At 39.4% G+C, this 72,089-nt stretch overlaps 1 long non-coding RNA gene across 1 annotated transcript; it reads right to left on the bottom strand.

The window, feature by feature from the left end:
* Positions 1-23,252: 23,252 nt before the first annotated feature.
* LOC121132919 lies at positions 23,253-53,943 on the bottom strand. Its single transcript, XR_005869630.1, has 3 exons — positions 53,777-53,943; positions 50,232-50,311; positions 23,253-23,854 (listed from the first exon to the last, which is right to left on the bottom strand). It is a non-coding gene; the product is annotated as an uncharacterized LOC121132919 (long non-coding RNA).
* Positions 53,944-72,089: the final 18,146 nt, after the last annotated feature.

The following is a 72,089-nucleotide window of genomic DNA, read 5'->3' as shown; positions in this document are numbered from 1 at the left end:
TTCATCGTCTGTTTCTGCCCCCCTCTTGGCTAATCTGGCTACTCCAACAGTCTTCACATCCCAAGGCCTCCTTTCTGACTTCTTCCTGCAAGGAAACTGCTGTGAACAAGACAGACCCCCTCATTTAGTAATCTCCACTGCATTCTGTGGGCTATCTCCTGGTAACTACTATGGGACATTACAGCTGCTGATGGCCCTCTATTTTCCTCTTCTCCTTCCTCTTCTTCCTCTCCCTCACCACGATTTTCACATTCTTACCTTCTCTACCTCCATAGGATCTTAGATAGCAATGTTCTTCATTGATATGGAAGCCTGGACCAAGTAGACTAAGAGGAGAAGAGCATTGCTACATACCACAATCAGAAAAGTCGGCTTAGCCCTGTGTACACTCTGTCAGCAGCTCAATTCTTATCAGAGGAAGAGAGATTCCATGTTAGCACGAAGCAGGGGCCATAGCTCAATTTCTCTCATCCTGTCCTCAGCAAAATTGTCTGCAGGACCATTAACACCTTGGAGGGTCTATTGTTTCCAATGCTGATGAGACTGGCCTTTCTTTAGGAGAATTCAGATATGCAACAGTAGAGTGGTCTTAGGGTGCCAACCCATCGGCCAAAGAGAAGACTCCTAGCCCCCTGTTCACCTCACTATGAGAACAGTTCACCCTGCACCAGGACAAGTCCTCCAAATAGCAGCACTCTCCATCCAGTTGTTTCTTGAGTTCATGTCCAAGGGCAAGGCAAACATGGCTGCAGCCTATGCCTTAGTTCACACTCTCTGGCACCCGAGTCTGAGCTGCAGGTCTCTACCCTGCCCTCTCGATGTTGTGGACTGTTACCCCCACACATCGCAAACTGGCCATGAAGGAGCTGATGGAAGTATCGGGAAAGACCTTGCTGCTCACTTTCTGTCATTGCTGCTCAAACTGCAGGAGGTATTTCAAAGTCTTGAACAGTAGAGTTGCAGACTGCTGAATGCTGGGCCTCTTCTCTAGGTACTGCTCAGGGATGAGCTGTATGTCCTGATCAGGTAGCCTAAATATCAGTGAAATTTCTCACTCATTAATTCACCTATTCAACACACACACACACACACACACACACACACACACACACACACACACACACACATACACACAGGTCTGTGATTTTCCATGTGCTTCTACAGCAGTTCCAGGCCTTGGATAATATGTTCAGAGGAGCCTTCATGAGTACAAGCTATGCTCTTGCCACTCTGAATTCTTCAAGCCATTCCTTCAGATCTAGGGTTTGTTGTATTTTGTCCGCTCTTCTTTCTGGTAGTGCACTCAAGGTCTTGGGACTTCTCGGTGGCAGCTCACCTTTGATGTCAACAAAGTATAGCCATCAAAGGCAATTTGGACAAAAAGTAAGAAACAATGTGGCAGAGAGAAGTCACCTTCAAAAGAGAATTTCTTTCTCTCCAGATACAAAATAGGCTCACTGCCTACTCCAGTAATAAACTGACCCTTTTCTCCACATACCTAACAAGACTGAACTACAGATAGATGTATTTGGAGAAGGTATAAATGTCATTGACAATATAGAAATATAAGCCTGAGCCCTTCCAAAAGCTAGCCGTAGCTGATGAAAGCCTTTTGTGTGGCGGTATCAAATAGAAGACCTTTCACAATGTGAGACCTTTTCCATAACAACATTGTCTCATAAGGTCATGCAAAGTCAATGTCATCTATTTAACCTTCAGCTCTCAACACCCACTGCTAACATGGCAAAAGTTTCGCTTTCTAAAACCACCAGATACTTACCAGGGAGATAGTTTAAGAGAAAACATGTGCATAGCTATTATCAACAATTCCATTTATGGAGCTACCCAAGACATTTAGATAAAAATGAATCAAAGAAAAAAATGTGTTTTTGTGATCTCAAAGAGGTTAGAATGCTAGACTGAAAACACTCACAAGGACATTCAGTGTTTGCTCCTCTGTCTTAAGGGGCCCTCGAGGTTTGCATTAAGAGAAAGGTCAGGGACCCTCTTAAAACTGTGAAGAGTAGAGATATCTAGAGTGCTGAGTCTGAGCCAACATCCCTTGAGAGTTTCAGAAGAGGGGACCAGAAATTAACTCATAAGTTCACAAGACAAAAAATGTTAAAACATGAAGAATTGCCGCCAAAGGACAAACGCTCAGTGTAGCAAGAAAAGAGGGGACACTTCAGTTTATTAAGGTCTAAGGGTTCTCACAGTCATTAATGGTATGTAAATACCCATGGTTTGTGACAGATCTCACCAGCAGTACATCAGGTCCTTAATTTAGTGTTTGAGCTCCAACAGAAAACAGTTCAGATTAATAGTCTACCTTGGGAAACAGACAGACAGGATGACAGCCTACAGTGGCAAACCCAGTGGAAGGGTAAGAACATAATAGGATGAGAGGCTCTCAGAGCTTCAACATACCCAGACTTGAGGGATCATCATGAAATAGCCTGTGGGTTGTGCTAGATAACATCCCAGAATCAAAAGAGGCATTTACTAATAAGATACACATTTGACCCACCCCTGCTAAATGTCAGAGTTACCAGACAACCACTTAAAACCATAGTATCTTTTACAGTCTGATTATACACCAGAATAAGACAGAGTCTTCCGAAAGTCAAAACAGGGATTACTTTGTCAGTGAAAGTTTTAATTATTTTAAATTAATACTTAACAACCATGGAGCACACTTTAATGTGAAGTAAACACCAAGATCTTCTCTCAGTATCTACCAGTGTGTTGGTAAAACAATCGGTCTCTTGGAGCTCTTTGTCATATACTCTATGCCCAAAACTGTCACATCAGTGTATTTTTCAGGATAATCAATAACTATAATAAAAATGTAGAGATTACGATTCTCAAGGGCAAGACAGTGCTTTACGCACCTCCCTTATAAATGACAACAATGAGGATGGTCATATGAGAGCAGAGGTCAGTACTGCCTATGTCCTAGTGACACTGTTGTAGGGACCCAACTGTAATAGGAGGGACTGGGGTGGGCGGGGCTCTTACAAAGGAGATAGACAACAGAGACAGGATACTAAGAACTGGATCTCAGAAAAAAAAAAGAATAACTCAGCAAGGATGGAATAATTCTACTCTTTTATTTCAGATAAGTTCCAGCTCATCTCACAATGTAGTGTAGGCAACTGTTGGCCTAAGGGATGGACAATTTTTGATATTATGCCCAGTCTTTTCTGGCTAGTTTTTATGTCAGTTTGAAGCAGGCTAGAGTCATTTGGGAAGAGAGAACCTCAACTGAGAAAATGCTGCCATCAGATTGGCCTGAACACAAGCCTGGGCTGCATTTTCATGACGGGTGATTGATATAGGAGGGTTCGGCTCACTGTGGGTGGTTACAAAGCATGGGCCAAACCATGAGGAGGAAGCTAGGAAGCAATGTTACTCCATGGTGTCTGCTTCAGTGCCTGCTTCCGGGTTCCTGCCTTCTCCTCCTGTGGTGGCTGTGACCGGAGAGTTGTGAGCTGAAATAAACCCTTTCTTCCTGTAGTTGCTTTTAGTCATGGTCTTTATCACAGCAATAAGAAGCAAGAGACACAGCCGTCCCCTACGATAATGCTGAATGACTAACCAAAGTCCCTAGGATTTGTACCTACTGAACAGTTCTGAATCTTTTCATTGAATATTGACTCTTATTGGTAATGTCTAAGACTGGTGTAGGTTTGGTGAACAGGTCCAAGCGATATTGCTTTAAGATGGTTCACAAATCCTTTGAAAATGCAGGAATTGGTATAGAAAAGCAGAGAATGTAGAAACAAAGCCTTTGTATGAAAGGATTGTATTGTAGGTGATACTGAAGGCCATTTTGCATGTATGAGAGTCACTGGGAGAGGGGAGGGGACCCTTTCAAATACCCCTACTTCCAGACAATCTGATTCTGTTGGCAGGAGCTGGAGAGTGGAGATTAGGAACATTTGAACAAACACACAAAAAATTAAGATGTAGAAAGCTTGGCAAAGACCACATCTTGAGACAGAAAGAAAATATCAAGGAAAAAAAAGATAAAGCCAGAGAAGAGTTTAATAGAGCACAAATAGAATATTACAAAATTACAACACTGGTGCATTACAATGAACAGTTGCCATGCCTTGTTGAGTTTATGTTTGTTCTCTGCTGAGTCCTCTTAATGTGACTGTAGATCAGGGGATGAGTGTGTGTGTGTGTGTGTGTGTGTGTGTGTGTGTGTGTGAGAGAGAGAGAGAGAGAGGGGGGAGAGAAAGACAGAGAGAGAGAGGGAGAGAGAGAGAGAGACCTGTAAACCAATATGAATGCCACATGCCTGACTGAATGCCAGAGTCCACTCTAATTGTTTACTTCTAAGTTCACATTCCTGAGTGATTTCCTAGTTGTCAAAGGCTAGAGTTCATCTCAATGTACCTGTTGACTGGATCAAGCCTGGTAGGGTAAGAAACAGATGAGGAAGTGAATCACCCCTAATAAAACTTCCCAACTGAGCAGGAATGTAAAAAGGATTTAACTTTGAGGAATAGAAATGAGAGACTGTTTTAAATAGTCTTTTAAATTACTGGAAACATTAAATCCAATGCTTTTAGTACTAATGTAAAATATTAACCATATTTAAGCAAACCAGTAGTTCTAAAAACAATAGGCATGATCACTTGATCATTACTAATTTTTAAAGATATGAAAAGCATTAGAAGCACTAGATCCAATGCATGAAGAGACTCAACACCTGATGAGACATAAAATGAATCAAATATCCAACTAATATGAACGAATCTAGAACAATACGCTCAGTGCATTTTACTTCAGCAACATATCATCCTTTACATTTAGAAATGCGTGTGCATGTTCTTGTGTGTGGTCATGCATACATATGAAGGTCAGAGGGCATACTTGGGAGTTGGTCTTGAGTTATTCACTTTTTTGAGACATAGTCTCTAACTCTCCAAGGAGGCTACCCTTACTGACCAGTGAGCCACACTGGTCCAGCTGCCTCTGCCTCCTCAGGTCTGGGGTTACAGGTGGGCCACCACACCCAGCTCTATCTTATATGGGTCCTGGGATTGAACTCAGGTCCGTGTGACTTCCAAGCAAGTACTTTACTGGCTGAACTATCTCTCTAGCCCTCGCCCGTATTTTTGAACATCCTAAATATCCAGTCTTTCACATATGCTGTGAAGATACACACATAATATTTTTTTCATACTATTTTGTGTTTCTTGGATTATTTCACCAAAGGACATTACAAAATTGAGTACGTTTCCTCAAGAGGTACAACCAAACACATTTGAAATGAAGGGCAAACTGAGAGTATCTGACAGTGGGGAAAAAATAGACATCAGTGAAGTGTTGCCTTTTTAAAATCACCATTTCCCCCCTGTAATTCAAAATTCCTTTTCTGCCTTCTGACCCATAGTCCCATGGGCTACTGAGCTGCCAGCAAGAGCCACAACCATGGGCAACCCAAGCCAGACTCTGGGTCAGGGCAAGTCGGAGAGTGGCGCTGGCTGCCGGTGGGGCTGTCCTCATCCCTGAAAGAAAGACCTGGCCAGAGTAAAGACAAAGAGTGATCTGACTTGAAAGCCAGTTGCTGCGACACAGAAACAGAGGGGAGTGGAAAGCTCAAAGGGTGTACGAATAGTGACTACAGCTACTGCTAGTTGTATCCAAATAGGAAATGCAGATACGTTTTATTTTTTTAAAAAAGAAGGAACGACACAAGCCCACCCCTAAAAAAGGGCAAGTTGCTATCAGCTGAACACATGAGATTGAGAAGTCCAAATGACCCTTTGTCTTAGGTCAAACTACTCTTTTAAACATTGTTTTTCATAGCTGAAGCTATCCCAAAAGTACAAGTACACAGACGGATGGTGCCAAATCCACGTAGTTTCTAAAAACGCCAAGCTGTGTGGGAGTGCATCTAAGCACCGGGTTTGCCCAGCACTGGGGTTTGAATATGGTTTAGGGGTTCAGAGAATAGGACCCCAGGGTCCACTTACCCCCACTTATTTTCAAAACCTGTTATTAGTGGGAAGTGCAGGACAGGGGATGAGCTGGAGAAACGTGGGGCTTTTTGTCTTCACAGCACGCTGGCGGGATATTCTATAATTTCCCTTCACTGACCACGGAACTGCTAGCCATTACAGCTTTTCAGCCCTGCGCATTGTTGTTGTCATCTATTACTATACACAACGGAGATGACCACAAATACGACAGTGGAACTGTAGACAGTGAAATCTAAGGATTTGTGGAGCAGTAGTTCAATAGTAAGGAGATGCGTGACTCTCCGTGGGAATTTCCAATACGTGTGGGATCCTGTGGTGGTAAAGAATGTTTGCAATGTGCCTTTTTTGTGGGAAAAATTCAAAATAAGGAATAGTAAGTTAAAGTATTGCTTTCAAGTTAACACTACATGCAAATGTACATGCTTTCACCAGTTAGTTTATCTCATTCTTACTGCCATCCTTGGTACACGTCTAAGCTATAAGAAGGTTTTATTTCATATTTCCTATCTTTCCTTCTGCCTTCAGTCCTTATATATCCAGGATACAGACACTGAATTCTAATCCCTTCAACTTATGTACACTAAATATCTCCCCTAAACGTGGGTCTACAAAAGTAAGCTATGCTGACACAGTGCTCATCTATTCCAAACATTGACAATGTCAGTTTTAGAAGTATGATCTCAAACGTTGACTTTAAAATGTTTTTAAAACAAGAATTCCCAAGTAGGTGCCCCTTAATTTTGGGCAGTCTCTGTTGGCTTCCATCGGCTTAAAGGAGGGTCAGTGCAATAGAATCTCTCCTTTGTTTCTCATTAAAATGTCAGTGTGCTGAGGAAGGAACATTGATTATGCCCCATTAGCCAATAAAACACCTGTTGAATTTCCATGGTATAGTCTTCTCTGAAAATTATTAAAAGCAGGAAGCAAGATGGGGAGATCCTCTCCAGAGGGAAGGGAAGGTCCATTATCAAGGTTCTTGTATGCAGACCACAGGCCATATATAAGCAGTACAGTACCACATATATTATCTTATTAATCCTTGTTTAACTGACATGAGGGAGATAGTTTCTCCACTTCAGAAATGAGAGCATTCAGATGCAAAGAGGTAAGCCAAGCTGTTTAAGTCCCAAGTGCTAGGTATTCACATGAAAAGGGGCATGGCACAGAGGCCTAGCAGATTTTTACCATCCTGAAGACTGAAGACATATAGGCCCCACTTTGGAGTCCAGTAAAGCTGGCCCAGCCATCATGCCTCAAGACTGAGCAGAAACAGATACCACCCCCCTCCAGCTAGACCACACAGAAGGCTCCGTTGGGACAGGAACAGTGTCGGGCTCTTTTGCTGACCAGCCTATGCTAATCTTCTTGAGTGAAGGCAGACCTCCAATTCTGTGTACAGATGATAGGAGCTACAAACTGTGTAATGTCTGTCATGGAAATGGTAGGGGAAATGCATCAACAGTCATTTGCATCCCTCTTCAACCTCCTAAAGAGTAACCATCAAGTCTATTGTTCTTTTTGAAGTTTTTATTTTTACTATCTTTAATTATGCGTAAGTTTGTGTGTCTGTGTGTGGATATGTGTACCATAGTACAGGTGTCCACAGGGGCCAGAGGTGTTGGAATCCCCTGGATCTAGAGTTACAGGTGTTTGTGAGCTGGCTGATGTGGGTACTGGAAACAGACTATGGTTCTTTGCAAGAGCAAGTAAAACTCTTAACCTCTGTCTGAGTCATCTCCCCACTCCCAAGGCATTTGCTCTTACACATGAGTGTGAGGTAGACCCAAGGGAGGCATAGGGTTATCTGACTTCCGGGGGATACATGAAGAAATATCTCTTTACCCTTTAAAGGTCAGTGATGACAAACAACAAAAAATTCCTACTCAAGTCTAGCTTAGTGGACCTATGAGTTTAGGAGCTGCTTATAGAAGCATGAAGTAGGGGATACATAAAAGAACAAAGGAAGATCACTGCTTTAACAGCAATCCCATCCCAACATAAGTGACAACTCATGACATCTCCACTGGAGAACCTTCCTCTTCCCGGAGATTGCCAATGCCTGTAGAGTAGAACCTTCAGGAGTCATGGGAATCTTACAATTTCTTAGTTTCTTGAGTTTTGTAACTTTTGTCATCCCCTTCAGTCCCATGAGTCTTGTTTTCTTTCCACCTTCCAAAAAGGAATAGCTCAGTTTGGAGGAAATAGTTGCATGATACATGGCATAGATATTTGCATCAGTCCAGGGTCACCAATCCAGAAAAGACTCTAAGTAGTAAGACCATAAAAAGGGCAAGAGAAAGGCAGGTTGGCATTAAAGCCCTTTAGAAACATTGCACACCAATGGAACATCAAAAGTCAAGACATCACCCTTTTCCCTCATTTGTATGATAAATCTGCTCCAATACATGAATTCCCACTGATCATCTACTTTAACCCTGTAGTGTTACCAACACCATCATTAAATCCAATTCCAATGAAGTACAGAATAAACGCAAATGAAGACATCACCCTGCCACAGTTCCGGGGATAGAAAACAGGACTTTACATGTGCTGGGAAAATGTTTCAATGCTGAGCTACTGAATTATATGTCAACTCTTAACACCATCCTTTTTTGGAATACATTTTCGCATGCATACATACACACATACATACATGTAATTAATTGTGATAATACTTATCCCCCTTTACTTTCTGTCTCAGTGTTACTATTGCTATGATGAAACGCTATAACCAAATGCAAATTGAGGAGGAAAGGGTTTGTTTTTCTAACTCTTTAATATTCCAGTTCATCATCAAAGGAAGGAAGCCAGGGCAGGAACTCAAACAGGGATGGAATTGGAGGCAGGTGCTGATGCAGAGACCATAGAGGAATGCTGATTATTGGCTTGCTCCTTACAGCATGCCCATCCTGATTTCTTATAGAACCCAAGATCACCAGACCAAAGGGAGAGTACCACCACTGTGGACTGGGCTTTCTTGAATCAATCACTAAAATTGAAAAAAAATATACCCTACAGACTTTCCAATCTTATGGAGTTATTTTCTCAATCGGGATTTTCTCATTTCAAATGACTCTAGTTTGTATCAAGTTGACAAAAAACAAGTCAACCTACCCCCTGTTATTCCCCTCCTGTTTCTGCTCACACCCTTCTTGTTTCCAGATGGTTCTCTCCTACTTTCTGTCATAATCCCATGAATCACTAGGGTAGTTGTATGACCATAGTTAGGAAGTTATTTACTGGGTCCTGGGTAACTTATCAGTGGATGAAATGAATAAAAATGATTACTCCTTCCCCAGTTACTCAACTCTACTGGCTTCTCAAGGAGGACCTCATGAATCCTCACATCCTCCATGATGAAATGCTGAAGGTCTTGTTCAGGAAACAACAGTAGTTATGTGTTTGTGGTGACAACAGAAGAAATAATTTTTATAATTGTCATTGGTGCCTATCTGTCTCAGTTAAGGTGACTGTGGAATGGAGTTAACTGCTCTAGGAATATTTTTGCTCCACATTTCCAGGAATCTTATGCAAATTGCAATTGCAATAAAGAATCTATACTTTTCTCATCCACAATTGCCATTTTCTCTATTGCAGTCTTGAAATTGTTACTAGTGTGCACCGCCTTACCACATTCCCTATGTATGACACTGGAGTCTCTTTGGGATTTATCTTGTGTTAGAGCATAGCGATGACATTGTACCAGTCACTTTTGTCATCACAGTAAGCAAGGTACCTGACAGAAACTACTTAAAGGGAGGGGATATATTTTGGCTCTCAGTTTTAGGGAGTTCAGTCCATCATGGCAGGTTGAGCAAGGCAGAGCAGAGCAGTGTTGTCTTCAAGGATGGATTTTTGCCCACTTTGAATTCTGTTTGAATCACCCTCACAGACTCACCTAGAAATATGTCTCACCCTCCTATATTATTCCAGATCCAGTAAAGCTGACAATGAAAATTAAGCACACCAAAGCCACCCCTTGTGTGCTTGACACTTATAATGTCACCTTAAACCATAATATAGTACTCTAATCCTCCAAAAGCTTGTGTATGTCTCAAAATACAGTATATATTTTAGTCTATTTTTGACTGATCCCAAAGCCTTAACAGTTCCAACTCATTTCAGAGTCAAAATTACAAGTTTTGTCAGAAACATGAAGCAAATTCTTAGCTGTGAGCTCATTACAACCCACAGCTTCATGTCTATCAATTTGGGCATGTGACATTCTGATGCAAGTACCAACTGGCTTGGTCATTCCTGCCCCATGATTTTGCTGCATGCATCCCATCTAGTTACTTTGGCTGGCTCACTCATCACCTACAGCTTTCTTCAGCAGATGTTTCTCATTTCTGACATTTCCAAGATCCTAGAGTTTCTATTACAACTTTGACTTTACTCTTACACTTTCACACATTGCCCTTTCAGGGACTTCTTGCAAGCAATCTAATCTTCCTATACATTGCCTAACCTTCCATTTGAAATCTACATGCCTGTAAAAATTATCACCAAGATGGTCCCAAGATCTCCTACTATTTTAAACAGTAGGTGTCATCCCTTGAACCATGATACATTGATCTCTTGGTAGTGATATATGTGCCCTGTTGGCTCTTTATTCTCAAGGAAAAGAACTTATTTATTTATTTATTCATTTATTCATTCATTCATTCATTCATTCATTGTATGTGTATATTTGTGTATTTGTGTGCATGTGTGTGATGCTGAGAATTGTTCTTAGGACCTCACATATGCCATGCAACTGTGAGCTATATACATAATCTAGAGTCTGCAATGTATGGGGTCTGGCCAACTTCCTACCATGGAAAGTGCTTGGCTTCTCTGTAATGTCACCAGTGTCTTCATGACTACCCCTTTCTTTCCCACCACTTTCAATTTCCTCATTTTTTGCCAAAATGTATGCTCCCCTTCTGAATTCCCACTATAAATCTAGTTAAAAGCAGTGAGCAATAACCATGCCATACCCTTAATGCTATACTGTCCTTCAAGTTTCCTTTGAGAAATTAATGTTACTGAAATGTCTTAAGAAATGTAGACAAGTTCTTTGCCAAATGTAGCAAAATAACCTCTAACCCAATCCTCATTAGAGTTTCCTTGTTCCCATCGACACTCCTCTGAGAACAATTTTTATTATTCACCTTTATATAAACATTCTTGTCTTCTGAATTCTCACTACTCACCCATTAAACTCTTCTTCTAGTATCCTAGGACTTATTGAGCTAATATATTTGGAGTCTTCCAAATTCTTTTCATAAATCCAGTCCAAAGGCCCAAATACCAGGTGGTCAAGTTCAGTCATAAAAATTACCCTATTTTTGCTACTGTTTTCAATGTTAATTACTTCTATCACTGCTGCTACTAACTTAGTTGACAGCAACAACTTCAGGGAAAAAGGTTACAATCTTTAACAAACAAGTTTTTGCAGATCAATGTAGCAAGTTTTGAAAATGATAGTCTTTTACTATGACTTGATACTTCCTATGGAGAGAAAAGTATTTAAGATTCTCAAGTAGGAAATATTGAGTATTTTTCTCTTATTGATGGTTGACGTGACAGCATCTTGAATCACCCAAGGTGGAGGGAAGATTCCTGGGCATTCTTATGAATGAGTATCTAAATTGAATTAATTAAGATGGGAAGAGCCACCCTAAATGTTGGTGGAACCGTTCCACAGGCTGGGGTCCTACACTGCCTACACAGAATGAACTGAACAAGCTGAGCATGAACATTTATTTCCTACTTCTTTCCGACTCTTACTTGATGCAAACAGCTGCTCTCTGCTCCTGTTGCTCATTTTCCTACACCCTGGGTTGTACCTCCAAACTGTGAGATAAAAGAAATCCTCCTTTCTTTAAATTGTTTTGCATAGCATTAGAAAAGTAATTTGCATATCTGCCTTTCTCACTTTTTCTTCCTTCCTCAGAACCCAGTGGAATTCTACAGCCTCTAATGGTGTGTGGCACATGGTGTTCACAGGTGATGTGCTTAATTTGCTTTTGAGTGAACTAATCAATATTTTTAAAATTTTTACAAGTTTAACTTTTAATGTAGTAAATACATAACTTTCTGTAATTCATGCAAACTGTGATCCTTTGGAGAGCTCAAAGATTTATGGATTAACAACAAGATATTTGAGAATGATAGGTTTAGAGACATTGTGAAACTCAAGCTATTTCCATGGGATTAACCCTGTTGGTCAGTTTAATAGGTGTGTGTGTGTACATATGTGAATATATACTTAATTTGTTCATACTCCCCATACTCAAATTTGGGTAATTAAGAGAAAGAAATTAAGTCTACAAGGACTATCCTCTAATACTTTGAATGTTACTTTTAGTTTGTGGTGTTTTACTATGCTGCCATCAGAATAATTTTAGGCTCCCTGCCTCCAAGAACAGTCATACTTTTTTCCAGATTTATCTAATACCTATTATATTAAAGTTATCTTCCTAAAAGACTGACAAATGCTTTTCTAACTTCCTCAGGTGTCAAATATTAGATTGGAGAGACAATTCCCCAGAAGCATCAGATAGGCTTGCTGGTGCTCGGGGAACACAGTGATTCTGCACTTTCTGGTCCAGCTTCCTGTGGGCTGCCCAGAGGCGATCTACAATCCCTGGGCATTCTCCCAAGGGTGGGGCAAAAGCCATAATGAGCTAACACCACTTTACTGGGCTTTTAAAAGTGCAGCAGGAAAGCTGAGACTAACTGGAGAGAGCCTGAGCAAGCGGTGAAGACCAAGAACCTCTCCTGATGGGGCAGTCGGTAACCCCTCCCAAGATCCAGCCTGGCTCAGCTCCATGGCTGACAAGAGCATGAGTAGAAAGCTCAGCTTCCTCCCCAGGCTTGGTAAATAAATTTGTTCCCAACCCATGAAGATATATAATCCATAAAGTCCCTGTCTTGATGTTATTGGCCTAGTCAATGAAACACAATCCTGAACAAATTCTGCCTTCTCATGGGTTCCAAATCTTAGTCTGTCAAAAGCTATGGCTCCCATCCCTTATGTTTGTGTAGGATATTGCAGCACATGCAACACATGCACCATAAAATGGACTAGGCAGGGCTTACTATCCTTGTTTTACAGACCAGAAAAGTGAAAATGCAGAGAGCAGAGATTACAGGTCCTAAGGAATAGGAGCCTCGAGATGCTGTGAGCAGCACATCTAGTGGTGTTCCCACATTGGGTGCCCCGCGTAGGCAGGTGATACCCAGTACAGTTCCCCACTCGGCCTGAAAGGATCTAACCACTAGACATAGTGCTGGCGGTCTGTAATCCCAGCCACTCCAGATGCTGAAGCAGATCACATGTTCAAGGCTGCGCTGAACTACAAATCAATTCAATGCCAGCCTGAACAACTTGGTGAGATCCTGTCTCAAAAACAAACAAAACACCACACAAAACATTATGGAATCTGTGATCACTCTCTCTTCTTTACATAGACAGCCTTAGGTCATCTTCTGTCAGCCTCATGGGGATTAAAAGGGAGCCTGAGGTGTGCACTGTCATCACTGGGAATAGCATGCAAACACCTGATGCACAAGTTTTCCTCTACAAACCATAGTAACCAAAACACACCCAGGTACTAAAGAGGTTCCAGGTTCTGGAGACGAGTCCTTCGGGTCACATCCACCCAGATGTTCTCCATAGGACTCCACCAAGCCTGCGTGCCATCAGCCGGGTCCCCATGTCCTGATGAATGGACGGCATCCTCATGCAGTCTGTGCTGGAGCTTCATTAGTGATGATTATTTCACCACTGTTTTAAACACACAAGGGACAAAAATTGCTTTCGTTCTGTTGAAAGTGCAAAGAGGACTAAAAGAATCTGTAGGCTTTGCCTGGCCTTGGAGTTAAACTTTCCTTTTGATATGTTTTTGCTTATTTGACAAAAAAGATTTAACATGGTAACAACAAAAAAGTGCATTGACACAAAATAAGTATCGAAACGATGAAAAAAGTAAAATGTGATGGCCCAAAGTTAGCAGTGATCCTGTTGTCCCTGTAGGACATGAGCATCTAGATGGTTCTAGCCCAGGTCACTAACCATGCTTCTGTTTTGGTAGAATGAGAGTGTATAGCAAAAATGATAAGATTTATGAAAAATGCATTTTATTTTCATCTTACTTTGAAATTTATGTTCTTCACATACCCCAGATTTTAATCTCTCCAACGAACATAGTCATGGTTGTGTCTAATAGTTTTTGGCTATTGTTTTTTTACTCCAATTCTCAGCCACCTGACAGGTGTTCACTGATGGCCAACACCAGTCTTTGAAGCTGCAGCATCTGAGCTCTCTCTTCCCTCGGAGGGACATTTACCTGCATAACCATTGCAGCAGCCTGCTAAGCCACTGAGTGACAGCATTTAGGATTACTCTGCTGTTGCCCTTTTCCCCCAAGTAGTAGTAAACCTTGAATGCCAGATTTGGAAAACATATCTGAAACTATAAAAGGCATTTTAGAGGAATTTAAATGGGATAGCTACACTCCCAGTGGTCCTTTGCATAGATAGGTATTTTGGATGTAGAGTTCATTAAAGAGACAAAAGAGGTCACTCAGTGCCCATCAGTCAGTCAGCCATGTCAGTGTCTATGTCTTTGGGATGGTGTCTTTAAATGACTGACCACTATGTATGCTGTTTTCTTGTTGACATCACCTTTTCAAAGGAAATTCTGTCTGTGTTTTATAAAGTAATACAATCATTTAACTGAATCATACAGTTTCATGGGGTGTGACTTAATTCATGGGCAGTCTGTACAAGAGTTTGTACTTTGAAGCTGTGTTTATGTCTTTACTAAATACTTCTAGATGGAGTTCAAGATTTTCAAAATAATATTGCATTCTCCTTAATAGAAAGTATGCGACATCCAAAGAGAGTCATTGGATCACCAAATACCAAGTAAAACCAGTTCAATATTTCTACTTGACAAGTAAATTACAGCAATAGGAAAGCTACGACATGAAAGAGAATGTCAAAAATTTCCTCACATTACTTTCCAATTAGAAATTCACAATGATATTTATAATTCAATCATTGTATTGCTAATAATGTTTGGGAGGTGTGGGCTCTATAGGATATAATACTGGCTTTGCCACTTGTGGTTTATACAGAAGAAAACGTCCACACTGACTACAGATTTCATTTTAAATAAACAGCAGTAACAAATAAAAACATTCAAAATGTACTTGATATTGGCATTTTTATCTGTACAGGACTTACAGGGAAAAAACTAAAGAAGTATAGACGTTTGGGTCTTTATAATATTTTATCAAAAGGTGATAAAGTATGGAGAAATAGACAAATCAAAGGAGCTTTGGGCTTCTTAGGGTAGTGCATTCAAGGAAACTAGATATAGGAGGAAAACCAAAGGGTAGATAGGAGTTGTTAATTCAGATTTGTTTACATAGAATCTCATAGATGATATCTCCAATTGTTACCATCAACCTTATCAGGAAGAAGGGGGCATGTTCACGAAGGCAATTTGTGACCCACTCTTAAGAATATGGGGGAAGGACAGAGAACTCTCCCCTGCTTTCCCTCAATTGCCTCCAGCTCAAAATAATCCTTATGCCAAAGTGGCATATTTGACAATAATACAGTTTGATCCTGTTAAGACAGACTCTGACTTTCAGCAAGTTCCTGTACTTTTCCAAGTGTAATCATAGTGCCTACCTCAGAAGGATATCATGGACGTTACAAGGTAGTCCATATAGGGAACTCAGCACACAGATTTGGTTCATAAAAATCCAGCATAGAACATCTATTATTCTTATTTTGCTGCCACTATCCATTTTTGTGTTTTCACTTAATGAGGTATAGCAGCAAGTGTCAGCCTAGATAATCTACCAACATTAAATATTTATACTTACACTTCCAGGAAGTGGACCAATGGGGAAAATACTATCAAGAACATTTAGTCTTCAGTGTAAATGGTTGCTGGGGAATTGAAACCTGAATGTTAAAGGTAAGGATAACACACAAGGTTAAGGCTGAGGACTACAGGCTTTAGGCTTAAATATTTAATAACTATGAATGTAATTCCATAGGTGCTTGTGTGAGTGCACACTAGCATTTACACTTCTCCATTAGTCATTAGGTGGTATGCATATTTCTAACTCATGCTCCTTGCTTCCTTATAGTTCCTAGCGCCATCTTGGAAAACTTGGATGTAATGTCCTCCCTGACAGTCTTTCGCTATTTTTCTTACTTTAAGAAATGCCAGATTCTACCAATTCCAGATCCATCACCAACTAGTTTTAAACAAAAAAGTTTAGATAGTCTGAATTATGAGTCATGTGTTCTGAGTACCTCCTTGTGGTAAGGTAGATATGTGAGCTTTAGGATATGAGACATAAGCCATTGATATGTTTGCTGGATAAGCAACTAACATAACTTCCAGTTAATCATGTAGATTTAAAGTATTCCAGAGAGAGAGAGAGAGAGAGAGAGAGAGAGAGAGAGAGAGAGAGAGAGAGAGAGAGAGAGAGAGAGATATGAGAAGGAGGAAGCAAGGGCAGCTGCAATGAAATGTTTTGTGAAGGCCTTGTCTAAGCTCACAGACAGTCAGTCCATGAGAGAAGGGCACAGGGATTGCAAAAAACTGGAAATAGTGAGGCCAGAAAAGCAAGGCCATGATGGGGCTGGGAAACCGCCTCTCTTTACAGCTCTGCATTCCCCAGCCTTTGAACTCTCTCTTTCAATGAGAAAGACATCCAGAATACCACTGTGCCCCAAGGGTTCTGGAGTACCAGTGCCAGATGGTGGTACTTTCTAAAGAGCAGTAAGAATCAGAGTTGAAGAGTGACCATGTCACTGGTACAGAGAGCCATCCATTCTGGATCTGGGCCTCTCAGCCAGTAATAGCTAGGGTAGCACAAACCTGATAAGGGCCTTTGGCCAATGGGAGAGCCACTCTCCACCACTCCTATAGACTCACAGCTTTTCTTAACTGCAATGCAATTTTTGGGAATGATGATTAGACATTCATTGGCATAGAATCCTATGTAGTTCCTGGGTGATACTTGCCAATTTGTTTTTGTCAAGATACATCCTTTGTAATAATAATAGTAATATCTTTGAGCCCTTATTATATTCAAGAGTCTCCTACAATCATTCTACTCACCACCATCCCCATTTTATAAAGAAACCAAGGCTTAGATTGACTATGCAATAGATGCAGTAGAGCCATTAGACTGCAGAAGCCTAAGGCTCACAAATTTCTTCTCAGGGATCTGTGTGCTGCTTACCCATCTTAGTGTTCTCCCTGTAGCTGCGGCCTTTCATCTTCAGAGTCAAAATTGTGTTGTGGGTTCTGCCTCTGAGCAGAAGGCATGCTTCCGACGTTTCCTTTTGCTCTCTTTCTCTGTTCTTGTTTAAGACAGGATGAGCTTAGAGCCAGACATGGACATTAAAAATATAGTCCCCCTGTTATTCCTTGTAAAGATTCAAGAGTAAATGTGGAAAGAGAAGGAGTGCTAAGCTAATAACTCAGTGTGTGTCTGCTCATTATAACCCAATGAAAGAGATGGATGGTTCTAGAACATAGCCAAAAGTTACATTTAGAAGATAAAGTCAGGATATTTAGAAAGCACCTCATAAGAAATTCATGCTGCACTGTAACGGCTTTCAAGTCAGGCAGCTGATATATCAACAACCCTTTATAGTGAAACCGTTATGTGACAGGCTTGGCCCAGGTATCTGCAGTATGTCTATCTTGCTTTATGAGTTTCAGCTTTCCTATGGAGTTTTCTTATAAGCTTTGCAACATCCCTGTGCTCAGACTACCTGCCATAAGACATTAAATAAGTTATCTTAAATGGCAGCCCAGCAATAGCAGAGATTTTTTAAAGACTGTATTTTATTGTATCCATTCATTTTTTATGACTCTTTTGTCTGGAAAGATGAAATCCAATGGCATTTTGATAACTTATACTTTGGCTGATAATTGTAGTCTAGAACTTTTTTGGTCTTCCCTTTCTTTTTTTAACATAATGTATTTTTTATTAAATTTGTCTTTTTATTTCATTTTACATTCCAACCAAAGTTCTCCCTCCCACCCCTCCTCCCAGTCCCCTCGGCTCCCCACAGCCCAACTCCCCAACTACTCTACCCAACAGGTAAGGGGAGTCAACAAAGTCTGGCACATTAAGTTGGGGTAGGACCGAACCTTTCCCCCCCATTAAGGCTGAGCATGGTACCCCCTCATAGGGAATGGGTTCTAACAAGCTAGCTTATGCACAGGGATAGGTCCTGGTCCTACTGTCAGGGGCTCCTCAGATAGATCAGGCTTCACAACTGTCTCACACACAGGGAGGGCCAAGTACAGTCCCATGGAGGCTCCACAGCTGTCGGTCTATAGAGTCCAAGAGTTTATCCCACTAATGCTTTTTCCATAGCTATCAGATCTACTGGCAGAAACTGTTCTCTCTCTCTCTCTCTCTCTCTCTCTCTCTCTCTCTCTCTCTCTCTCTCTCTCTCTCTCTGTCTCTCTGTCTCTCTCTCTCTCTCTCTCTCTCTCTCTCTCTCTGTGTGTGTGTGTCTCCATTTCTTTCTTTTTCTAAAGCTAAAGGGGCAGAGAGATATCACAGTGGATAAGGATATGTGCTTAACAAACAGGCATTATAGGACCTGAGTTTGAATTCCCTGGACCCACCCAAAACTGGATGAGTCAGCAGGAATCTGTGAGGCAGACAAGAGGTCCCCTGGAGCTCTTAGACTCAGTGCAAATCAATGGCAAACAGCAAAGAGGTCATGCCTCAAATAAGAAAGAAGGCAAGGACCAATACGTGAGGCTGTCCTCTGATATCCATATGCAAGCCTCAGTACACCTGTACACACACACACACACACACACACACACACACACACACACACACACACACACGCACAGATACTCTCTCTGTCTCTGTCTCATCTGTCTTCTCTCTATATATATTTCTTTCTCTCCATTCCCCCTCCACACACACTCCAATCCTAAGTCCTGCTACTCAAGTTTAGTCAGTTCCAGGCAATCCAGGATACCAACACTCCTTGTAATAGGTTTCAGTAATAAAAGTTTTAAAACCCAACCCCTCTTTCCCACTAGAAAATAGTTTGCACTAGTGGAGAATGCCCATTTTTAAATTGGCTTTGACCACTTTTTTCTCATTAGTTCCTTTCTGGTGATGCCAAAACTCTTCACTTTGCTGATCTAGTCCTTGCTCAGGTTCACTTACATCTCATGGGATACCACATGGTCCTTGCCCAGGCTCACTGTTATATTCTATGGCCTACTGCTGGATTCATGTTGGGCTTCCAGGAACTCTGCTCTCTGGCCTCCCATTTATTTTTCTCATTCTGTCTTTCCCAGGAAGCTAGAACTCTGAAACTTGCAGTTACAGGACTGGGCTGTTCACAGAAATGCGTGTACACAAATTGGTGACAAATTTATTGGAAAGCGGTTCTTTCTCTACTAAACGTAATGACAGTTGGTGAGTCCTGTTGCTTTTTTAAAATCCATTCTAAGAAGTTACCATTTTCAGGAGAATGGGGTTCTTATCCCACCACAGACATTTTAAGCTTGGAAAGAAATTCTTTATAGTCCTAACTTCTTCAAGGGTGGCAGCTTCCAGCTCATTTTTGAACTCTGTGCCTACCAATCCAAGTTCACTTGAGTTTTCTCTGCATTCTCCGTCATAGCTGGGTAGGAACTTGGTAGCTAAAGTGTTAGATGAAATAAGTATGAAGCTAATTTACACTACATACATCATTCAATATGCTCTTCTTAGATGTCTACAAAATGGCTCTACACCAATACTTGATTTTGGCAATACCATGTTCTTTACACAATATTAGTTTTCTTTTACTCTCTCTGTGTTCTCCCCCTCCCTTCCTCTCTCTCTCTCCCTCCTCCCCCATCTTCCTCTCTTCCTTTCTTGTGGCACAGAGTGGAATATGCCTACAGTCATAGGGCTGGTTACTATCTCATCATTACATCTCTTCTAATTTAATAGTTTCCAACACATGATGTTTTGTATAAAAGGTACAAACATATTTTCTTAAAGTGCTGGTAAGAGCTCTCTTTCGATAACATTCTCTAATAATAAATTTGTATCATTTCTTCACTTTGAACTTGAAATCTTTCCTTCCTCCCTCCCTCCTTCCCTCCCTTCCTTCCTTCCTTCCTGTGTTGGGTATTAAACCCAGGGTCTTGCACATAATAAGCAGCTGTACCTATGCCATTAGCTACTTTACTTATTTCTGGACTGCTTTGCTGATGAGAATTCAAGCTTTGAGAGTCAGAATTTGGGTCAGCATTAATAAATAAAACAAAGCAGTATAGATTCTTGGAGTTCAGACAAACTGATACTTCCTAGGTCTCCTCCAAAGCCATACACAGCTATAGTATGGTTGACTTGGAGTCTGTGCCACTAAAGAAAACAACGGGGGTCAAGTGAGATCCTAAGAGCAGGACACAATCCAGAAGGGCTGTCCTTTTGAGAAGGGATACCAGGGTGTGTCTGCTCTCAGCCTCGCCTCCAGCCCCACGAACCAGCCTGGCTGGTAACATGGTGATGGAATGAGGAGACTGGAAGTGGAGGCAGCAGTTTTTTTTTCATCCCGAATGCCCAGTTCCAAATAATCACACAGAAGCTTATATTAATTATAAAGTCTTTGGCCAATAGCTGAGGCTTATCACTAACTGTCTCTTACAACTTAAATTAACCTGTTTCTATTAATCTACATGTTGCCACATGATTCCATGGCTTTACCTGTTCTCTAGCTCAATTTGTTCCTCTGGAAGCTGGCTTGAATCTCTGTCTCTCTCTCTCTGACTCTGCCCTTCTTCTTCTATGTATTTTTAGTTTGACTTTCCTGCTTAGCCTTATTCTGCAGCTTTTTTTATTAACCGATGTGAGTAAAACATATTCACAGCATACAGAAGTATTATCTCACAGCAGGAGATGACACATTTGCTGGTGACATCACTATCTCCAAGGCATTCATGTGTTCAGTAGCCCAAGTGTACTAAGATACAATTAAATTTTCTTTAAGCATAGCTAACAGAGGATCAGAGAGTTTGTTGTGAGATCATATCTCCTGGTAACACCAGAAAACCTACATGACTGCCAAAATGTGAACTGTGCAAGGATGATACCAATGAACATGCCAAACAGGACAGGGAAAAGTCCACGGGACCTCAACACTATACAAAGAACTATAGGAAACTGAGGAAAGCTGGGGGTAGGAGAGGTAGCCCTCCCCAAGAGAGAGCACACTAATTGGTTGTCCAGGGCCAGAAAATGTGCACATAGGTAATACTATATGGACCCAACAGGTTATATTTAACGATATATGTATGTGTGTATATATGTATGTATGTACTAGTACATATATATAGTGTATATATACATATATGTTATAGCAATTAGTGAAAAAAGAGAGCATGAACTTTAATGAGAGTGACTAACAGCTATGAACATCAATTCAGAGATTCAGTCGTTTAGGAGAGATAGAGTGGTGGACATTTTGCAACTTTTGTTTTGTTTTGTTTTTATGAGACAGGGTTTCTCTGTATTGTTTTGGAGGCTGTCAGTCCTGCCCAGCCTCGAACTCACAGAGATCCACCTGCCTCTGCCTCCCGAGTGCTGGGATTAAAGGCGTGTGCCACCACCGCCCGGCTCATTTTGCAACTTTGATGATGCTTGTGAATGCGTGTTTTCTCTGCACTACTGCAGTCGTTTTATTTTCATTTTTAAAATTCCCATTGTGTTTGCTTTGATCTTTAAGAATGTTTCCTGTTAATTCATTTCTGCCATTGTCTTCCTGAAGCACTGCCATATATATTTGGGCGCTCAGAGTGATTTCCTTTACTGGTTTTGTAAGAGTGGCAGACATTCAGCCCACTTCAAGCGCTCTAGTAAGAGGCTCCGAGCTTTGACAGTGTGCATGGCCCCTCAGAGACCAGTCAACGTTGGTGATAGCCTAGGGAAACAATGCGTGAGAGTGAATTCTAGCCTGCTTCTTGGTGTCAAATATTCAACTGACCAAGAGGGTACCCCGCTAGTGGGAACTAGTGCCACAGCAGGTTCCTCTGCTTGTTTATCCAGTGATGGTCTCCTCTGTCCCCTCCTCTCCTCCTTTTTTCTGTAGTACTTGGAATGGAAACTAGAGCACATAGAACATTTTAGGCAAGTACCAGTAACTTGAATCCCCAACCTTTTTGTTTTGTTTTGTTTTGAATTTAGAGACAGAGTTTCACTATGTGGCCCAGGCTGACCTTGAATTTTTGATCTGCCTGCTTTAGTAGCTGGAGTTACAGGCCCGTGCACCAGACCCAGCGAACGATGGCCTGTTTGACTACATTAGGATATTTGACTACAAGGACACAGCTGACTGTGGCATGTGGTGAACTGGACAACGCCAACTTTCCACAGACATACTATTCACTCTTTTGCCCTTCTTGACCTTAGACTTTCTCATAGTCTTCCACGCATGACCAATCAAGACTTCTGACACTCATAAGAGGGCCTGGCAAACGTTCACGTGCATAAGACATGCCACTGCTTGGTAGTAATGGATAGAAAATACAAAAACAGAAAACAGCTGCTGAACACAGTTCACACTCTTAAAATATGTGTGGATGGGAATGCAACAGCAAGAATTGGCCTGAAGTTTAGAAAACACTGTATTTTTTTTCCTGTGTGATGACTCACAAGGTGATTCTATCAAGCAAAACAATGAAGATTCAGGGAAGCGTGTCTCAAATGTGATGAATTTTGACCCTTGCACATGTCATGAAACTCCTATCCCTCTTGTGACCTAGAGCACATCTGTAGCCTCCAAATGTTCTCTACTGCCACCCACTCCCCATTGAGTCTCCACCCTCAGCTATCAGTAACCACTGCTCAGTGTAGACAGCAATGAGTCTCCACCCTCAGCCATCAGTAACCACTGCTCAGTGTAGACAGCAGGATTGTGGAGCATGGGCGTTTTGTGTCTTGCCTCTTTTGTTTAACATAAGCTTTAAGGTTTGTGCATGTGACATATGTACCACTAGCTGGTTACTTCTTAATTAGTGAGTAGTGCCACATAGACCAGAGCAGGTCTATTTTATTCTGGAACTATTGTAGTAGAGGAAAATAGATCTCAGAGTAATGGTTACCTTAGTTACTTTGTGCTATTTGATATGATTTTTGGTGGCATCATGTTTTTATTTTGTGTTACATTTGTTCTTGGTAGTGTAAAGAAATGCAAGTGACATCTTTACATTCGTTTTGTACCCACAAATGTACTCACAACTTGTGAGTTCCATTGGTGTTTTTAATGATTACATGTATATACATACAGTCATGTTATTTTTAAATAAAGGCCATTTGTTTCTCACTTTTAATGTTTACTGCTTCTTTTCTGGCCTTGGAATACTAAGGAAAACTTTGATGGAATGTCTAGTAAAATCATACAAAAAAGGACCTCATTGCCTGTCTAGCTCTTTGGAGAAAGTTTTGCTTGGAAAAAGGAATTGTCATATCCATTGTGTCATAGTCATGGCTAATTGTTTGGCTGAGTGATAATCAATTAATGGAACATGACTGTTAATTCAGAGACAACGCCTTGGAAGATGTAGACAGATATTGGGTATAAATCATAGAGATAACGTTTCCCATATCAGTGTTCTTCATCAGGAAGTCACTTCGGCAGAAGTAGGTGTGATGAATCAATCTGTGGACTCACGTGAACTTGACTCTGCAGCTATCCTTTCATCTGTTGGATGGGATGATGATCAAAGTGACCCTGAGCTCTGGCGGGACCATGTTGTGATGGAGCTAAGCAACATATGCTTTTCCTCTCATTGTTCAGATCTGGTGACCAAGAAGTAAAAATCAATGTATGTGGTTCATTTCACTTTTGACCCTAACACATCATTAATAAGTTACTTTTTGCTTTTGCAATCTTAAATAGACCTCTTGTCTAGAGGTGTTGGTTCTCAAGTGAGGAATGCTCCCACCATAAAACATAGTGAAGTTTTTATTAGATGGGAATTTGAAGCTGTCACGGGCCTCCTAGGGATTGTAATAGTAAATCAATAGGCAGGGAAGTTCTGATACTGACTGAAGTGATTCTGTCAAGGGGAAATTAAGCTTCTTTCATACCATTTACATTAGTACCAGTCTTTCTGTAGTTCATGTATATTCTAGGACATTCCCTGTAATAAAAGTCAACAAAACCTATGACAATGTAACCAATGGTTCACACATACACCACAATGACAAAAGAACCACTAGGGTAGTGGCTCTTAACCTTCCTAATGCCGTGACCCTTTAATACAGTTCCTCATGTTGTGGTGACCCCCATTCATAAAATTATCCTTGTTGCTACTTCATAACTGTAATTTTGCTACTGTTGTGAATCATAAGGTAAATATCTGCATTTTTCAATGGTCTCAGGAGACCACTGTGAAAGAGTCATTTATTCCCCAAAGGTCTCATGAGAACTGCTGTACTAGACAGAGAAGTTTAAGCAACCAACATGATTGCTTAAAACCAAAGGAAATGAGAGGTCAAAAGAAGAAGGGAGTTGTAAATATTAGCTGAAATCATGTGACCCATGACAGAAACGAACACTCACCTGTTTGTATATTTCTGTGTTTTCATATGTGTATAGGTATTAACTAACCATCTTGACATTTTCCCATTCCCAAGCATGACTGTATAAGATAATGTTAATAAGAACTAAACTTACATTTCAATTTTTGAGTTATAGTTTGTCAAAAGAAGAATGTGATTCAGATAGAGAAAAGGAAATACTAATCAAAGCTGAATAAAAAGTTTTTTGTCTTCTTTTGGGAAAGTTTCAGTGTATTTTATAGTTGTATACCTGACATTTAAACCAAATATAACCCCCCCCACATGATCTCCATGACTTGGGTGACCCATGAATATCTGAGGTTCCAGTGATGATGGTGTACCAGAAACCAAGGCCTTAAATCAAACCAATTGCTCATTACAATGAACATTTTCAAGTAAAGCTGATTGGACAAAAGGGTATGCTGTTTAACACACTGAGGCTCCAGTGCCATCAGGACCAAAGAAGAGATTTTGAGAGGTGAAAAAGAAGGAGAAACGAAGAGGGATTTTTTTAATTTTTATTTTTAAATTTAAATTTAAATTAGATTGCTTTACAAGTCAATCCCAGGTCCCTCTCCCTTTCCCTCCCCTCCTCCTATGCACTCCATCCAACCCCTGCAACACCCCCTCCTTTCCCCAGGGAGGGTGAGGCCCTCCATCGGGGTGTTCATAGTCTGTCATTTCATCCAGGGCAGGGCCTAGACCCTCCCCCCAAGCATCCAGGGTGAGAGTGCATCTCTCATTGTGGAATGGCCACCCAAAGTCCATTTGTATACCAGGGATAAATAATGATCTACTACCCAAGGCCCCATATATTGTCTAGGCCTCCTCACTGACACCTACATTCAGGGGGTCTTGATCAGTCCCATGCTGGATTCCCAGCCATCAGTCTGGGATTCAAGAGCTACTCCTTGTCAGGTCAGCTGTCTCTGGGGGTTAAACCAGCCCAGTCTTAACCCCTTTGCTCATCAGTCCTCCCTCTCTGTCACTGGATTCCTTGAGTTCAGCTTAGTGTTTAGCTGTGGGAGTCTGCCTCTGCTTCTATCAGTCATTGGATGAAGGTTCTATTTTCCAGACTCTGGCCATGGGATTGTAGGCTGGCACTCCCCAGATCTATGTCTAAAATCCATGTATGAGAGAGTATATACCATATTTGTCTTTTTGTGACTGGGTTACCTCACTCAGAATGGTTTCTTCTAGTGCCATCCATTTGCCTGCAAATTTCAGGATTCCATTGTTTTTTTTTTCTGCTGAATAGTACTCCATTATGTAAATGTACCACATTTTCTCTATCCACTTTTCAGCAGAGGGGCATCTAGGTTGCTTCCAAGTTCTGTCTATTACAAATAATGCTGGTATGAACATGCAGGAACAGATTTCCTTGTTGTATGAATGTGCATCTTTTGGATATATGCCTAAGAGTGGAATTGCTGGGTCTTGTGGTAGGCTGATTCCCATTTCCTGAGGAACATCCATACTGATTTCCAAAGTGGCTGTATGAATTGGCACTCCCACCAGCAGTGGAGGAGTGTTCCCCTTTCTCCACAACCTCTTCAGCATAAACTGCCATTGGTGTTTTTGGTTTTAGCCGTTCTGACAGGAGTAAGATGGTATCTCAGAGGTGTTTGTTCTGCATTTCCCTGAAGGATAGGGATGTTGAGCGCTTTCTCAAGTGCCTCTCAGCGATTTTAGACTCCACTATTGAGAATTCTCTATGTAGTTCTGTAGCCTACTTTTTAATTGGATCCTATGGTGTTTTGGAGACTTGCTTCTTGAGTTCTTTGTAAATTTTGGAGATCAACCCTCTGTCAGATGTGGGATTAGTGAATATCTTTTCCCATTCTGTGGGCTGTCTTTTTGTCTTGTTGACTGTGTCCTTTGCCTTACAGAAGCTTCTCAGTTTCAGGAGGTCCCATGTATTAATTGTTGACCTCAGTGTCTGTGCTACTGGTGTTATGTTCAGGAAGCAGTCTCCTGTACTAATTCATTCAAGCATACCACCCACTTTCTCTTCTAAGATGTTCAGTGTGGCTGGATTTATGTTGAGGTCTTTGATCCATTTGGACTTAACTTTTGTGCATGGCGATAGACATAGATCTATCTGCATTCTTCTACATGCCAGTATCCAGTTATGCTGGCACCATTTGTTGAAGATGCTTTCTTTTTTCCATTGTATATTTTTATCTTCTTTGTCAAAGTTCATATGTTCATAAATGTATGGTTTCATATCAGCGTATTTAGTTCAATTCCATTGGTCTACCTGTCTATTTTTGTGCCAATACCAAGCTGTTTTCAGGACTACAGCTCTATAATAGAGCTTGAAGTCAGGGACAGTGATGTCTCCTGATGTTGCTTTGTTGAATAAGGTTGTTTTGGCTATCCTGGGTCTTTTTTTCCATATAACGTTGAGAATTGTTCTTTCAAGGTCTGTGAAGAATTGTGCTGGTATTTTAATGGGGATTGCATTGAATCTGTATATTGCTTTTGGCAGGATTGCCATTTTACTACGTTGATCCTACCTATCCAAGAGCATGGGAGATCTTTCCATTTTCTGGTATCTTCTTTAATTTCTTTCTTTAAAGACTAAAAGTTCTTGCAATACAGGTCTTTGTTTTGTTTGTTTCATGTTACTCCAAGGTATTTTATGTTGTTTGTGGCAATTGTAAAGGGTGATGTTTCTCTGATTTCTTTCTCAGCCCTTTTATCATCTGTATATAGTAGGGCTACTGAGTTTCTTGAGTTGATCTTGTATCCTGGCACTTTCCTGAAAGTATTTATCAGTTGTAGGAGTTCCCTGGTAGAGATTTTTGGATCACTTATGTAAACTATCATATCATCTGCAAATAGTGAAAGTTTTATCTCTTCCTTTCCAATTTGTATCCCCTTGATCTCCTTTTGTTGTCATGTTGCTCTAGCTAGAACTTCAAGCACAATATTAAAAAGGCATGGAGAGAGTGGGCAGCCTTGTCTTGTTCATGATTTTAATGGAATTGCGTTGAGTTTCTCTCCATTTAATTTGATGTTGGCTGTTGGTTTGCTATATATATATATTTTATTATGTTTAGTTACATTCCTGTTATCTTTTATCTCCCCAAAACCTTTATCATGAAGGGATGTTGGGGTTTGTCAAATGCTTTTTCTGCGTCTAGTGAGATGATCATGTGATTTTTGTTTCTCAGCCTGTTTATATGGGGGATTACATTGATGGATTTTCATATGTTGAACCATCCCGGCATCCCTGGGATGAAACCTACTTGATCATGGTGAATGATTGTTTTGATGTGTTCTTGGATCCAATTTGCAAGTATTTTATTGAGTATTTTTGCACCAATGTTCATGAGGGATATTGGTCTGAAGTTCTCTTTCTTAGTTATGTCTTTCGTTTCTGATTTTGTTAACTTGCATGTTCACACTCTGCTGTTTGGTAGGTTTGGACAAAGGTTTGTCTATCTTGTTGATTTTCTCAAAGAACCAACTCTTCATTGCATTGATTCTTTGTATTGTTTTTCTAATTTCTACTTTATTCATTTCAGTCCTCAGTTTGATTATTTCCTGGAGTCTACTCCTCCTGGGTGAATTTGCTTCTTTGTGTTCTAGAGCTTTCGGTTGTGCTGTTAACTCTATAGAGTAACTATTCTCCAGTTTCTTCATGTGGGCACTTAGTGCTATGAACTTCCCTCGTAGCACTGCTTTTAAAGTGTCCCATAGGTTTGGGTATGTTGTGTCTTCATTCTCATTGAATTCTAGGAAGACTTTAATTTCTTTTTTATTTCTTCTTTGACCCAGGAATGGTACAATTGTGCATTATTCAATTTCCATGAGTTTGTAGGGTTTCTGGAATTTGTGTTGTTGTTGAATTCTAATTTTAACTCATGGTGGTCTGATAAGATGCATGGAGTTATTGCAATTTTTTTGTACCTGTTGAGGTTTGATATGTTGCCAACTATGTGGTCGATTTTTGAGAAAGTTCCATGTGGTGCTGAGAAGAAGATATATTCTTTTTTATTTGGATGGTATGTTCTATAGATGTCTGTTAATCCCAATTGGGCCATAACTTCTATTAGACCCTTTGCTTCTTTGTTAAGTTTCTGTCTGGTATTCCTGTCTAGTGGTGAGAGTGGGGTGTTGAGTCTCCCACTATAAGTGTGTGGGGCTTTATATGTGATTTGAGTTTTAGTAATGTTTCTTTTACAAACGTGGATACCTTTGTATTTGGAGCATAGATGTTCAGAATTGAAACTTCATCTTGGTGGATTTCTCCTTTGATGAGTATGTAATGACCTCCTCCATCTCTTTTGATTAATTTTATTTTAAAGTCTAATTTTTTAAATATTAGGATTGCTACCCCTGCTTGTTTCTTGGGTCCATTTGATTGGAAAATCTTTTCCCAACCTTTAACTCTGAGGTAATGCCTGTCTTTGAGGCTGAGTTGTGTTTCTTGTATGCAGCAGAAGGATGGGGTCTGTCTTTGAATCCATTCTGTTAGCCTGTGCCTTTTTATGGGCAAGTCCAGACCATTAATATTGAGGGATATTAATGACCATTGATTGCTCATTCTTCTTTGATTTAGAATGGTATTGGGGGTGGAATTCTGTGTGGAATTCCACCCCTTTTTTTTCTTTTGGCTATTGATAAGGTGGGATTATCTAATGCCTATATTTTTCTGGTTTTAGTTAACTTTTTGGGTTGGATTTTTCCTTCCAGAATTTTCTGTAGGGCTGGGTTAGTGGATATGTATTGTTTGAATCTAGTTTTGTCATGGAATATCTTGTTTTCTCCATCTATAGTGATTGAAAGCTTTGCTGGATAGAGTAGTCTGGCTGGCATCCATGCTCTCTTAGTGTTGGTATAATATCTATCCAGGACCTTCTAGCTTTCAGAATTTCCATGGAGAAGTCAGGTGTAATTCTGATAGGTTTGTTTTTATATGTTACTTGACCTTTTTCCTTAGCTGCTCTTAATATTCTTTCTTTATTCTATATATTTTGGGTCTTGATTATTATGTGGCAAGGGGACTTTTTTGTGGTCCATACTATTTGGTTTTCTGTAAGCTTCTTGTGTCACCATTGGCATGTCTTTCTTTAGGTTGGGAAAGTTTTCTTCTATGATTTTGTTGAATATATTTTCTGCTCCTTTAAGGTAATTTTCTTCACTTTCTTCTATACCTATTATTCTTAGGTTTGGTCTTTTCATGGTGTCCCATATTTCCTGGATATTTTGTGTTAGGGATTTTTTGCACTTAAGATTTTCTTTGGTCGATGAATCAATTTCTTGTAGTGTATCTTCAACACCTGAGATTCTCTCTTCCATCTCTTGTATTCTGTTGGTTATGCTTGCATCTGTAGTACCTGATCGTTTGCCCACCTTTTCTATTTCCAGCCTTCCTTCAGATTGTGTTTGTTTTTATTGTCTCTATTCCTGTGTTCAACCCTTGCACTGCTTGAATTGTTTCTTGCAAGTTTTTCTTTATCTTTTCATCCATTTGTTGCATTTTTTGAATTTTTTGTTTTTTCTTCCATTTCTTGCAGTTTTTGGTTTGCTTTTTCTTCCATTTCTTGCATTTTTTTGGTTTGCTTTTTCTTCCATTTCTTGCATTTTTTGGTTTGTTTTTTCTTCCATTTCTTTGAGGAATTTTCCCATATTACCTTTGAGGACTTCTATCATTTTCACAAAGTTGTTTTTAAGGTCATTGTCTTCTGCTTCATTTGCATTGGAATGTTGGAGTCTTGCTGGTGTGGAGTCTCTAGAATCTGGTGGTGTCATATTTGTTTTTCTGTTGCAGAATGTGTTTTTGTATTGTCTCCTTCCCTTCCCTTCTTCTAGTGGGTGCAGAAAAATCCTCTTACTGGCCTGTTGGTTAGAGGACCAGAGTTCCCTTTCGGTGGGTGCAAGCGAGTCCAATACTCCGGTAGTTCTCCTCTTCCTGGTCCTAGTCCTGGTCCCGTGGGTGGAGAAGAAGACAGGGAATCTGGGGTGCATAGGCTCCTACCTGGAGGGGAGACTCAGTGGCAGTCTCCAGGCACTGGAGCATGGGCCCAGAAACAGAGCCGTAATTGCCTGGTCCCATGGGTGGAGAAGAAGACCAGGAATCTGGGGTGCGTGGCTCCTGCCAGGAGAAGAGACTCTGTAGCAGTCCCCAGGCACTGGAAGGCAGGCCCGGATACAGGGCCCAGTTTACCTGGTCCCCTCGTCCCGTTGGTGGAAGAGAAGACCAGGAATCTGGGGTGCATAGACTCCCCTTGGAGGGGAGGCTCTGTAGCAGTCCCCAGGCAGTTCCCAGGCACTGGAAGGCCACAAAGAGGGATTTTTGTTTGTTTTGTTTTTGTTTGTTTTGATTTGGATTCGTTTGATATTTTTAATTTTCTTTTGGGGGGCATTGCAGGGGCCAGGGGAGATATGGAACTATTGGTACGTGTGTAAAATTGGGATACATGATGTGAAATTCCCAAAGATTCAATAAAGAAATTCGGTTGAATAAAAAAGAAAAATAATTTTACTATTGCTTTTTATGAAATATTTATTTATTTTTATGTGTTTTTGTGTTTTGCCTGCATGTGTGCCAATGTGAAAGTTCCAGATCCCAGGATCTGGAGTTACAGACAGTTATGAGCTGCCATGTGGGTGCTGGGAATTGAACCTGTATCCTCTGGAAGAGCAGCCAGTGCTCTTAACCACTGAGACATCTCTCCAGCCCCTTACTATTGCTTGGTTAAAGGAAAATTATGTATGGAAATGCCAAGTTATAAAAGAGTAGACTATGGTACCTGCTCTGGATCAGGTTAGCTACACTTGAACACGTCTCAGAATCACTTTAACCCTGTGACCTCGGCTTGTGAAAGGCTTCAACAGAAACCCGTGTGAGATTGGAACAGCAGAAGTGACCTAATAACCATGCTTTACAGTGGTTGTTATGGTGCAGACACTGCTGTAGAACAGGCTTGTCTTTTACTGATCAGCTGGTAACCTAGGCAATATTGTAGAGAAACAATTGGCTTGCAGAAATACTCTTTTAGAGCCTTTGAATCCCAGGCCAAGTCATGAATAGCTTCATGGGGCAGGATATCGCCTTAATTTGCGATTCCTATCTATTGTCAAACGGCAACACATAAGGCAAACACGTGTTCATGTTTGCTCAGGTGGGCCCTGGTTCTTCCTCATGAATTTTAATTTTTCCTCAAAAGCTCTCTCAATATTATAACTTCATCTTTTTTATTTCCCTGGTAACTTCATGCCTAATTTGCCAACATACCTGTAGACTGCTTAACTTTGCTTTAAAACTAAATCCTCATAATAAATCCCCAATTAAATACTCCTCAGCTGTTCTGCATATCTGCTCCAACCCTAACTGATGTGGTCTTGATTTTTTAAGACTTGGAGTAGCATTTCTTTATGACTAGATGATCCTTGTTCTAAGGTATGGCCTTTGTAGAATTCCTATTGATTCTGCAGAGGTATAACAATCCATGCAGATACTGACACGAAAGTGAACAGAGAGACTATTCCAAGATAGTCAGGGAGACTCTTGAGGCAACATAACGTACACACAGTCCAGGCTTCTGCTGGGAAATGAACTTGTGGTGACATCACTCTTGCATGGATAGTGGATAATTACAATGTGTTCAGAGAATCCAGATGTGTAAGGAAATCTTATCAGACTGTTTTACGGACATATTTACTATGTATTAGATACATATTCACTTTCTACTTTCATAGTTTATAGGTTTGAATCAACCAACACTGGTAACTACCACAGTGTTTTCTTGCTTTTTTAGCTCTGAGTTCTTCTTTTCTTGTCCTTTTCCTGCCAACTCCTGATTCAAGAACTTTCAGCCTGTGTGTATGTGATGGGCTTACTGGTCAAACAGCTATCCCAGAGGGATCTCTATAGATTTCAGAAGTTCCTCTGCTTGCTCCCATTACTCCACACTCTATCAAATCCCCGCATCTCAGTGGCTCTGAATTCAAACCTCAGCATTAGGTCAGGAGGACTGCTGTACTGTGTCTGGGCATCTTCGTAAACTGCAGCCTAGGAAGTGATGCTAGGGATAGAGGCTGGTACAATCATAGAGATCATCTCATGTTTCTTTCCTTTCAGGGATTAAAGTCATATAGTGCTTTTTGTTTGATGTCCAAATATAATAGTTCATGTGTTTTGTCCAGTTTTATAGCTGCTAGTGGCAGGAGGCCTACTGTGACAAAGTTCCCTTATCATAGCTGAAAGCAGAATTTATTCTCTCCATTTCCATTTAATACCCAGCATCAAAAAATTTATTTACATAGATTGCACTTTTAGAGTTTGACATTAAACCAAAGGACTAAAGTCCACAGCAAGCAGAATCTGTTAAAACTTTCTTCTCCCTAACATTAACTGCCAACACCCCATACCATTTAGAAGTTGATAGTTATCTTAAAAGCAGAATCATTTGAATGCTCAGTCATTTGCATACAAATTTTCATTTTGTTCCATTTGTTCAGCTCTGAGAAAGTTAGAATTTCCTGTGCATGAGTATTAATATATAAATCAATAATTTCCTACTTAATGAGATATTTAAAGGTTGTTATAAGTCATTTTGATTACATATTAATTCATCCTAATGTGTTGAAGTTCACTTTTAGTTCCCAACTTAAAATGTGAATTTATTATTATATTTCTTTTGTGGATATTGAAATTTATTATTTTTCATTTTGATTCATTCATCCTGTGTAATTATGCAAGGGTAATTCAGCACTATGGAAAGGAGATGAAATTATCTAGAAAGAAAGAAAGAAACCACAGAGAAAAATCTAGACCTAAACTATAGGTCTTACACAGAAAGGAGAACATACTCTCTTCACTTCTCTTCCAGTTTAGGGTGCAGAGAGAACATGAGTTTGAAAGAAATGGTATTAGACATACAGAAAAAAAATAAATGAGGTTCATCTTAGACATGCCAACCTGAACATATTCCTGCCTTTATTATTTGCTCTTTTGTTGGTGCTTCCCAGTAAAGCCTTTTGGTTGTTTGGACATCCAAGTCAATTTCAATTTGTATGTGTGAAAATAAATTCTTATGGGTTGGGGAAAAGGCTCAGTCAGTGAAGTGTTTGCCACCCATGCATGAGAACATGAGTTCAATCCCAGCACCAGGCAAAAGCTGAGTGTCTGTGCCTTTGTCCCAAACTGGGAGAGTAGAAGTAGCAGGGTGCTCTGGACTTGCTGATCGACCAGTCTAACCCAATAAAGGAGCTCTAGATTCAGTGACTTTGTGTGAAAAATAAGATGAAAAATGATTGAGGAAGACATCTGATGCTGACCCTCTAAAATCCATATGAACACGTATATACACATGTACAGAGAATTTATTAGTGATAATAGAAACTATTGCCATTGCTCCTCGTCACCCACGTAAACTAGATAATAACCCTGATTGCGCCGGGCAGTGGTGGCGCATGCCTTTAATCCCAGCACTCGGGAGGCAGAGGCAGGCGGATCTCTGTGAGTTCGAGGCCTGGCTGGACCGACAGCCTCCAAAACAATACAGTGAAACCCTGTCTCATAAAACCAAAAAAAAAAAAAGTAATAACCCTGATTGCTAAAGACACCACATATTCTCAATACAGGACACAGAAAGCATTCTGGAAGGAACTGCTGGCTAATATCCACAGTATCACAAAATACTGTCAGTTTGGGGGAGATAAACTTCAATTGTCTTAGGAAGTTGTGGACCTCCCATGCTATAATAAAAACCTAACAGGGTAGGTATGTTTACTTGTGCAATAGTGGCATGAACACTTTAGGGGTAACCAGTGGACTGCTGATTAAATTTGAGGCCAGCTCCAAAGGAAGAAATACATGACTGGCTAAAAACAAAACAACAACAACAATAAACAAACCAGACAAAAAACCTTGACTGGGGGAGGGGAGGTCAGAATGTACAATTGATATTTAAATAAATGGATGTGTAGTTGAACTGCCTTCTAAATATTTATGCTCATACCCGTATATTAGTTCTATTCTCAGCCTTCATCACAGGAAGCTTCTTCTTGTAGTGGGTGATAGTTAATGGGGAGAGTCATAACTGGTTAGTTGCTGAGAAAAGTTGATTATCGAGTACTCAGCCCTGAATGAGACATTTATATCACCCCTCCCAAGAACCAATGAACATCATGGAAGATTTGTGAGAGATAGAAGTTGGAGCAGAACGCTATGAAATGTTGTCTTCTGGATTTGACACAGCACTGGTGACTACCCACACCAAAAAAAAAAAAAAAAAAAAAGAAAGAAAGAAAGGAAGGAAGGAAGAAAAAGAGAAAGAAAGAAAACATAAGAGCATGAAAGTAGGAAGGGGAAGGAAACTAGTTGAGAAGAAGGATTGAGTTAGGGGGGCCAAAGTGTTCAATGGGGGCAAATAACACCACAATGCACTGTATGCATATTAAGTACACAGTAGTGCAAATAAATCTCTTAGACTTTTCTAACATTCCACCAAACAATATTTGATCAGATGTGTTCTCTGTGATGTGGGCACATGCATTTGGGAAGGGTGAGAGGAGAGAGAGAGAAAACTGCAAAGCACAGTGATTTGAAGTGTGGGTTCAGATTTGAACAGCAATGTGATATCTGATGTGTCACTTTTTTGTTTTTTAGACAGGTGGTAGGAATACTTCCTTCTTTGCAGGCTTATGCAAATTACTCAGGCCACACAGAACAAGCAATAAATACTGTTAACTTTATTAGCATTGGTGCTGCATGCCTACAATCTCAGCATCTTAGAGGCTGAGTCTGGCCTTGTGAACTCAAGTCAGCATAGCCTAGTTCCAGGCCACTTTGGGCTACAGAGTCAAGCCCTATCTCAAAGCAACAACACCCTGCCCTCCACATCTACTGCCCATAGTCCCTCATTGAGGGGTGAGGTCTCATGGATCCCTGCAGGAGGAGGCTTGTTGGGAAAAGAAAGGTGGATGGAAAAGGAAAGTGGGAGGGGAAATGACCAAAATTCAGCATATACATCTGTGAAATTATCAAGGAACAAAATAAAAAAATACATGAGGTGCAAACATACACACACAGAGGGTGGAGTGAAGAGAGAGAGAGAGAGACAGACAGACAGACAGACAGACACAGACACAGACACAGACAGAGAATGTTAGCTATCATAATTATTTTGGATGTGATTATATACGAGTTTATACGTGTACAAGCAGTAAGCAGTCTCCGGTTTTTAATGGTACCTCACTATGAGGAGATGTCCTTGACTTTCATCTTTATCACCCTGGAAGAATTTGGTTTTGCATCAATACCTACTTTGTACTCTCCAAAATATGCTCATTTGGAGATTGATGATCCTTCAGCACAGAATGTCTGTGTTTAAAAAATGCTCTGTTTTGAACACAGTAGAGACATCTGATTGGAAATATGCCAAGTTTCCTGGGACAGGTCTACAATCAACAGCTGGCACATATGGCTAAATTTTTGTGGTGGTGGCAATGTGAAGTCTTTTACAATTTAATAAATTCTAAAATGTTATGAATAAATTTAGGTTATGGAAATGGATTGTCTGAGTGATAAAAATCACTGAACTGAATATTGTTTTCTAAAATCCACATTAAGCCTCAAGTCAAAACATCATGTGTTCTGTTCTGCAGAACATAGCTTTATCTCATTCTCTCAGGAAAGCACACTGCAGATACTCTTATTTGCCTTCAATTCCTCTAAGGTTAGAATTCTTGCATCCAGTAATTGTGATCCCATCTATTTTTATTTGTTTATTGATTGTGAGAAAAAGGGTGATGCTATTTTTAATGTATTCAGAAGCATTTTTGTATGTACACAATCTTTTTATTGCTATGAGAAAACTGAATAATGTTTACAACTCCAAGACCTCAATATCCATGAGATGCTGCATTCTGCAAACAAACAAACAAACAAACAAACAAAGACACTGTGGTGGTTTGAATGGGAATGACCTCCCTGGCTCATACGTTTGGATGCTTGGTCCTCAGTTGGTGGAACTTTGGGGGAAGAATGAGAAGGTGTGACCTTGTTGGAGATGTGTCATTGGGGGTGGGTTTTGAGGTTTCAAACAATTTGCTCCATTCCCAGCACCCTGCCTCCACACCTTGTGATTGTGGATCAAGATATGAGTTCTCAGCTATGACTCCACCACCCTACTTCCCTGCCTGACACAATGCTCTCCACCATGTGGATCATGGACTCACCTCTGAAACTTTTGTTTTCAAGACAAGGTTTCTCTGTAGCTTTGGAGACTGTCCTGGAACTAGCACTTGTAGACCAGGCTGGTCTTGAACTCACAAAGATCCAGAGATCCGCCTGCCTCTGCCTTCCTGAGTGCTGGGATTAAAGTCATGCACCACCACCACCACCCAGCTTCACCTCTGAAACTTTAAGTCCCAAATAAATTCTGTCCTTTATAAGGTTGCCTTGGTTACGATGTTTTATCACAGTGATATAAAAGTAACTAAGACAGACATGAGAAGAGATTTTCACATATTTGCTATTTTTTATTAACTTGAGAAGTATTGCGTCACCAGGCACAGAAAGGTATCTGTCTTGTTACTATGCTGCAGTAGTTCATCTTGACTTCATGGGACTTAGAATCACTATGGAGACAATCTCCAGGCCAAGTCTATGAGGGAGTCTCTCAATCAGGCTAACTGAGGTAGGAGACTCACCATAAATATGGGTGGCACTGTTCCATGAGCTAGAGTCCCAGGACTGAGTTGAAAGGAGAAAACATTCTGTAACCAACATGCTGCCATACCTCCCCTGCCACAATGGATTATATATTTCCTGAAACTGTAAGCCAAAATAAACCCTTTCTTCCTTAAGATGCTTGGGTCAGTTATTTTTATCACAGAAATGAATGTAACTGCTACATGGACTCATGGTTTTAGTTGAGTAAAGAAACAGCACAGATTCTGCAGAACATATTTTCCTCATCTCTGTGCTTGCAGAAACTTAGACCTGATTGTTTCTGCACTCCTAATGAATATTTATAGCACCTAGGATAATGTTAGAATTTGGCATCTTTATTATACCCAAAATTTGAGTCAAGTTAATGAGAATATTTAGTGGAGTTTCATAGCCTGAGTTATGATACAGAGTAAAGTTTTATTGGCTTAGAGTGTGAATATTAAATTTTAGGTTATGCAGAATTTTTCATTAATAAATAATTGAGCATGAGCTATCAAGGTAATGTTCCTTAAAATATTTTTGAAAGAATAAATAACAATATTAAAGGCATAATATTCTGTTGTGATTCAGTTTGTTATAATTCAATATAGATAAGCACAACTAATCAAAACCTGACTTCCTGGCTGTAAATATGATATGTAATAAAGAAAATTACAATGTCTGGGGATAAGGAGACTGGGATTTGTGGCACATACGTTTAATCCTAGCACTAGGGAGGCTCTGTGAGTTCAAGGCCAGCCTGCAGTATTTAGTGAGTTCCAGGACGGTTGGGACTTCATAAAGAGACCCTGTATTAAAACAAACAAACAATGGCCGAGGATAAAACTCAATGGTGATGCCCTTGCCTAGCATAGATGAGCCCAAGGTCCAATCCTTACTACTACAGAAATTATAAAATGTATCCTCTTTATACTCTCTTACTAACGTGTGTGTGTATGTGTTTTAAAGTTACAGGTAGGATTAAGTTTCTATTGAAAACAATTACTATGCCTACTTTTTTCTGGCCCCACATAGAAGCAAACATTACAGGATATGACTTATTGAGACAATGGGGGTATTGCCATCAAGGTGTACACTAGCCATGAATTAATTACTCTATATGATGACCTCACGTTGTGAGGCCACATCACATCATCAATTGAACTGTAGTTAAAAGAAACGGTTGGTAATTTTTTTACAGAGGAAGATGACAAAGAAAGCAAATAGAATAGATTGATACTGTTTGCTGTGTTTAGAATGAACAGGTTAATGAAATGTATTCATTGTTTGAGGCCCATTTTCTTGATGAAATTCCATAAAGTATACATTGTAGGTATCTAGTTTGGGCTCAGTATTTCATAGTTTTCAAAGAGTTTAATAATATATAATCATATTTTATTTTGCCACATTGAGTAAACCAGGACATATAGTGAGCAGGGCTTAGAGACATGATGAGTATGTGCACAGAGAGGATTGGACATTACCTGTACAGAGCAAGAGCCAGACAGTGTCTTCTAGCCTCTAGGCCTGACTTGTTCTCTGTTAGCCAAGGGTCCTAAGAATCAGAGATAAGCGAAAGGCTGCCATGCTCTGTATGTGGAAGGACAGTTAGTCCAATCTAAGTCAATACCACCTCTTTCATGTAGAAAAAGGGTGAGGAGCAGAAGCAATCACACATAGAATTATCCATTCTAGTTAGGGTTCTGGTTTGGTCAATAGCATTTTTTCAGTCTTTAATTATACTTAAATTGTGCATTTGCACATACAAAAATCCAAAGGATGTTTATTTGTTTTGATATGAAAGAATGCAATTGATACTTCTTAAAAGGCGAGGCATTTTTCCAGTTTGTTGTGAAATATAAACTGATGCTATATCATAAAACTTTTTAAAAAATTTACTGGAAAATTTCCTTCCTGGGTTATTTTTTAATTTTAAATATATAGTTTGTGATGATAATATGGTTATATCATTTCATCTTCTATTTTCTTCATGTAAATCCTTCTAAGTACTCTTGCTAGTTTGCTCTTTCTAATTCTTGACCTCCTTGTCTTTTATTGCTGTTATATGTGCACATGCTTATATAGGGAACAACAATATGTAAGGAATATATACATATATATTACTAAGTACAGAAATGTAACCTTCTCGGTCTGTATGTTTCCAGTGTGTGGTCTATGACCTTTTGTTATGGATAGCCAATTGCTGTGTTCTTCCATGGAGTTTGATGTGAGATTGCATCTCCTAGAAATATTAGAAGCTGCCTCCATGACATCTCATCACATGGCTGCCTAAACATGACTGATATAAGGATGACACCAAGAGACATGCTAATGTAGACAGGGAAGAACTCATGAGGCCTAAATCTGAGACAAAGAATAACAGGCAACTAAAGAAAGCTGGGTTATTTTAAAGCTAACCTCCGAACCACAATCAATTGCCACCAACTTAAAATTAGTCTTGCTTATGTAATACACATTGTCCATTGGATTCGCTTTTGCTGAGTTTTGTAGCTTCTGAATTGCACTGAAAAATAAGTGCATGTCCTGACCCTGAGGAAACATAAACATTAAGTTAGCATGACTTAGACAAACAGGGATGGCACAGCCACACCCAGGGCAGCAGGAGTCACTCTGGAATGTGAATGATGTTTCCAGACAACTCTCAGAAAAGATCTAGGCCAGCCTGAAAGTGTAGCTCAGTTGGTAGACAGCCTGCCTAACATGCACAATGCCCTGATGAAAGGCACAAGCAAGTAAAACCTGTGTTCGCTGGAATATTTAAATCTCCTGAAATAAATTATTTGAAACAGTCGTGTTTTGCCTTGAGTTATATCTCACAGACGATGCCTCATCAAACAACATCGTTCCTGGCTCATATTTTAAATCTGTAGAAACTTAAAATGTGGATGTTATCATTAAGAAATAATTTTCTTTTTCCCTTTCTCTGTTTTTTCCCATGAGACTAGATCTTTTCACATTTAACCAATCCCAGGTAGTCACTAGGGGCAAATTAAAGTACCTAGTACATGATAATTAATCATCATCTTCATCAGTATTGTTTACCACTATGTTCATGTGAGGTATTTTACATCTATTGTAATATTTAATCTTTCTGTGGAACTTTGGAAACCTTGTTTTTGTAATGGATGAGCTACTGGAACAATAAAATAATGCTCTCTGATTAGCACACTAGCTAACAGTAGAGCTGGGATCTGAATCTAGGTGACCATTTCTGATATCTAGCTTGGTTTGGTGTGTGGGTCCCTGAACAGCTCTTGTCACTTCCATCCTCCATGCACATGGAAGCCACCCCTCCACTCCATTCCCATGTTACTCTGAGTCCCTTCCTAGCTACAGCGGAAGTCTCCTGAATTTTAAGTCAGTTGTGTTAGGATAAAGGAATTAATAATCGTAACAGATCTGTCTTTCTCTGTCTTCGAACACTGGCAGTCAAGAATGTGGACAATCACAGTATTTCTAGATCTTCTCTCATTTGAGCATTAGCTAGAAACTCTTCCAGAAGATCTGTTTTCCTCCAAAACTCTTGTTTTGGAATGAATGAAAGACATCTAAAGACTATTTATTATTTCTGAAATGCAGTAAAGAGCCTGAGGTAAAGTACACTCTGTTACCTAAAGTGCCTAAAGACTACGCCTCTCTGACACATGCTGGGTGTGTTAGTGTTTTTAGTACATAATCAATGAGTATTACTTAGTTTGGACATTTGATGGTTAGTTTTATGAGCCAACCTCACCAGGCCATGAAGTCTTGCATCAAATCTCAGTTTAGAGTCCCAGTGAAGTCTTGTCTCCTGTAATGTGAATGGGCCTTGTTCAGTCAGTTGAAAGGGGTGTGTGTGTGTGTGTGTGTGTGTGTGTGTGTGTGTGTGTGAGCATGTGTGCAGTCAGAGGACAACTGTAGGTGTTTTCCTTCCATATTGTTGCTTTTGTTCTGCACACACTGAGCTAGCTGGCCTGCACATTTCCAGAGATTTCATCTCTGTCTCTCATATCCCTCTAAGAGAGTTGAGATTGAATGTTCATGTTACCATGTCCTGCTTAAACGGATTCTAGGGACTCAAACCAAGGTCTTCACACTTGTTTGACAAGTGCTTTTACCCACTAAGCCTGTCAGTTGAAGGTCTCTAAAGAAAAAGACTGAAGTCCCTCAAGGAAGGGAGATTTCCTCCAGAATGAGGATGCAACATTCACTCTTTGGGTCTTCAGCCTGCTGTCTGTCATGCAAATTAGATTTTGCCAGTCCAAATAACTCTATAAAATAAATCCTCCCTCTCTCCATCAAACACACCCACCCTATTCACAGTATTTCTCTGGGGACCATGGCTAATAGGACCATGAGAGGAAACAGAGGGCCTACTTGTTTTTAGTTTGTGAATCATTCTAAACTCCATTGGTCATTTTGTTGTTATTGTTGCAGTGTGGAGTTGAAGAAGGGCCTGGGGAGGTGATGTTTTGCCAGGGAAGATGAGCTGATTCAAAATTATATAGAGTTTCTCTGAAAATGGTTTAAGTTTTTTAAAAAGGCATTTTTGTCTTAGTCCATATTGTTTTTAAAGGAAAACTAGGTGAACACTAGGGTGAGGAAAATGAACCAGAGAGCATCTGACATACTTTCACAAAGCCTGCATTGGGCACTCACAGCCCAAGGAAGACTTCACTGTGGTCCAAAAGGGAGGTATTCTTAGTTCCTTATTCTGTGCTCAAGCTACAAGATGACAAAAGCCCACTGTTGACTGTTTTGGAACCTCATTCCTCTAAAACAAATTATATTAGGGTTTTCGTTTGTTTTCTGGTTTTGCATATGTATGTGTATATCATTTGGGTCTGTGTTTCTATGTGTGAACATGTGTGTGTGTGTGTGTGTGTGCATGCACGTGCACACACACGCATTTGTGTATATGTATGGAGACATGAAGTTGCAATCCAGGGTCTTTTATCAATCTCTCTCCATTTTATTTATTGAGTCAGGATATGTCATTGAGCTTGAAGCTTGTTGATTCAGGCAAGTCTAATTAGCCAATTTGCCTTGAAGATGCCCTATCTCTAGATCCCAAGTGCTGGGATTACAGCTAAGCTGCCACACCTTCTCGGGTTTTGAGTGGGTGCTGAGATCATTCTTAACAATTAATAAGATGAACACATTAAACAAATACCTATTTTCTTCAGACATATGAGCTATAAATGCTTGCATCTTATAAAATTAATGAGAAATACAAAAGAAAATATTAAAGAAAATGATGGGAAACTTCTGACTTGGAGATGTAAAGCTATGAATTTCTTCAAAATGTGAAAACTAAAGTTTTTGTTGTTACTGAAATTCAAAAATAATTGTGACAGAAGTTAAAGGAGGGTTCATTATAAAAAAGTAAGCAAACTGACTTTTAGAGGATGGATTTTCCTTTTGATAATTCTCTATTCCTGCCACTGAATCGTGGGAGGAAAAGGCTCACATAATTTGAGAATTCACAAGAACTTCATATTACCATACTAAGGAGAAAGAGAAAAGCTCACAAATAACCTTCTGCATCATCAACAAACACGAGGCAAACATGGAATGATTCTCAGGTTTCCTGGTGTTTAAACCTTCTCTGTCAATTCATTAGCTGGAATCTTGTGATTGTGTTGGCCTCTTCTTTGGCTTTTACAAGCGTCAGCCTTTATGTTCCATGCTGTGGACTAAAATAGATCCCTTTCATGGACCTAAAGAAATCTAGAGTTTTCAAATTATAACACTGCTGCATATAAACCAAATCGGTCTAGTAGTACACTGTACTAGAACAGTATCACAAAAGGACTTAATAACAGATAGTACTTGGGGAGATCTTTAAGGAGGAAGCCAGACATTTCCCAAATGCCCATGGACATGAGAAAGTCTGTGCAATGTAATATTTTCTCCCAGGCACACATATATATGCAACTTACAAGCAAATGTGATATCTGCACTATTATAAAAATAATCACAATTATCCAAAGAGCTCTCTTATAGTGTCCCAATTTTACCAAGACTTAAAAAATGATTTTACCATTAAGTAGTCAAGATACTTTTATATCTAATGGAAATTTTAAAAAGACTCACAAAAATCTCAATATTTATAGAAATAAGGGAATTTTAGACTCTTTAGGAAGAATTTATTCATCATATATATTTTAAGCAGCGTCCTTGAACTGGGCAGGATTCTAGACCCCAGGAACACAGCAAAGAACAAAACAGCCAAATTCCCCTTGTTGTCAAAGCTAGCCAGGAAATCATCTAAGAAGCTGGCCTTTATGGAGATTAAATTTAAAATCCTTGGATTCAAGTCTGATATTTTCTTTAACTAGTTAAAGTACTCTGCCAATCCTAATAAGTTTTAAACATTAAGGAAAGAAAGGCATGAACCTATTTTATCCATCTAAGCAGATTGACTGTTAGACTTGTATCAAAATGGGCCATATTTCAGAAAGGTCCTATCCAAACATAATCTAAACGCTAACAACTGGTAAATGGCATTGAAGAAATGGCAGTTCTGTAAACTTGGAATGTGGTGTCTGTTCACATGGGTTTTCCCCCCAGAAATACCAGAAATTAAGAGATAATATTCAAGACCATTTCCAGATGTAAGGTTAGGTCCAGTCCTGTCTCAGTAAATGAGATCATGGACATAACTATTCTGATGCTGGATACAGAAATGGAAAACTGAAAAATCAGGATGTTTTTAGTTGATGGTCATTTGGCTGAATAATGTAGAATATCTCTAAGGCATTTTGCCAAAAAATTCAATACATAATGACTTAAAACTTTGAATGAAGAGACACTGAAGATACACGTAGTCTGCTTAATAATTGGGACTCATGGACCAAAAATGAAAGAAGACACCATTTTTCTGAAATGTTTATTATTTAGCCTGCTTTGGGGGGATTTGATATTCACCATTTGTACTCATAAATGTTCTCTCTACTTCCTCATCTTACACTATCACTATTTTCCAATTATGCTCAGAAGTCAGAGGTTAATAAGACAGATATGTATCTCATTAAGCCAGGGCCACCCATGCTTAGGAAAGATAAGAATCTGGCTTCATTGTCAAGATGTTCAGAAAGAGTCCCATAAACTTTTCTTTGTAACCTATGGTAATATTTAAAATCTCATTAAACTGGGAAAGTGAGCCTTTTGTTTAACCTAAATTTCAAACTCGATTTATGAAGGCAGAAAATAGCTAGTTCTTGTTCCTAATATAAAAGCTAAATCACTTTTCGAGCTTTAAGCTGAATAGTCTTGGTTTCTTTATTTAATTATGGGATGTTTCAGAAATGTACGTAGGTAGAAACACTGTACCAAACATCCCCAAGTCTATCACTTACAAATACAATCAAATATTTTATAGTTGTTTTTTCTGAATAGCTTTTCTCAATTTACAATATAAATAACTTTTCCCATTTGCATGTATGGCTTTATCCTTGCATGTACATGTGCTAAGCAATAAAGGTGTAATCGTTTCAAGTGTGTTCAGCCTTGAAAAACGGTATCATGGAGGTTAGAGAAATGCCTCAATGGTTAAGAGTACTCATTGCTCTCACAAAATATCCAGGTTTGATTCACAGAACCCACATAGTATCTCCCAGTCTTCTGTAATTCTAGGTTCAGAGGATGAGACACTTTCCTGGTCTTCTTGGACTCCACACATATGCATGGGGCATGTACACACATGCAGGCAAAATACTGGTATGGAAAAATACAAATAAATCTTTTTAAAATGATACAACAAGCATATTTCTCTGAAACTTACTTTTCTCCCTCAGTAAAGTGTTCTGAAGGCATTTGATATTGATTCAAATTACTCTCTAAACAACTGGGGCCAATTTATGCGACCACATCTTTTATGTATTTTAGTTTTTTCCAGTTACTTGATACTGCTCACATTAAGGAGGAAAGACTAGGAAATCTTGTTGTCCCTTCTCGATTTAGCTTGTCTGGGAGTGAATGAGCAAAGGGGAGACAGATGACTGTGGCTGTTTGCCACCCTTACAGAGTGCCCTGCGTCCATTCCATTTGGAATGTGCATTATGTTTTGTCTAGCTAGAGAAAATGTAAACGTTAAACGATGTTCAAAAGTCTTATGCTATTGAAACTGACATTGAGACATCACCTCACTTGTTCTTCTGCATCTAAATTATGTGTCTCAGGAGCTGTGTTAGCTCCGTGGTGCAGGGAGCACTTGCTTAGCATGAATGAAAGCTTGGATCCAATCTCTAGTTCTAAAAGAAGAAAAAAGACATTCATTTCAGGACAATAAATTGTATGGCTGTTACTCCAGATGCTGAGTTCCTGTGAGTTAGTGGTGTGGCCATCATCAGAGAGGCTAGAGAAGAGTCATTTTAATGCTGCATTTTTGACAAGCACCTGACCCACTGCAAAAAGACACATGAGCTGTGTGGAGGCTGGAAAATCCTTGAAAATTAACAAGATAACCTGAAGGTGGTAGCGAAAACACCAGCAAAGAGCAAAGAGACTGTGACGAGCAAGAAAGGGTAGCTGGGAACAAAGGCCAGTGTGACCATGCATGCAACATATTATTACGTTACATATTAATATGAAAACATTAATAGTGTGCAATTAATATGCACTGGGGTCACAAAAATACAGAAAGACGTTAGAAAGGATTGTTTGCTATTCTAGCACAAATAAGTTCCCTCTTAATTTTTGACTTATATGTTAGGTCTTTTATTCTGTTTCCTTTTTAGTTATTCCTTTACACACTGTTTATGACTCATTCATGATTCCAAGATAGTAAAATATATTTTCTCAGTTTCTAGAACATTATTCATTGTTTGTTTGTTGAGTTTTCCGTTAGATTTGTCTTTAAACTTTCATGTTCCTCAAAGACTCCAGTATTTTAAAGATTTTTTTAAACCTGATATTTACAATGGTGATGTAGGACTTTTATAAGAAATTATTGACTTACTTTTGGAAATATTTATTCTAAGTTACAGGAACAGAATAAAACAGAAGTAGCTTTGAGCAAATTGGTACATTTGGGAGCAGTTAGCTATTTAAGGACGTTAAACTTGAATGCTGACATCTCTGCCTTTTGGCCTCTTTTGCAGAACATCATGGGTGAACAATGGCTCCATGCCATCAGTAGTCATGAGAAGAATCATGTTCCAATGTTTACACTGCATTTGTGTTGCTTCTGAGCTACTCACAAAACCTTAAATTTGTGGATTTAATATCAATTTCAAAGAAACATTAGGAACAGATGTATGAAGCAATCAAAAGCAAAAATTTGTAAATGCATCAATTAAATCAGCATAAACAAAAGAGTGTCTTACTTTTCCCCCTTGATACCCAAAGGAACAAAAACACTTTCACTCATTGGCATAGAAATATGCCTCAAAATAAGAACAAAAGTAATATGCTTATATACTTTTTAAAATATTACAAAATTCAATGGTGTTAATAGAAACTATTATAGCTTAACTATATGGGAACTTAGTCCCAAAATGTAATCAGTATATATTTATTTTTCATCTCCAGTGTAAAAAAATGGTTCTAGTCTTATGAATCAGTTTTCAATGTTGGTTATACTTAGATGTGTGTTTATGCATAAATATAATTTGCATAGCTATGTAATAAATTTTCTGAGTGAATTTGCACCAAATGTGAGGTTAGACATTGTTTGGATCCTCCACAATAATGAATTTATTTATTTGTTTGTTTTAGACTAATATGTATAACTTGACATAATGGATTTCACTGTGGTATCATCATACATTACTTTTGTTGATAGGAAGCATTTATTCTGATAATCTTTTTCTTCTAGTTTAGGTCAGAACTTCATATACACAAAGGATCTTGGAGGTGAAAATGTCCTTTAAGATTAACTACTTCTTTTAGAGAATTGATAGGCAGACAACTGCAGAGAACAGAAAATTCAGAATTTAACTTACTGGTATATGATCCTTTGGTAACAGATGATCCACAAGAGGACTTAAGTTACCATTCACTAATTAAATTTTCTGTTTGGTAACAATTTGGATGAAGATTGGGTCATTGGTCTAAGGGTTTATTCTTCTGGCAGTGGAAAGAGAAGATTTAGTGTATATTTTATTTTACTGTTGCCAACCATGAATTCTCTGTTTAGATATGCATCCCATGTTTAATTGGGTTATCTGTTTCCTTGACGTCCAGTTTTTTTAGTTCTACATATGTGCTAGATTGTCGACTTCTATTGGATATGTAGTTAGCAAAGATATCTTCCCATTATGCAGTCTGACACTTCTTCTGAATGATGGTGTCCTTTGCTATAAAGAGCTTCAGTTTCATCAAGTCCCATTTGTTAATTGTTGTTCCTTGTGACCATGCTGTTTGTGTTCTGTTTGGAGAGTATTTTCCTGTGCCAATGAGATCAAGACTATTCCCCACTTTCTCTCCTATCAGAGTCAGTATATCTGGACTTAGGCTGAGGCCTTTGATCCATTTGAAGTTTTGTGCAGGATGATAGGTATGGATCTATTTGCATTCTTCTATATGCAGACATACAGTTTGACCAGCACCATTTTTCGAAGATGCTGTCCTTTTTCCAGTGTGTATTTCTGGCTTTTTAAAATAAAAGCAGAATAAAACAATAACATTAAAAACAAAACAAAAATAACCAAGAAAAATATATAAACAGGTTCTTAAAGGTGTGTGAACTTATTTCCAAATCTTTAATTTGGTTCCATTATTCAACATGTCTGTTTTATTGCCAATATCATGTTGTACTTATTACTATGGTTCTGAACAATTTGAGATGGGAATGGTTATAGATCTATCAGTTCTTTTATTATTCAGGATTGTTTTAGCTGTCCGGGTGTGTGTATGTGTGTGTGTGTGTGTGTGTGTGTGTGTGTGTGTGTGTGTGTGTGTTTGTTTCCTTATGAAGTTGAAAAATTGTCTTTTGGAGTCCTGTGAAGAATTATGTTGGTGTTTTTTGGGGGAGTGCCTTGAATGTATATATGGGTTTTGATAGACTGACCATTTTTACTATATTAATACTACCAACCCATGATTATGGGAGATCTTTTAATCCTCTGATATCTTCTTCAGTTTTGTTCTTCAGTGTCTTGTTTTTTTTACCATATGATCTTTCACTTGCTTAGTAGAGTTATCTCAAGATAATTTAAATTTTTAGAGGGTACTGTGAAAGGCATTGTTTCCTTGACTTCTTTCCCAGTTCATTTGTATATAGGTAAACTAGTGATTTTTGTGTGTTAATTTTGGATCTTGCTACTTTGCTGAAAGAGTTCATCAGCTGTACAAGTTTCCTGGTGCACATTTTAGAGCCATCCCCTTTGACTTTCTGGCTTGAGATTATTTATTCCTTGAATTTTCCCATCCAGCACTTTTTGTAGAGCTGGATTTGTAGATAGATACAGCTTATATATAGTTTTACTGTGGAATGTCTTTGTCCATCTATTGTGATTGAAAGTTTTGCTGGGTATAATAGTCTGGGGTGACATTTGTGGTTTCTTAGAGTTTGCAGATCATCTTTCTGGGTCCTTCTGGTCTTTAAATTTTCCATTGAGAAGTCTGGTGTTGTCCTAATGGATCTACCTTTATGCTGTCCCTTGTAGTCTTTAATTATGATTCCTTTGTTATGTATGTTTAGTTATTTGATTATTATGTGCCAAGAGGAATTTCTTTTCTGGCTCACTCTATTTGGTGTTTTGTATACTTCTCATATCTTGATAGGTTCCTTGTTCTTTAGGTTGGGGAAATTTTCATCTATGATTTTGTTGGATATATTTTCTGTGCCTTTGACCTGGGTTTCTTCTCCTTCTTCTATTCCTATTACTTGTAGAATTGGTCTTTTCACAGTGTCCCAGATTTCCTGGATGTTTTGTACCTGGATTCTTTTTAAGCATTTTCCTTGACTGATGTATCCATATCTTTTATCTTGTCTTCAATGCCTGAGATTCTCTCTTCCATCTCGTGTATTCTGTTGGTGAGTCTGCCTCTTATTTAGACTCCTTAACTTTTCCCTCAGTCTTTGTTTCCTTTAGTGACTCCATTTCCACTCCCACACCTTGAACTGTTTTATTCATTTCCTTCCATTGTTTCTTTGTGTCTTCATAGATTTCATTAATGAATTTATTCATACCATCCTAAGGTCCTTGAGCACATTTATACTAGCAATTTTGAAGTTATTATCTTGTGCTTCAATTATGTTCCATTTTTTTCAGGCCTACTGTAGTAGGATTGCTGGGATTCAGTGAAGACATATTGTCTTGGCTATTACTGTGTGTTTATGGGGTTTGGGATGACTATAATTCTAGTTGTTGATATGCTGTCTTTGTTGGGTGGGTTTTCTGTTCCCTGGTTTCTGTCATCCTTTCTTGATCTTAGGAGACTATGGTTACTGTGGGTTACCTGGTAGGGAGTACTTCTGAGTGTCTGCCAGGTGTGTCCACTGAGGGTTCAGTGTAGACATCGTTCCTAGGTACCAGGAGCTAACAGGAAGAAATGGGGATGAGCTAGAAGGACTTGGAGCTGAGAGGGTCCACAGGAAGTAAAGAGAGCTGGATCTCCTACAGGATCTGTGGAGTTCCCAGGAGATGAGAGAAGAGAGTAAAGACAGGTCCCTGAGGATAGTCTACTACAGGGCTGGGGGTGAGATGAGAGAATTGGAAATGGAGGACAGGAAGCAAAGTGAAGATTGTCTACCTGATTTCCAGGCCAGTAAGGCCAATAGGTTTCCAAGGAGAGAGTGCTTCTGGGTGTTGGGGGCTGAGAAAAAGGGATGGGGTGAAGGAGGGAGGAAGGCTATAGGAGATCTTTGTAGTCCTCTGGGAATGGGGACAGAAAGGAAGGGAAGGCCTCAGAAAGAGGTCTGTTACAAAGCTGTAGATAAGACTGGGGCATGGGATTTGGAGTATAGGAAGGAGAGCAAAGACTGCCTACCTGATTCTCAGGCCAGCATGGCCAGCGGGTTTCCAGGGAAAGTTTGTTTTCTTTCTGCTTTGAAGACAATATCCTCATCACTGAAGGTTTAAAAAATAAGATGAAATGTGTTTTGAGGCAGCCCATTTAAAACATTCACTTCATATTTTTTTTAATTTTATTTTCCAGTTTAAATTTAGATAAGAATCAAGGTTGCTTCACAAGTCAGTTCCAGGTCCCTCTCCCATTCCCTCCCTTCCTCCCGTGCCCTCCCCTCCCCCCCCCCCCCCGTTATCCTCTCATTTCTCCAGGGAGGGTGAGGCCCTCCATGGGGGTGTCCATAGTGTGTCATTTCATATAGGGCAGGGCCTAGACCCTTTCCCAAGAGTTCTGGGTGAGAGTGCACCTCACATTGTTCTATTGGAGTCCAAAGTCCGTGTGTATACTTGGGATGGGTACTGATCTGCTGCCCAAGGCTCAATAGATTCCCTAGGCCTCTTCACTGACACCCAGATTCAGGGGGTCTTGATCAGTCCCATGCTGGCTTCCCAGGCTAATGCCTGGGATTCAAGAGTTAACCTTTGTCTGGTCAGCTGTTTCTGGGGGTTAAACCAGCCCAGTCTTAATCCCTTTGATCATCAGTCCAGCCCAGTCTTAATCCCTTTGATCATCAGTCCTCCCCTCTCTGTTACTGGCTTTCTTGAGTTCAGCTCAGTACTTAACCAAGGGAGTCTGCCTCTTCTTCGATCAGCCACTAAATAAAGTTTCTGTTTCCCAGACTCTCTGGCCATAGGATTGTAGGCTGGCACTCCCCAGATCTATGTCTAAAATCCATATATGAGAGAGTACATGCCATGTTTCTCTTTTTGTGACTGGGTTACCTCACTCAGGATGGTTTCTTCTAGTGTCATCCATTTGCCTGCGAATCTTATGATTCCATTATTTTTTTCTGCTGAATAGTACTCCATTGTGTAGATGTACCACATTTTCTCTATCCACTCTTCAGGTGAGGGACATCTAGGTGCTTCATATTTTTAACTCTAGAAATTTCATGTTTTCTCTTTATATCTTTGATTTCTCTTATAGATGAATGAAATTTCCCCATATTCATTTTTGGTTACCACCTGGCCAAAATGATCACCACTTTATGAAAAAAATTCATAAAGAACAAACATGCCTATGACTTTGTATGATTTTTGTGTTTGCTTGGGTGCTTCTTTTGGAAACTGCAATTCTTATCTAAAGCAACTGGAAACTACATCTTTGGCTTCAACTCTTATGTATTTGATCAAAAGAAATTCAGTGTAGTCTTCTTTTAGCAAACTAAGTCTACAGTATCTGATGAGCTAATTTTACTAGAATATGTGAATAAAAAGTTTTGTGCAAGACCTCAACAAATGCAAAACTTTTTATTAAACTAGTAAAAAATTAACATTCTATAGAAGTTTCCTCATGCCCAAACCTTCAAAGCCTGGCTGCTACCTTTCTAAACATTAAGGATCTGCCCAATACTAATACTTATATTTCACTTATTTCTACAAGAGAAAAATAATATGAAAGGAAACAAAAAAGGTTTTCAAATATAAGGTTCCCACTTTGGCACACCTTTGCTCTCCACTTACCCTGAATCTTCTTGGGAAAAATGATCATGAGTTCTGCCCACTCCCCCCAAATCACCAAACCTTTCTTGAGGAATACTGTCAGAGGACGATTCTTTGCCTCCCCAGAAATGAGAAACATTCCTGTAGCCTCATGTTACAGAGCAACTAGTACAGCTTTCCAGTCTAAAAATAGAGTGCTCTTTGCATTTGTTCCACTGTTCTTAGTGTAAAGGTAGACTTCTTCCCCTTCAAGTTAGAGTAGATGTCAGTTCCAGTTGCTGACACACTGTAGGGATCTTTGCCATCTTATATTCAGAACTCAGATTCCTTCAACCACTCCCTTTCATTGTCAGTAAGCTAACTGCTCTTCGGGTTGTACTGTAGGCTGAATGGAAATTATTGGGCTGAAGCCCTTCACAGAGTGACAGTACTTAGAGATGTGACCTTTTAGTGATTGATTAAATTAAAATAAGAATCCCAATCAATTTTACTGATATTCTTATAAAAGGAAAAATTAAGACATGCAAAAGATACATATTAGGTACCCCTGTGAACACTGAAAGGCCATGTGTCTACATCAAGAAGAGAAGCCTTAGGAGAAACTGTGAACCCTACAATGCAAATCTGTAAGTACTAACTAAAACCGTTACATAAGTTTCCCGTCTTCCATTTAGGATAACAATATATGTACCCAATATAATAATGATGGGTAAAAAAATATGTGTGTTCATTTAAAGTAATTACACTCCTGTGAAAATTCCTAGAGTACAATTAAATGTATGCACTTTTATGGTTCAAATGGAATATGTAAAACTGAACAGTATCACATGAGCATGCTTCTCTTCTGTTGAATTTGTATGTGTGTATGGTATATGTGTGTGTATATCCACACGAGTGGGCATGCATGCGTGTGCAGGTCCATAGTTGACATCAAGTAGTTTCCTTGCTCTCTCTTTATTTTACTTATGGGGGAAGATCCTCTCACTGAACCCAAAGCTTGTCAGTTCTAGCTAATCTAGCCAGCCAGCTGACTCTGGAGTTCCCCTGCTGTGCTGCTCCAATCCTGAGATTCCAAACAGCCCCAGTTGTCCCCACTCCTGTGAGTCAAGAGCTGATTTGTCCACGGAACCTTCTTCCAAGCCCATGTGGACATGCCCTTCCACCAGTGCATACCCTTCTCACTCTCTGCTTTCAACTAAACAACCATCACAACAGCTACGTTTTCATGTGACTTTGTTTGCAGATGTTGTGCTATAGTGAACATTACGCACGTCTTTAAGCGTTTAAAATATTTCTTTAAGCTTTAGACACTGGGTTACAAGATCAGGAGATAAACACATTTTCACACTTAACACTCATTGACAAATTGCCCTTCTAGAAATATTCATCTGAGAAAATGATTATGGGAGCTGCAAAGATGACTCAAATGTTAAGAGCGTTAAGAGCATAATACTGTTCTTGTACAACTGACTTTGCTTTACCAAACCCACTCTGGTCAGCTCACTGATGCCTGAAGATTCAGCTTCACACAGATGTATTGTGTCTGGTCCTCATGTGCACATGCCTACCCACAAGCATATAGATACACACATTATTAAAAATGAAAAAATCTTCAAAACAAGATATTGGTGCCTTAGGCTCTGTCTAGACGTTTGTAGTTTGGCGTGCATGGGATTTTTCTCTTAGTTTAATACATAGGCATATGTATTATATGGGAGTGCATTTATTCATTCTCTGTCACAGTCATTGTGCAGAGCAGCGTGAGCAGTAGAAAGAAGCTGTGTCTGCAGAGACTGACTACAACTGCAGTACTGCAGAGAGACTGGAATGTTGCAGGTCCCGAGGCCATTGTCCTTATCTTAGGCCAGTTCTAGCCATCCAGAACAGCTATTCCTTGCCCACCTCTGTCTCTGAACTAACATATTGTGACTAATAGATAAAGACCTTTGGAACATATTAACTTACCAGACCACTAAATTTCACTGACCCAGAAGCTAAGAATGTCATCAGATAGCATCTTGGGCCTGTAGAAAGGCTTCCCCCACCTTGCTGTACCTGCCTCTCTGATGAGCACACAAATATACTGTGAACTAGACTTGATTTACGACTTCCTTTGTGCTGTGAAACTATAAAATTTCATGGAAGGTGTTCCACATTGGAACACGGAATTTGGAATAACCTAAACCTGTGTTTCTCAGTCATGGTCACTCATAATGGTTCCAGAATAGACTATCTCTTGTTCCCTTTAAGATGGGAGCTGTGGTTTTTTGCGTTGACAACAGAATTATGTGGGGGCAAGGGAGGAAGGAGGACAGGGAGAGGGAGAGAGGGAGAGAGAGTTTATATGTCTAGGAAACACAATGAGCTGTTAAGGGTATGACTACCTATTTAAAAGACATCAGAAATACTGGCAAGATTAACAAACATAAATGTGTTGAAAACAAAAATATACAGCAAACATCAAAATATTATTCACTAAAATATTGATTGTAATAAATTTTGAAACTGTAAAAAGCTTGATATACTAAAAGGCATAATGAACAGAAAACTGCTAAATCCTTCCTTAAAAATAATACAAAATAAAAGTCATGGACTTTTCCATCTAAAAGTTTGGTATGATGTGTGCCACACATTAAAATCATCCAACAACTGATCCTACTTACCAGTAGCTTTCAAATGATATGGACATTTTAATATTAGAAACTGCTGAGATTTGTCACTTGTATTGCAGAAGTAACAACATAAAAATGAATGCAGGGGATGTGGGGGATGAGGGCAGGTAATAAAGTATGATGCCGTAAATACATAAAAACACCATAATGAAACTTTGTATGCTAACTTGAAGAAATAATAATAAGACACCCTCCTCTGGGCTCACAGCCTTGGCAGCCTTATTGGAAGTCAGAATGGTCCTAGGAACCTCAGAAAGACACTGCCCACCACCTGCTAACACTCTTGAATGCACCACTCCCTTGGGCTCTACTGCCCAGCCTACTACTTTGGAAAAATCTTTGGCTTTACCCGAGGCTAGGCCAGATCTAGGGACTCTAGATCCCAAAAAGGACATCCTACTGGACCTGAAGACTTGCTTGTCACCAAAATCTTTGGCCATTTAGGCCAGAAGACCAGATATAAAGAGAAAACAAGGAACAAAACATACATCCAAAAAAGATAAATGCAGGAATCAACACCAAGACCTATAATCATCCCAAATCCATATGCCTAAATGTCAATATAAGAACACAATCAATAACAGAAATGGCAATATGGCATCACCAATGCCCAGTCGTCCTACAACAGTAAGACCTGAACAATACAACACAGATGAGACACAAGAAAATAACTTTAAAAATGACTTTATGGAGATAGAGGTCCTTAAAGAGGATTTTAAAAATATCTCTTAAAGAAACTGAGGAACACAAACAAACAAACAGAAAAAGCCTGGAAGAAATCAGTTAAATCCCTAAAATAAAACCAAGAAAAAACAAACAGATGAAGGAAAACGTTCAAGAACTGAAAATGGAAATAGAAGTAATAAAGAAAACAGAAACAGAGGGAATCCTGGAAATGGAAAATCTGGATAACTGCACAGGAACTATAGATGCAGCAACACCAACACCAGAGATGGAAGTGAGAATCTCAGTCATTGAAGACATGATAGAGGAAATAGATTCATCAGTCAAAGAAAACGTTAAATCTAAAAAATTCCTAACACGGAACATCCAGGAAATCTGGGACTCTATGAAAAGACCAAACATAATAATAGGAATAGAAGAAGAAGAAGAAGAAGAAGAAGAAGAAGAAGAAGAAGAAGAAGAAGAAGAAGGAGGAGGAGAAGGAGAAGGAGAAGGAGAAGGAGAAGAAGAAGGAGAAGGAGAAGAAGAAGGAGAAGAAGAAGAAGAAACTCAACTAAAAAACCCAGAGCATATTTTTAACAAAAACATAAGAAGAAAAATTTTCCAATCTAAAGAAGAACATGCCTGTAAAGGTACAAGAAGCTTACAGAACACCAAATAGATTGGATCAGAAAAGAAAATGCCCTCTCCACATAATAATAAAAACACTAACTATATAGAACAAAGAAAGAATATTAAAAGCAGCAATGGAAAAAGGCCAAGTAACATATAAAGGCAGACCTATTAGAATCATACTCAAGTTCTCAATGGAGACTCTAAAATCCAGAAGGGCCTGGACTGATGCTTTGCAGACTCTAAGAGACCACAGACACTGGCCCAGATGCCAGCCCAGACTACTAACCCAGCAAAACTGTCAACCACCTTAGATGGAGAAAACAAAATATTTCATGACAAAGTCGTATTTAAACAATATCTATCCAAAAATCTGGCAATACAGAAGGTATTAGAAGGAAAATTCCAACCCCAGAAAGTTAACCACAAAAACACAGGCAATCTCACACCAGTAAAACCCAAGAAGGGAAACACACACAAACACACACATACACACACACACACACACACACACACAACCACCACTACCATCACCGCCAAAAAAATTTAATTAACAATCATTGGTCACTAATATTCCTTAGTATCAGTGGCCTCAATTCACCAATAAAGAGACCAAAAAAACCACAGGGTAACTAATTGGGTATGAAAACAGGATCCATCATTCTTCTGCATACAAGAAACACACCTCAACATCAAAGATAACCCTTATCTCAGGGTGCAGGGTTGGGAAAAGATGTTCTAATCCACTGGAACTAAGAAGCAATCTAATGTAGCTTTACTAATATCTAACAAAATAAACTTTCAAAAGAGATGAAGAAGGGCATTTCATATTCATCAAAGAAAAATGCACCAAGATGATGCCTCAATTCTGCACATCTATGCCCCAAATGTAAGGATACCCTTTAACTAAAGCTTAAATCACACATCAAAACCCACACAATAATAGTGGGTGACTTCAACACCTCACTCTCACCAATGGATGAGTCATCCAGACAGAAACTAAACAGAGAAATAATGGAAATTACATGTTATGAGTCAAATGGACCTAACAGATATTTACAGAATATTTCATGCAAACACAAAAGAATACACTTTCTTCTCAGTATCTCATGGAACCTTCTCTGAAATTGACCATATATGCAACCACAAAGCAAGTCTCAACAGATACAAAAAAAGTTTTGAATAAACCCCTGTATCCTATAAGACCACCATGAACTAAAGCTGGATTTCAACAACAAAAAGCCTACAAATTCATGGAAACTGAACAACTCTCTACTGAGTTACTACTGGGCCAAGGAATAAAGAAACAAAGAAGTTAAAGACTTCCTAGAATTCAATGAAAATGAGTACAAGACATACCCAACTTATGGGACACAATGAAAGCAATGCAAAGAGGAAACTGCATAGCATTAAGTGCCTTCATAAAGAATTTGGAGAAATTTCGTACAAGCTACTTAACAGCACACCTGAAGGCTCTAGAACAAAAGGAAGCAAATACAGCAATTTTACACTTTATTTTTTAGGACTGTAAAGTGTGAAGCCATCGCCCATTTCACCCTCTGTTAGTTTCCATAAGATGTCATTTGTCATATCCTGTTTCTGAGCTCATTGATCTTCAGTAAAAGATTGCCACTCATAGTCTCACTTACTCAGTCCCCACTCGCTGTATCCTTCCTGTCTATACAATTATGTCTATTTCCTAACTTGTATTCCTCCCTGCAGCCTCTCTCTCACTGAAAGTGACATTATTCTAAGGTTTATCTGATTATATAACCCATCGCTTCAGAATCCTAAACTAGGTCCATGTTGCAAGCATTTTAGAATAGATAAAATCTTCCCAGTTTGCTCTCAAGGCTCTCCACAGTCTTGCTCCGGGCTTGATTTCTAAATATATTTCTTAGTAAATCCTGCTTCCCACCTTCACCCAGAGCTTCAGCCGCCAGGACATCTCACCTATGTCTCACAGGGTTTCGTTTACTGATGCTATGTGATGATGACACTGGAAGTATCTTTCAGCATTTCAGCTCTTGCCAGGAAACTTCTCAGACTATAAACTACTCCCAATCTTATCTTTTAAGGTGCTTTCCAAAAATTTCCACTGGAATTTCTTTCTTTTTTTCAACTCATACCAGCTGAAAAAAAATTAAAGTTTCCCTAATGTTTTGAACATTCGACTTATTTTCATCAGATATCATTGTGTTTGTCTCTTCGGTTTTAGCTGCCATAGTGCTTGGTGGGGATGATAAAACATTTGACACACATTCTCAGTGAATATTTACAGGGTGAATATGTGTGCCGATTACTAGTAAAATCACAGAAACTATTTCAGTAAGACTGATAAGAAGGTCTCCTTCATTTACTTTCTCTGTTAAAAAACGTTAGTTTCTTTTTATAAACAGGGGACATCAATGTCATTCATATTTGTATCACTGGGTTTGGGGAGGATCACTGTAAGTGAAAACAGACTTTTTGTGGAATGATTTACAAATGCAAATTTTCATCCTTTCTCCTAAATAGAATACAAAATCATTTTGACTAAGAAGAAACTCAAAAATTTGTGTTGAATCATTATCTCACTGACTAGGGTACTTCAAACCTGAAATGTGCCCTGCTAAGAAGGTATTAAGATAGTGAAAATCATTGATTGAATTGATTGAGAATTAAGCCAGACATCTCTAAGTAGATAGTTAATACAACTGGTACAAGTCTTTTATTGTGACAAATGGAGATTTTTGCTGTTATTATTATTTTAGAGACAGGGCCTACCCTGTGTAGTCCAGGCTAGCCTTACATTTGCTATGTAACCCTGGTTGTCCTCAGTTCTTTACCTTCCTGCCTTAACCGTTCCAGGCTGGGATTATAAATTGTGCCTCCATTCAGTAACAAATGAGTTCTTGGTAAAACAGACTTACTTTGGGTCACACTTAGTCTAAAAGAAGATTATATGAGTTGTACATGATCTCTCAACAGATGAAAAATCAAAAGTTTAAAGTATCCATCCCAGTAAGTTAAAAAAAAGTCATCCAGTTAGTAATTGTCACCCCCAAAGAGACAAACAAACACAAATAAAAGTTGTTGAGATTTCAGGCAGGAACAGAGTTGGATCTGAATCAGATCAATTAAATCAGTACAGGATAGGTTATACTGTCCCCTAACACAGGGACACATGCATGTGAGCTACTTGTGTGGTAGTTATCTGGCATTCCAAAAGGCATTATAAGTCATGTTAACATTTAATGTCTAATAAACACACATACACACACACACACACATACACACACACACACACACCACCACCACCACCACCACCACCACCCACAACAACAACAAAACCCCTCTGCATTGCCTGAAGCTGCCATTGAAAGAACAACTCTATCAGTTGAAGAGCATAAAAACGAGCCATTTGATCTTCCTAAGGGATCACAACAATGGCCTTGGCATGTCTGGGGTAAGTATTAGGATTCTCAACCCACTCAAGACAAAAACCCCAGTGCTCTTTAAAAGTAATATGAACACACATAGGAACAATAGGAAAGAAGAATCTCTGTGCTATAAGCAGACAGAGTCAAGGACACAGAGGAAGCAAAGCTACTGGATTTGGGGTTTGCTTCTTTTTTGTTATCTCACAATGAAATTGGCCTTCACACTGCAGAAGGTACAAACTGTAGTCAGAAAGGTACTGAGACACATGAACATTGGAGATACGCAAAAGGGTGCCTGATTGCTTTGCATAAATTTCAATTGATGTGAGGTAAATTTCTAGCAACTCAAACTGTGTAAATGTGAAATGGGGTAGTAACTAAGGAGGGAAGATTTTTGACTAGATGCAGCCATACTTGTTTCTCCATGAGACAGAACCAAAATAATAGCTGGGGATCAAGCTCAAACCATCACAGTTTAGTGGATTCTCTGTCACTCAACTATGCTCCCAAGGAATTGAGAGCTGGCACACAACTCCAGTCAAAATCCAGTGTTGCCCAACTCTGGTGAATACTTCAAGTTTGAAAGAATGAGAAAGAGAAAGCCTCCCAAACAATATGTTCATGAGTGGGTACAGTTGTGGGTAGATGATGTCCCACTCTTGGACAGTTACCTCCCCAGGAACACCAAATAGAAATCACACAACTGCCAGAGACATCACATCTCTGTGATGAGAGGGTTTTACACATTAGTCATCCCTGTGTCTTGCTAGATGCCCTATTGTGACAATACAGGTGGTAGAGACTACAGAGAGGTAGCTCCATTCCCAACCCTTGCCTCTGTATGTGAAACACCAAGAACTACCCTGTAACTAAAGAAAGAATAAAAGCTTCAGGCACTTCAAGATCGGAATAGCCAACTCCAGAGTCACTTCAAGTAACAAAGGCAACATCAACAGTGCCGGTGAGAACATCCACCACCTAATACAAGATCCCACTCCCAACTCAGGAGCAGTCACAGAGGGTTTATTCCATATACACTCTATACTACATCAGCCTGAATTACCAGAGGGAACTTACTCCCATAAGACCTGTTAGAAAGTGGGTTCTTAGGCTCCATTTCAGTACACAATATGCCAAAACCCAGAGAAGACATAGGCAGATTACACTATAAAACCCAACTGATTGGGAAAATCAATATTAAAATAACAATATCTGGTATGCATTCATCATCAAATTCTTTACATGAACACAGGAGCAAAACCAACATGGTGTTGGCAGAAAAATAGAGATGCAGACCAGTGGAATATATACACATCTTCAGCCAACTGATTATCATAAATATATTAAAACCACACTGGAGAAAAAGATAGTCTCTCATAATAGTGGAAAAACTACGTGTTTACATGTAAGATGCTAAAGTAGGCCCCTATTTCTCATGCTGTGCAAAAATCAGTTCAAAATTAATCAAAACCTTAATGTAGGAAATGAAGAAAATATAAGGTGAATATTTCAAAATTCTGGTATAGGCACTGATCTCCTAGATAGGTTGCTAATAGCTAGGAATTGACATCTGGGACCAAGGAACATTAAATAGCTGTGTCTGTGCAGCTAAATCAATCAACAGGAATAGTCTAGGGGACTTTCTAGTGGTGGCTAGATGAAGAAATCATGGTAAATATGAAAATATTTAACATAGTGCTATTGACAACTTCTATATGGCTTTTTAATCAATGGGTTCTTTTACTGAGTTTTAAGTAATCCAAATATAGATGTGGTAAGTAGATTTGATGCCTACCATGGGCTAGTCACTGAGCTGCACCCAAAAAGCTTTGTTTTGATCTGCAGAACTCCTCTAGCATAGCTTTCAAAATAATATCAGATTCCACCAGGTTCTGCTATATTCTCACTATGACTGGGGAAAGTCAGCAACTTGGGGCCTTCATTTCCCTACCATTGTCATGCCTGAGATTTCTGTGTAGCTATTTTTGGTGTATTGAAAGGAGAGACTCTTGAAACTCACAAGAAAGTTATAAGATTCATGCGTTTCTGCTTTAAGATTCTGTGAGCAATAAACAATTGCTGGGGAGAAGGAGCCTCTTTGGTGGAGCTGCAGAAAGCAGCTGTGAACTTGAGCAAACTCCAGGGTTGAAGCTTCTTAGGATCATCATCTATCCTGGGGCAGTATTTTTGGTGATGGAACTGTCCAAGTCACCCATCTTCCTTTAAGTAACCACAATAAACTCAATTGTTCCCCAAACTAGAGTTGGATGGAAAATTTATTTTGTTCAGTCATCAGTGCTCTATATGGAATAAATAGATGTCTACTACTCACATTATCTATTTAAGAGAAGTTACCCGGTGCATTCAGCAGCCAAATAGGAATCAATGGAACCCATCCCCGATGGACTGGTACATAGGCACCATTGAGACATTAGAGACACTTGGTCATTACCAAGAAAGGAGTGAGATGCACTACTTAGAGACTGTATACGTGTAAAGCTGAATTTGATGTCCAGTTCATTAGGCCTGATAAGAGAGTATTAAGACATGAGTTAAGAAATAAGTTAGTTTACAGGAATCAGGGACTTTAGTGGTTGGGCCAACCTCCATGATAGGACATACATTTTGTGAATGAGGAGATGCTCTGGTGAACCTGAACAATTTGGTGACAGCCTAAGGTGCTCCATGTTCAGAAGGGAATGGAAAGAGGAAAAAGTCGATAATGGGGCCTGGTTTATTTGGGTTACTCAAAGAAAATGTTACAAGATTTGTGTTGTACCTGGGTTCCCAGGGGAAAAAAATGAGAAACCAAATGCTGGGCTTGTGAGTGCTTGCGGAATATAATAGATTTCAGCAGAAATAAGAGCCCTTAGTAGTTTTCCATGCAGTACCCCATAGCCCATTCAGTCCCTCTTATAAGTCAGGAAGCAGATGGCCTTACCCAAATATCAGCCATCTGCCCTCAGGTACCAGTAGAGGCTGCTTGCTTCACTCATATAGAGCCTGGCCACAGGGGATCCAAAACAGACTGGAAAATAGCTGAAACTGCCAGCATTCTTTTGATATATTCTAATATTCTGTGTGCTGTCCAAACACGGGAAGCCTGGTCCTGATTACAGCCTTGATAGATTAATGCTATGATGGTACAAGTACATAAGTCAACCTGATCCATACAGGATTGGAAGGAATCCAGGACCTAAGCCTGTCAGGAGGTGTGAAAATATTCAACAAGACTCTTAAAAGGATTTCCATACAAGCAAGCAATGGATGAAGCCACTATAAGTGTACATCCAATTTCAGTGCCCAGGAAAAACTAACAGGATTGAGGCACTCAGGTCACAGACACTAAAGTGAAGGACTAGATTAATGATTATTATTGATTCCAACAAGGCTTCCACCTTCCTTACCACTTCACAGGGTGATTGAAAGGTGGTATTGTTAAGGCAGCAGCTAAAATATTCTAAATGTAGAAATCAACCTACATTTGTAGAAAAGGGCACTCTCAGAAAGTCACGAGTTGAGTCTTCAATGTCTTCCGGTCCTTTCCCAGGGCTTAAGGTGAGTAGGAGCCCTGCTCTGAGCCCCAACTCCCTGCATCCCCCGGCTCCGTCTCCCTGGGCATTTCTGCAAATAGAGAGGACCTGCCCCCCCCCAAGGATCGCCCTGAATCTGCCCACACCTCAGTCTTCAGTGTCTACAGGTCCTTTCCCGGCTCTTAAGGTGCTTAAGTCTTCAGTGTCTTCCAGTCCTTTCTGGGTGCTTAAGTGCCTAAGTGCTTAAGTTTCTTCCTAGTGCTTAAGTACCCTCTGGTCTCCACCCTGTGCTTGAGAGTGTCCCAAATCCACCTGTGCCCATTGAAGTATTGGACCTGCTTGAATGCACTGGAAAGGATCCTTAGACCCAAACTCATCAGGAGAGGAACAGACCCCATGAGCTCCCACTGAAAGAAAGGATGGGAATAAGGCAATATAAAAACACAGCTAACAACAGAGGAACTAGTATGACACCACCAGAGTCTAGAAACGCTACACCAGCAAGACCTGAACATACCAACACAGATAAAACAGAAAAGAATGACCTTCAAAACAACCTCCTGAAAGTGATAGAGGCCCTCAAAGAGGATATGAGAAAATCCCTTAAAGAAATGGAAGAAAACACAAACCAAAAAATGCAAGAAATCAATAAATCTCTTAAGGAAAGCCAAGAAAAAACAATCAAACAGATGAAGGAAACAATTCAAACAGACCTGAAAACAGAAATGGAGACAATAAGAAAAACACAAACTGAGGTAATGCTGGAAATTGAAAGGCTGAAAAAACAATCAGGAACTGATGCAAACACAACTAACAGAATACAAGAGATGGAAGACAGAATCTCTTGCACTGAAGATAAACTAGAGGAAATAGACTCATCAACAAAAGAAAGTCTTAAATCCAACAAATCCTTAACACAAAATATCCAGGAAATATGAGACATCGTGAAAAGACCAAATCTAAGAATAATAGGTATAAAAGAAAGCGAAGAAGCCCAGCTCAACGGTACAGAAAATATATTCAACAAAATCATAGAAGAAAATCTTCCCAACCTGAAGAAGGAGATGCCTATGAAACTACAAGAAGCTTACAGAACACCAAATAGACTGGACCAAAAAAAAAATGTCCCCTCGCCACATAATAATCAAAACACCAAACATACATAATAAAGAACGAATATTAAAAGCAGCAAAGGAAAAAGGCCAAGTAACATATAAAGGCAAACCTATCAGAATTACACCCGACTTCTCCATGGAAACTATGAAAGCCAGAAGGTCCTGGATAAATGTTCTACAAACACTAAGAGATCACAGATTCCCAGACTACTATTCCCAGCAAAATTCTCAATAACTATAGATGGAGAAAACAAGACATCCCATGACAAAGCCAGATTTATGCAATACGTATCCACAAATCCAGCCCTACAGAAAGTTCTAGAAGGGAAACTCTGACCCAAGGAAGTTAACTACACTCAAAATAACATGGGCAATAGATAATCTAACTTAACCAGAAAATCAGAAATAGGAGAAAAACTCACACATAAAATCACCACCAAAAATGGATCCAAAGCAAACAAGAATCAACAATCAATGGTCATTAATATCCCTGAATATCAATGGTCTTAACTCACCTATAAAAAGACACAGGCTAACAGAATGGATACGAAGACAGAATCCATCCTTCTGCTGCATACAAGAAACACACCTCAATTTCAAAGACAGAAGCTACCTCAAGGTTAAGGGTTGGGAAAAGACTTTCCAATCAAATGAACATAAGAAGCAAGCAGGTGTAGCTACCCTAATATCTAACAAAGTAGACTTCAAACTAAAATTAATCAAGAGATGAAGAAGGACATTTCATATTCATCATAGGAAAAATCCATCAGGAAGAAGTCTCAAATCTGAACATATATGCCCCAAATATAAAGGCGCCCATGTTCATAAAAGAAACATTAGTACAACTCAAATCACACATTAAACATTAAACCCTACACACTTATAGTGGGAGACTTCAACACCCCACTCCCACCACTGGACAGGTCCACCAGACAGAAACTTAACAAAGAAACAAAGGAATTAACAGAAGTTATCACCCAATTGGGTCTAACAGACATCTATAGAACATTCCACCCAAACATAAAAGAATATACCTTCTTCTCAGCGCCACACAGAACCTTCCCTAAAATCAACCACATTCTTGGCAGTAAAGCAAACCTCAACAGACAAAAAATGTTGGAATAACCCCATGTACCCTTTCAGACCACTACGGCTTAAAATTAGAATTCACAGTCAACACAGACTGCAGAAACCTCACAAACTCATGGAAACTGAATAATGTTCAATTGCATCACCCCTGGGTAAAGGAAGAAAAAAAGAAATAAAAGACTTCCTAGAATTCAATGAAAAAAAAAAGACACAACATACCCAAACCTTTGGGATACTTTGAAAGCAGTTCTAATAGGAAAATTCCTAGCACTAAGTGCGCACATGAAGAAACTGGAGAATTGCCACACTAGAGAATTAACAGAATACCTGGAAGCTCTAGAACAAAAAGAAGCAAACTCACCCAGGAGGAGTAGATGCCAGGAAATAATCAAATTGAGAGCTGAAATCAATAAAGTAGAAACAAAGAAAACAATACAAAGAATCAATGAAACAAAGAGTTGGTTCTTTGAGAAAATCAACAAGATAGACAAACCTCTATCAAACCTAACCAAAAGACAGAGAGAGAACATGCTAATTAACAAAATCAGAAATAAAAAAGGGAACATAACAACAGACACTAGGAAATCCAAAGAATCATCAGGTCATACTTTGAATATCTGTACTTCATTAATTGGAAAATCTGAAGGAAATGGATGATTTTTCTGGATAGATATCACTTGCCAAAATTTCAATTTAAACAGATATATATCCCCTAAATAAATAGAAGCAGCCATAAAAAGTTTTCCAACCAAGAAAAGTCCAGGGCCAGATGGTTTCAGTGCGGAATTCTACCAAAAATTCAAGGAAGAGCTAATACCAATACTCTTCATTCAAATTGTTCCACACAATAGAAGTAGAAGGATCACTGCCAAATTCTTCTTAAGAGGCCACAATTGCATTAGTAGCCAAACCACACAAAGACATAACCAAGATAGGGAATTACAGACCAATCTCCCTCATGAACATTGATGCAATAATACTCAATAAAATACTGGCAAATCAGATCAAAGAACACATAAGAAAAATCATACACCATGAACAAGTAGGCTTCATCCCAGGGATGCAGGGATGGTTCAAGATATGAAAATCAATCAATGTAATCCACCATATAAACAATATGAAAAAGAAAAACCACATGATCATCTCACTAGATGCTGAAAAAGCCTTTGACAAAATCCACCACCCCTTCATGATAAAGGTCTTGGATAGATCAGAAATAACAGGAACATACCTAAACATAATAAAAGCAATATACAGCAAACCAACAGCCAACATCAAACTAAATGGAAAGAAACTAAAGGTGATTCTTCTAAAATCAGGAACAAGACAAGGATGTCCACTTTCTCCATATCTCTTCAATATTGTACTTGAAGTTCTAGCTAGAGCAATAAGAAGACAACAAAAGGAGATCAAGGGAATACGAATTGGAAAGGAAGAAGTCAAACTTTCACTATTTGTAGATGATATGATAGTCTATGTAAGTGAACCAAAGAATTCTGCCATGAAACTCCTACAGCTGATAAACACCTTCAGCAAAGTGGCAGGATACAAAATTAACTCAAAAAAATCAGTAGCCCTACTATATATAGACAATAAAAGAGATGAGAAAGAATTCAGAGAAACATTACCCTTTACAATAGCCACAAACACCATAAAATATCTTGGGGTAACTCTAACTAAACAGGTGAAAGAACTGTATAACAAGAACTTTGAGTCTTTAAAGAAAGAAATTAAAGAAGATACCAGAAAATGGAAAGATCTCCCATGCTCTTGCATAGGTAGGATCGACATAGTAAAAATGGCAACTTTACCAAAAGCAATCTACAGATTCAATGCAATTCCCATTAAAATTCCAGAACAATTTTTCACCGACCTCGAAAGGACAATCCTAAACTTTATATGGAAAAACAAAAGACCCAGGATAGCCAAGGCAACCCTGTAAAATAAAGGAACTTCCGGAGGCATCACCATAGCTGACTTCAAGCTCTATTATAGAGCTATAGTCCTGAAAACAGCTTGGTATTGTCACAAAAGCAGTCAGGAAAACCAATGGAATCACATCGAAGACCCTGATATCAACCCACACATCTTTGAACACCTGATCTTTGACAAAGAAGCTAAAACTAAAAGACAACAGATAGTTCCATATCTATCGCCATGCACAAAACTTAAGTCCAAATGGATCAAAGACCTCAACATCAATCCAGCCACACTGAATCTCTGAGAGGAGAAAGTGGGAAGTACCCTTGAACGAATTGGTACAGGAGACTGCTTCCTAAACATAACACCAGTAGCACAGACACTGAGATCGACAATTAATAAATGGGACCTCCTGAAACTGAGGAGCTTCTGCAGGGCAAAGGACACAGTAAACAAGACAAAACGACAGTCCACAGAATGGGAAAAGATATTCACAAACCCCACATCTGACAGACGGTTGATCTCCAAAATTTACAAAGAACTCAAGAAGCAAGGATCCAATTAAAAAATGGGGTACAGAATTAAATAGAGAATTCTTATTAAAGGAGTCCAAAATGACCAAGAGACACTTGAGAAAGTGTTCAACATCTTTAGGCATTAGGGAAATACAAATCAAAACAACTCTTAGATACCATCTCATTCCTGTCAGAATGGCTAAAATCAAAAACACTAATGACAGTTTATGCTAGAGAAGATGTGGAGAAAGGGGTACACTCCTCCATGGCTGGTGGGAATGCCAACTTGTGCAGCCACTTTGGAGATCAGTATGAAGATTCCTCAGAAAAATGGTAATCAGTCTACCGCAAGATCCAGCAATTCCATTCTTAGGCATATACCCAAAAGATGTACCCTCATACAATAAGGAAATCTGCTCAGCTATGTTCATAGCAGCATTATTTGTAATAGCCAGAACCTGTAAAGAACCTAAATGCCCCACAACTGAAGAGTGGATAGAGAAAATGTGGTACATTTACACAATGGAGTATTACTGACCAGGAAAAAAATGGAATCTTGAAATTTGCAGGCCAATGGATGCACTAGAAGAAACCATCCTGAGTGAGGTAACCCAGTCACAAAAAGACAAACATGGTATGTACTCACTCATATATGGATTTTAGACATGGGGGAGGGCATTGCCAGCCGGCAATCCCACCGCCAGAGAGTCTGGGATGTAAGGAGGACCCTAAGAGAGATATGCATGATAACCCAGGGAAGGGTTATGGGATGCGATCTCCTAATTAGATTGAGGAGGGGGAGAAGGGGAGGGTAGAAGGAGATGGGAGAAAGAGAGGGAAAGAAGAGGAGAAGAGAGGTCAACATGGGAGAGCAGGAAGGTTGAGCCAGGGTAAGAATAGAAGAGAAACGGATAGGAGATACCATAAAAGAGGGAGCCATTTTAAGTTGGAGGAGAGATCTGGCACTAGTGAGATCTTTACAGATCTACAGGAATGACACCAACTGGCATTAAGGCTATCTTAAATACCCTCTCATGACTGCCTTATATGCCATCCTAGAACTCTCATCCAGCAGCTGATGGACTTGGAGGCAAACACTCACAGCTGTGAACTGAATTGAACTCCTGGAACCCACTTGCAAAGAGGAGTGATGACCAAGGGAATCTTGATTGGGCTGGCGAGGCCCACAGGGGCAGCTGACCTAAACAAGGGGCATCACATGGACCCCAGACTGATGATTGGAGGGCCAGCATGGGACTGATCCAAACATCCTCCCACTGAACCTGGGTGACAGAGAGGAGGCCTTGGCAATCTGTGGGACCTTAGAGAGTGGAGCAGTATTTATTCCTGGCATACAGAGGGACTCTGGGAGCCCATGCCATGTGGAGGGATGCTCTCTCAGCCTGGACACTTGGGGAAGAACCTGGGACATTCCTGGGATGATGTGATAGACTCTGGAAATCCCTCATGGAGGCCCTTGCCCTCCCTGGGGAGTAGAGGGGGATGGAATGGGGGTGAGGGGTTGGGAGGTTGGGGGGTGGGGGAGGAGGGGAGGGAGAGGAAACTGAAAGTGACATTCGTAAAAAGTTAAATAAAAATATGGGGAAACAAGCATACAAACAATAAAAGAAAGTCACGAGTTTGTTTCGTAAAAATTCCAGTTCCAGGGTGGACCACCTCTCTTTGAGATACTAGCCAAAAATGTCCTTGAATGCCCCACCAGTACAAGCTTTTGGTTATGTGGCAGAACTAGAAATAAGTCCCTATTGCTGAAGACACATAATGCTCTGGGGACAAGATGTGCATAAACCAGAGTGGAACATAGCTCTCTGATAACTTTTTTAGTAAGAGAAAGTGCTATGCAGGTTAGTGAGGGACCAGTGTTGCTGATGGTCCCATTTGGTTATGGCTATATGATTTACATGTCGTACAAGTCTCTGGTGCAATAGTGGTATACTACCAATTTAATAGATTTGAGACAACTATACAGAATGGAACTCATGTTTGATACTAGAACCAGCACAAAATATAAGGCTCAGAAGATGATAGGCTCCAGTGGAGAGGCAACCACTATTGTTTTGCCAAATGGCAGTTACATTATTGTCAATTTGCCTTCTAAACATGTGTACATAATCCTATAGATTATTCATGCTGTCAGTCTTTGTTCAAGGAAAGAATCTTTTCTACAGTGGGTGATGGATACTAAAAAACTCTTAACAAATTAAATTGCTGAGAATAAATGATCATTGCTGTGTTACAGTGGCCCAAATGCTCAGTCATAAGTGGAAGAAACTAATCAGACATATAAATGCCTGGAAAAGCCCAGGGAACATCATGGAAAGAAGGACCTACTTAGAAACTTAGAGAGAGGTTTGGAGTACCATGTAGGTCCTACTTAGAAACATTCCCTCTTGGAAGAAATAGGTTGCTCGTGAAACTAACAACCAACTTTTAGAACTCAAAAAGAAGTGATAAGACTCATACAGACCTTCCTCATGGCTAATTAAAGAATAAAGAATAAACATTACTTGGGGAGATGAGATTCTGTGGTGAACCTGGCTACAAGTTGCAGAGAAATCTTTGATGATGCTTTTGTGAGTCATCGTCTATCCTGGGGTGGGATTTTTGGTTATGCAGCTGACTGAGACCACCAAGTAATCCCTAACCTCTAGCTCTGCAAGAATCTCTAGAGACTCATTGGCTCAGCAAATTGGACATGGATAAAATAACTTCCTTGGTTTGTCATTGGTGCACTATCTGGAGTGAACAGACGTTCGTTCATATGGAAGAATCATACAACGACAGTTACAAGTAGAAACAATAAAATTATAGCACAAGACTCTTTCATAAGCTGTATCTCATAAGCTTTCAATATTTGTACATATACTGCTCTTTATTGTTAGGGTCTTAACATAGATAATTTTTATGGTAGTGAATATAATTCTGCTTGTTCATTGATTGATTTTATAAATAAATATCAGAGAAGCCTAATGATATGTGTGAAATAATATCAAACATTAGCTATATATTTTATACTTCATTATTATCATTTTACATTCTGACCCTCTTCTCCTCTCTTTCTAGTTCCCCTCCGCCTCCACTGCCCCCATCCACTCTTCCTCATCCATTTCTTTTCAGAAAAGGGTAGGTCCCCTATGAGTATCAACCAAACATGGCATATCAAGTTTCAGTAAGACTAGGCACTGTCCCTTATATTAAGGCTGGACAAGACAAACCAGTTTGAGGAGTAGGTTTCCAAAAGCCAGCAAAACCATCAGTGACAGCCCATGATCCCACTGTTAGGAGTCTCACAAGAAGACCAAGCTACACAACTGTAACATATATGCAGAGGGCTTAGGTCAGTCCCATAAGGGCTCCCTAGTCGTCAATTATGTCTTTGTGAGCCCTTATAAGCCCAGGTTAGTTGATTCTGTGGGTTTTCTTGTGGTGTTCTTGACCCCTCTGACTCCTATAGCCCTTCCTTGCCCTCTCCTTCAAGAGCCCCGGGCTCTGCCTAATGTTTGAATGTGGGTCTCTGCATCTTCTTCCATCAATTGCTGGATGAAGCCTCTCTGATGACAATTGGGCTAGGCACCAATCTGTAACTATAGCACAATATCATTAGGAATCATTTAACTGACATTTTTTCCAGTCATGTTCAGTTCAGACTCTGGGTTCTGCCACTCGAGGCAGTGTCAGAGGTAGGCTTCCTCTTGCCGTATAAGTCTCAAGTAGGACCAGTCATTAGTTGGCCACTCCCACAATTTCTGAGCCACCTTTATCCCAGCACATTCTGTAGGCAGGATAAGTTATAGGTTGAAAGTTTTGTGGTTGGGTTGGTGTCCCAATCCGTCCACTGGAAGTCTTGCCTGGTTACAGCAGATGGCCTATTCAGGCTCTGTATTCACAATTGCTAGGAGTCTTAGCCATGAGTCACCCTCATAGATAACTGAGAGTTTCCATTGCACTAGGTTTCTAGTTCATCCCTGAGATGCCCCCAAATTCCAGTGTGTCTCCCAGTACTCTGTCCCTCTATCCTTCCCACCCACCTGATCAATGTTTCAAAGATAATGTTTCTTGAGATTTTTATATCTACTTTATTTTAGTATTCAACTTTTACTAACCATAGGCTAAGCTTACTTAAAAACGGATTATAAAATATATAACATGTTTTGTTGGAAAAATTTTTATCAAGTGACTTCTTTAGCATCTTCAATATAAGGCTTCTATAGTTTAAATATTTGTCTATGTTGAAAATAATTTAAAAATAAAAGAGTATGAAAGCAGACACTCAGGGTAGATTTTATGAGCCATATACAGAAGTAACACAGTTCTCCTTCTTGTGTTCCAGTATCTACAGATCAGTCACATGGTTGCATCTAATTGCAAAGGAGTCTGGGAAGTATAAAGTATTCTCATGAAAGAAAGGAAATAAACTCTGATAAATAGTTAGTATTCTTCCCTACAATCTTACTTTTCATAGGAAGGACATATTTTCTGCTATAGTTCATTCAAAGGGTGTCATACTGAGTTCATGAACAAACTCTTTATGTGTGGGTTTTCTTTTTTCAATGAAGTCATGATGAAATATACTGATACAACTAGGGACAGTCACTGAAAAAACTAATAAATACCAGAAGGTGTTTTCCAGTCTTCATTATATGTTTTGTTATGTGAAAGTGGTTGTCTTCAATCACATGAAGCAGCCATTCATGA

Source organism: Mesocricetus auratus, unplaced genomic scaffold (assembly GCF_017639785.1).
Source record: "Mesocricetus auratus isolate SY011 unplaced genomic scaffold, BCM_Maur_2.0 Super-Scaffold_100018, whole genome shotgun sequence".
NCBI lineage: Eukaryota > Metazoa > Chordata > Mammalia > Rodentia > Cricetidae > Mesocricetus > Mesocricetus auratus.
The sequence above is the reverse complement of the archived record's forward strand: the minus strand, read 5'-3'. Positions and strand labels throughout refer to the sequence as shown.